Source organism: Mustela erminea, chromosome X (genome assembly GCF_009829155.1).
Source record: "Mustela erminea isolate mMusErm1 chromosome X, mMusErm1.Pri, whole genome shotgun sequence".
In the NCBI taxonomy this organism is placed as follows: domain Eukaryota; kingdom Metazoa; phylum Chordata; class Mammalia; order Carnivora; family Mustelidae; genus Mustela; species Mustela erminea.
This window is the reverse complement of record NC_045635.1, coordinates 66,177,544-66,249,632: the sequence shown is the minus strand read 5'-3', so window position 1 is coordinate 66,249,632 and position 72,089 is coordinate 66,177,544. Positions and strand designations below refer to the sequence as shown.

General features: G+C 36.2%; 1 protein-coding gene and 1 long non-coding RNA gene across 3 annotated transcripts; one reads left to right on the top strand and one right to left on the bottom strand.

Annotated features, from left to right (window-relative positions):
• Positions 1–40,237: 40,237 nt before the first annotated feature.
• LOC116583567 lies at positions 40,238–46,175 on the bottom strand. Its single transcript, XR_004282785.1, has 4 exons — positions 46,108–46,175; positions 44,035–44,160; positions 42,387–42,630; positions 40,238–40,465 (listed from the first exon to the last, which is right to left on the bottom strand). It is a non-coding gene; the product is annotated as an uncharacterized LOC116583567 (long non-coding RNA).
• Positions 46,176–48,103: 1,928 nt separating this feature from the next.
• On the top strand, positions 48,104–53,555 carry ITM2A (integral membrane protein 2A). 2 transcript variants are annotated; one of them, XM_032331213.1, is made up of 6 exons: positions 48,104–48,217; positions 51,587–51,718; positions 51,994–52,191; positions 52,658–52,768; positions 53,008–53,158; positions 53,310–53,555. In XM_032331213.1, exons 1-6 carry the CDS (start codon positions 48,104–48,106, stop codon positions 53,396–53,398), a joined length of 795 nt encoding a protein of 264 aa, XP_032187104.1. In that variant the 3' UTR covers positions 53,399–53,555. The 2 variants fall into 2 exon arrangements, with proteins under 2 accessions (XP_032187104.1, XP_032187105.1); XM_032331214.1 differs by having other exon boundaries at positions 48,104–48,214; positions 53,310–53,398.
• The last annotated feature ends 18,534 nt before the right edge of the window (positions 53,556–72,089 follow it).

Sequence of the window (72,089 nt, the reverse complement as noted above, 5' to 3'; positions counted from 1 at the left end):
ACACAGGGTATCAGAAAGGAAAACAAACAAACACAAAACAAGGACCATCAATATGTTGCCTAGAAGAGACTCATTTCAGACCTAAGGACACCTGTAAAATGAAAGTGAGGGGATGGAGAAATATTTATCATGCAAGTGGGTATCAAAAGAACGCCAGAGTAACAATACATATTTAAGACAAACTAGACTTCAAACAAAAGACTATAACAGGGGCACCTGGGTGGCATCAGACTCTTCATTTTGGCTCAGGTCATGATCTCCGGGTCATGGGACTGAGCAGGACAAGAGGGCTTCAAGCTCAGCAGGGAGTCTGCTCCCTGCTGGAGGGTTCTTTCTCTCCCTTTCCCTTTCCCTCTCCCTTCCCTCCACTCATGCTATCTCTCTCTCATTAAGTAACTAAATAATTAATTAATTAATTAATTAAATCTTTAAAATAAAAATAAATAAATAAACTTTTAAAAATCTTTTTAAAAAATTTTCAAAAAAAGAAAGAAAATGTAATAGGAATTAAGGATGCACTTGTGATCAGAGCCAGGTGTTGTATGTAAGTGTTGAATTATTGAATTGTACATGTGAAACTAATGTTAAACTGCATGTTAACCAGCTGGAATGTAAATAAAAACAAAACAAAAACAGAGCTAAGATTTTTGACTTGGTAAATTTCAGTTAAATGCCCCAGGTGAATGCTGAGATTCTAGATTATGAACTTATTTGGGGAATACTTTAGTACATAAAAATAATCCATGTGGCCAAGATATATTAAAGTGGGGGAGAGCAAAGGTTGAAGGTATTTGGCAAGATACACTAAACCAGTTTTCTAAAACTGGGCATTATTGTTATTTGGAATTGGATAATTGGATAATTCTTTGTTGTAAGGGTCTATCCTGTGTATTGCAGGAAGTTTAGCAGCATCTCTAGCCTCTATCTGTTTGTTGCCAGGAGCACCCATCTCCCAGTTGTGACAGTCAAATATATCTCCAGATATTTACAAGTATTTCCTGAATAATCCCTGATTTAGAACCAGTGCTCTGAAACTTAGGTATTTTTGGCCCAAATCTAAAACTGCATCATCAATTTTTTTTATAACTGGAAAGATCATTGGAATGGGAAGAAACAAGAGTGGGAGACAAACCATGAAAGACTCTGGACTCTGAGAAAGAAACTGAGGGTTATTGAAGGGTGGGGCTGGGGGATGGGGTAACCAGGCAATGGGTATTAAGGAAGGCATGTGTGGTGATGAGCACTGGGTGTTATATGCAACTAATGAATCCTTGAACACTACCTTAAAAACTAATGGTGTACTATATGTTGGGTAATTGAACATAATAACAAAAAAAATGAAGAAACTGAGAACCAAAAGAGGAAAGGGACTAGAAATTTAGACATAAAAAGGTAAAATCTAAATAACACATTTAAATCATTTTTCAAATTACTATTCTTTCTTTTTGTCCCCATCTTGACTTTTGATTTATTCAAAATTATTCAAATACATATATTTATATATTTATTAAAAAAATATATATATAATGAGTTTGAATTGCATGGTACACTTATATGTGGATTTTTCCCCAATAAATATACATAGAGTACTCTAAATTTATTTTAATTTTCTTTTTTTCCTTATAATTATCTTTTTTTTTTAATTTTTTATTTTTTATAAACATATATTTTTATCCCCAGGGGTACAAGTCTGTGAATCACCAGGTTTACACACTTCACAGCACTCACCAAACCACACACCCTCCCCAATGTCCATAATCCCACCCCCTTCTCCCAACCCCCTCCCCCCAGTAACCCTCAGTTTGTTTTGTGAGATTAAGAGTCACTTATGGTTTGTCTCCCTCCCAATTCCATCTTGTTTCATTGATTCTTCTTCTACCCACTTAAGCCCTCATGTTGCATCACCACTTCCTCATATCAGGGAGATCATATGATAGTTGTCTTTCTCTGTTGGGCTTATTTCGCTAAGCATGATACGCTCTAGTTCCATCCATGTTGTTGCAAATGGCAAGATTTCATTTCTTTTGATGGCTGCATAGTATTCCATTGTGTATATATACCACATCTTCTTGGTCCATTCATCTGTTGATGGACATCTAGGTTCTTTCCATAATTTGGCTATTGTGGACATTGCTGCTATAAACATTCGGGTGCACGTGCCCCTTTGGATCACTACGTTTGTATCTTTAGGGTAAATACCCAATAGTGCAATTGCTGGGTCATAGGGCAGTTCTATTTTCAACATTTTGAGGAACCTCCAGGCTGTTTTCCAGAGTAGCTGCACCAGCTTGCATTCCCACCAACAGTGTAGGAGGGTTCCCCTTTCTCCGCATCCTCGCCAGCATCTGTCATTTCCTGACTTGTTGATTTTAGCCATTCTGACTGGTGTGAGGTGATATCTCATTGTGGTTTTGATTTGTATTTCCCTGATGCCAAGTGATATGGAGCACTTTTTCATGTGTCTGTTGGCCATCGGATGTCTTCTTTGCAGAAATGTCTGTTCATGTCCTCTGCCCATTTCTTGATTGGATTATTTGTTCTTTGGGTGTTGAGTTTGCTAAGTTCTTTATAGATTTTGGACACTAGTCCTTTATCTGATATGTCGTTTGTAAATATCTTCTCCCATTCTGTCAGTTGTCTTTTGATTTTGTTAACGGTTTCCTTTGCTGTGCAAAAGCTTTTGATCTTGATGAAATCCCAATACTTCATTTTTGCCCTTGCTTCCCTTGCCTTTGGCGATGTTCCTAGGAAGATGTAGCTGCAGCTGAGGTCGAAGAGGTTGCTGCCTGTGTTCTCCTCAAGGATTTGGATGGATTCCTTTCGCACATTGAGGTCCTTCATCCATTTTGAGTCTATTTTCGTGTGTGGTGTAAGGAAATGGTCCAATTTCATTTTTCTGCATGTGGCTGTCCAATTTTCCGAGCACCATTTATTGAAGAGGCTGTCTTTTTTCCATTGGATATTCTTTCCGGCTTTGTCGAAGATTAGTTGACCATAGAGTTGAGGGTCTATTTCTGGGCTCTCTATTCTGTTCCATAGATATGTTAGCCATCTGGATGTCCAACACATAGATATGTGTCTGTTTTTGTGCCAGTACCATGCTGTCTTGATGATGACAGCTTTGTAATAGAGCTTGAATTCTGGAATTGTGATGCCACCAACTTTGGCTTTCTTTTTCAAAATCCCTTTGGCTATTTGAGGTATTTTCTGGTTCCATATAAATTTTAGAATTATTTGTTCCATTTCTTTGAAAAAGATGGATGGTACTTAAATAGGAATTGCATTAAATGTGTAGATTGCTTTAGGTAGCATAGACTTTTTCACAATATTTATTCTTCCAATCCAGGAGCATGGAACATTTTTCCATTTCTTTGTGTCTTCCTCAATTTCTTTCATGAGTACTTTATAGTTTTCTGAGTATAGATTCTGTGCCTCTTTGAGTATAGATTCTGTGCCTCTTTGGTTAGGTTTATTCCTAGGTATCTTATGGTTTTGGGTGCAATTGTAAATGGGATGGACTCCTTAATTTCTCTTTCTTCTGTCTTGCTGTTGGTGTAGAGAAATGCAACTGATTTCTGTGCATTGATTTTATATCCTGACACTTTACTGAATTCCTGTATAAGTTCTAGCAGTTTTGGAGTGGAGTCTTTTGGGTTTTCCACATATAGTATCATATCATCTGTGAAGAGTGATAATTTGACTTCTTCTTTGCCAATTTGGATGCCTTTAATTTCCTTTTGTTGTCTGATTGCTGAGGCTAGGACCTCTAGTACTATGTTGAATAGCAGTGGTGATAATGGACATCCCTGCCGTGTTCCTGACCTTAGTGGAAAAGCTTTCAGTTTTTCTCCATTGAGTATGATATTTGCGGTGGGTTTTTCATAGATGGCTTTGATGATATTGAGGTATGTGCCCTCTATCCCTACACTTTGAAGAGTTTTGATCAGGAAGGGATGCTGTACTTTGTCAAATGCTTTTTCAGCATCTATTGAGAGTATCATATGGTTCTTGTTCTTTCTTTTATTGATGTGTTGTATCACATTGACTGATTTGCGGATGTTGAACCAACCTTGCAGCCCTGGAATAAATCTCACTTGGTCGTGGTGAATAATCCTTTTAATGTACTGTTGAATCCTATTGGCTAGTATTTTGTTGAGAATTTTTGCATCTGTGTTCATCAAGGATATTGGTCTATAGCTCTCTTTTTTGATGGGATCCTTGTCTGGTTTTGGGATCAAGGTGATGCTGGCCTCATAAAATGAGGTTTAGAAGTTTTCCTTCCATTTCTATTTTTTCAAACAGTTTCAGGAGAATAGGAATTAGTTTTTCTTTAAATGTTTGGTAGAATTCCCCCAGGAAGTGGTCTGGCCCTGGGCTTTTGTTTGTTTGGAGATTTTTAATGACTGTTTCAATCTCCTTACTGGTTATGGGTCTGTTCAGGCTTTCTATTTCTTCCTGGTTCAGTTGTGGTAGTTTATATGTTTCTAGGAATGCATCCATTTCTTTCAGATTGTCAAATTTGTTGGCGTAGAGTTGCTCATAGTATGTTCTTTGGTGTTAGTTGTGATCTCTCCTGTTTCATTCATGATTTTATTTATTTGGGTCCTTTCTCTTTTCTTTTTGATAAGTCTGGCCAGGGATTTATCAATTTTATTAATTCTTTCAAAGAACCAGCTTCTAGTTTCGTTGATTTGTTCTATTGTTTTTTTGGTTTCTATTTCATTGATTTCTGCTCTGATCTATATGATTTCTCTTCTCCTGCTGGGCTTAGGGTTTCTTTCTTGTTCTTTCTCCAGCTCCTTTAGGTGTAGGGTTAGGTTTTGTATTTGAGACCTTTCTTGTTTCTTGAGAAAGGCTTGTACCGCTATATATTTTCCTCTCAGGACTGCCTTTGTTGTGTCCCACAGATTTTGAACTGGTGTATTTTCATTATCATTTGTTTCCATGATTTTTTTCAATTCTTCTTTAATTTCCCGGTTGACCCATTCATTCTTTAGAAGGATGCTGTTTAGTCTCCATGTATTTGGGTTCTTTTCAAACTTCCTTTTGTGGTTGAGTTCTAGCTTTAGAGCATTGTGGTCTGAAAATATGCAGGGAATGATCCCAATCTTTTGATACCTGTTGAGTCCTGATTTAGGACCGAGGTTGTCATCTATTCTGGATAATGTTCCATGTGCACTAGAGAAGAATGTGTATTCTGTTGCTTTGGGATGAAATGTGCTGAATATATCTGTGATGTCCATCTGGTCCAGTGTGTCGTTTAAGGCCTTTATTTCCTTGCTGATCTTTTCCTTGGATGATCTGTCCATTTTAGTGAGGGGAGTGTTAAAGTCCCCTACTATTATTGTATTATTGTTGATGTGTTTCTTTGATTTTGTTATTAATTGGTTTATATAGTTGGCTGCTCCCACGTTGGGGGCATAGATATTTAAAATTGTTAAATCTTCTTATTGGACAGACCCTTGGAGTATGATATAGAGTCCTTCCTCATCTCTTATTATAGTCTTTGGCTTAAAATCTAATTGATCTGATATAAGGATTGCCACTCCTGCTTTCTTCTGATGTCCATTAGAATGGTAAATTCTTTTCCACGCCCTCACTTTAAATCTGGAGGTGTCCTCGGGCTTAAAATGAGTTTCTTGGAGGCAACATATAGATGGGTTTTGTTTTTTTATCCATTCTGTTACCCTGTGTCTTTTGACAGGGGCATTTAGCCCATTAACATTCAGGGTAACTATGGAGAGATATGAATTTAGTGCCATTGTATTGCCTGTAAGGTGACTGTTACTGTATATGGTCTCTGTTCCTTTCTGATCTACCACTTGTAGGCTCTCTCTTTGTTTAGAGGACCCCTTTCAATATTTCCTGTAGAGCTGGTTTGGTGTTTGCAAATTCTTTCAGTTTTTGTTTGTCCTGGAAGCTTTTAATCTCTCCTTCTATTTTCAATGATAGCCTAGCTGGATATAGTATTCTTGGCTGCATGTTTTTCTCGTTTAGTGCTCTGAAAATATCATGCCAGCTCTTTCTGGCCTGCCAGGTCTCTGTGGATAAGTCAGCTGTCAATCTAATATTTTTACCATTGTATGTTACAGACTTCTTTTCCCGGGCTGCTTTTAGGATTTTCTCTTTGTCACTGAGACTTGTAAATTTTACTATTAGGTGACGGGGTGTGGACCTATTCTTATTGATTTTGAGGGGCATTCTCTGAACCTCCTGAATTTTGATGCTCATTCCCTTTGCCATATTGGGGAAATTCTCCCCAATAATTCTCTCCAGTATACCTTCTGCTCATCTCTCTCTCTCTTCTTCTTCTGGAATCCCAATTATTCTAATGTTGTTTCATCTTATGGTGTCACTTATCTCTCGAATTCTCCCCTCGTGGTCCAGTAGCTGTTTGTCCCTCTTTTGCTCAGCTTCTTTATTCTCTGTCATTTGGTCTTCTATATCACTAATTCTTTCTTCTGCCTCATTTATCCTAGCAGTGAGAGCCTCCATTTTTGATTGCACCTCATTAATAGCTTTTTTTATTTCAACTTGGTTAGATTTTAGTTCTTTTATTTCTCCAGAAAGGGCTTTTATATCTCCCGAGAGGGTTTCTCTAATATCTTCCATGCCTTTTTCGAGCCCGGCTAGAACCTTGAGAATTGTCATTCTGAACTCTAGATCTGACATATTACCCATGTCTGTACTGATTAGGTCCCTAGCCTTCGGTACTGCCTCTTGTTCTTTTTTTTGTGGTGAATGTTTCCGTCTTGTCATTTTGTCCAGATAAGAGTATATGAAGGAGCAAGTAAAATACTAAAGGGTGGCAACAACCCCAGGAAAATATGCTTTAACCAAATCAGAAGAGATCCCAAATTGTGAGGGGAGATAAAGGGGATAAAAAGAGGTTCAAAAAGGAAGAAAGAAAAAAAAGAGAAAAGAAAAGAATTAAAAAAAAAGAAAACAAATAAAGAAAAATATAAAAAAGAAAAAATATATATATTAGATAAACTAGTTAAAAAACGTTAAAAAAGAAAAGGGTAAAAGTTAAAAAAAATTTTATCAGAAGGCGAGAAAAAAATGAAAAAGAAAAATATTAAATTAACTGCAAGACTAAAAAAAATCACAGGGAGAAAGCCATGAGTTCTGTGCTTTGCTTTCTCCTCCTCTGGAATTCTGCTGCTCTCCCCTTTATTGAAACCGCACTCCTTGGTCGGTGAACTTGGTCTTGGCTGGATTTCTTGTTGATCTTCTGGGGGAGGGTCCTGGTGTAGTGATTCTCAAGAGTCTTTGCCCCAGGCGGAATTGCACCGCCCTTACCAGGGGCCGGGCTGAGTAATCCGCTCGGGTTTGCTTTCGGGAGCTTTTGTTCCCTGAGCGCTTTCCGTAGAGTTCTGGAGCACGGGATTACAAATGGCGGCCTCCTGGTCTCCGGCCCGGAGGAGCCGAGAGCCCGGGGCTCCACTCCTCAGTGCGCCCTCAGAAAACAGCGCCCAGTTACTCCCGTCTGCCTGTCCTCCTGCCACGCTCCAAGCTCACCGAGCCTGAGACCTGTTCAAGGTAACTCCGAGCTGGGAGCTCACTGTCAGTTCTCTCTCTGTAGCCGGCTTTCCCGTTCCAATACCCGCAAGCTCTGGGACACTCAGACACCCCCGATCCTTTTGTGACCCTGCGGGACCTGAGGCGACACTGACCCTGTGTGGGCTTCGTCCGGATTTAGCCTCTGGAGCGATGACCCTCAGTGGAACAGACTTTATAATGTCCTGATTTTGTGCTCCGTTGCTCCGCCGCTTGCCGGGAGCCGGCCCCTCCCCCCCCCCGGGTTCTATCTTCCCCTGGCTTTGGATTCACTTCTCCGCCAGTCCTACCTTTCAGAAAGTGGTTGTTTTTCTGTTTCCAGAATTGCTGTTCTTCTTCTCTTCGATCTGCTGATGGATTTGCAGGTGTTTGCAATCTTTAGATAAGCTATCTAGCTGATCTCCTGTTAGCTGAAGTAGTCTCAGCCTGCTACTTCTCCGCCATCTTGACTCCTCCCCCTCCTTATAATTATCTTAACATTTTCTTTTTTCTAGCTTTATTGTAAGAATACAGTAATGAGACATAAACAAAATATGTGTTAATTGACTATTTATGTATTAGTAAGGCTTCCAGTCAGTTAAATTTTGGGAGAGTCAAAAGGTATATGTAGATTTTTAGCTGTGTGGGGGAATCGTATCCCTATCTGCAGTATTGTTCAATGGTTAGCTTTACATATTTTCAGTCAGTAAGTCAATCAATCATCTTCCTTTCCAACTGAATTCATACTATATTCTCTCTTGGATCAAGTCCTCAACCTCCTGAAAGAATTCATTCAGATGTGGGCTACAAAATTCCAGGTGTCATGCAAAGACTGACATCTGCAACAAAACCAAGTCAATAAAATGGTAGGGAATCTTACCCAATTTAGTCACCCAAATTTGATCACCCCACTTCATGCCAAGAAAGAGGACTATATCTTTATTTTTTAAGATTTTATTTATTTGTGAGAATCAACAAGAATGAGAGTGATAAAGAGATAGAGAGAATGAACATGGAGAGGGGCAGAGGGAGAGGGTGATGCAGGCCTTCCCCTTAACAGGGAACCCCACACTTGGCTCAGTCCCAGTACTCCAGGATCATGACCTGAGCTAAAGACAGATGCTTAACTGACTGAACCACCCAGGTGCCCCAAGATATATATATATATATACACACACACATACATATATATAATATTTAAATATATGAAAATACATATATATTTAAATATTTTATTTATTTATTTGACAGAGAGAGAGAGAAAGAATAAAAGCAGGAGGAGTGGAAGAGGGAGAAGTAGACTCCCCACTGAACAGGGACCCTGATGTGGGGCTCCAACCCAGGACCCAGGAATCATAACCTGAGCTGAAGGCAGTTGCTTAACCTGCTGAGCCACTGACACCCCCCCCAGAGAGAAATACATTATCAATATATTGATAAGATATTGGAAACTTTTCCCCCAGACTTCCATGTAAAATTATGGTGATCAAAAACTTTTACCTACAAGCTTTTAAAATATTTTTTAAGTAAGTACCTACTCTCAGAGCTTAAATCATAATGTTATTTCATTGCACCAATGAGGAGGAAGAAAACTGTACAGCCATAAACAGTTTTGAAAGAAAGGAATAGAATCTGAATTGAGCTAATATAAAGAGAAACATATGGTTTATCTCAGGAAGCACTATAGAACCATGTTCCCATGTTTGGATGAATAACAAAGATGAATAGTATGTTTGAAATGTAAATTTGGATACTAAAAAAAGCTGTATTGAAATTAATATTTATATACCTTATCTTCAAGTTGCTCTTTTTTGTGTGCAGAGAGGTTTGTGGAGACATTTTGGACTTTTATTTTAAATATTGTGATTAAAGGGGCACCTGGGTGGCTCAGTGGATTAAACCTCTGCCTTCAGCTCAGGTCATTATCTCAGTGTCCTGGGATAGATCCCTGCATTGAGCCCTCTGCTCAGCGGGGAGCCTGCTTCCTCCTCTCTCTCTGCCTGCTTCTCTGCCTACTTGTGATCTCTCTCTCTCTCATCAAATAAATAAAAAAATATTTAAAAAATAAATATTGTGATTAAATAAAACAATTAATCATCACTTTTATTAGTACTACTTTTTAAAATTATTATCCTTCAGTATAACCAATAAAGGATTTTATAAATATACTTTTTATTGGAAGCTATCTCATTTTTGGAGCAGCATTTAAGGTGCTGAATGAATTATGCTTTAAGCATGTACATTTTTACATAATAATGATGCCATGGTCTGAAAGTCCATTGCAATCTAGTAATAAAACACTTTCTAGAATGCCTTTGTTGTTAGCTCACAATATAATTAACCTGAGTGAATTATGTTTTAAGCATGTACATTTTTACATAATAATGACGCCATGGTCTGAAAGTCCATTGCAATCTAGCAGTAAAACACTTTCTAGAATGCCTTTGTTGTTAGCTCACTATATAATTAACCTGAGACCAAATATCTCACATTCTCCACTACCACAGATTTCATCCACACACATACATATTCCAATCTATTGAACTCTCCCCTGTGCCTTTACTCCTATGACATTTACTATTTTTATTATTTTTTTAATTTCAATTCCAGTAGAGTTGACATACAGTGTTACATTAGTTTCAGATGTACCATATAGTGACTCAACAATTCCATGCACAACCCAGTGTTCATCATGACCAGTGACCTCCTTAATACTAATCACCTATTTCACCCATCCCTCCACCCACTTTTTCCCTGTTAACCATTAGTTTGTTCGCTATAGTAGAGTCTGTTTCTTGGTTTGTCTCTTATTTTCCCTCTTGTTCATTAATTTTGTTTCTTAAATTCTTCATATTAGTGAAAACATATGGTATTTGCCCTCTTCTGCCTGACTTATTTTGCTTAACATTACACACCACGGATTCATCTATGTCACTGTAAATTGCAAGATTTCATTCATTTTTATGACTGAATAATATTACATTATACATACCACTTCGTCTTTATCCATTTATCTACCAATGGACATTTGGGATGCTAGCATAGTTTGGCTGTTGTAAATAATGCTCTTATAAACATTGGGTAAACAATCCTTTTGAACATGAATTCCTTTAGTGTTTTTGCATTTTGGGGGTAAACACCAAGTAATTCAATTACTGAATCATATGGTAGTTCCACTTTTCAGTTTTTGAGGAACCTCTGTACTGTTTTCCAAAGTGGCTGTACCAGTTTGCATTTTCACCAACAGTGCCAGAGGGTTCTTTTTTCTCCACACCCTCACCAACACCTCTTGTTTCTTGTGTTGTTAATTTTACTCATTCTGACAGGTGCGAGGTGATTTCTCATTGTACTTTTGATTTGCATTTCTCTGACAATGGGTGATATTAAGCATCCTTCTTGTGTCTGTTGGCCATTTATATGTCTTCATTGGAGAAATGTCTGTTCATGTCTTCTCCCTATTTTCAAATTAGATTATTTGAATATTTGAATCTTGAGTAATATCAGTTATTTGTATATTTTAGATACTAACCCTTTATCATATATGTCCTTTGCAAATATATTCTCCCATTTACTAGGTTGCCTTTTAGTTTTGTTGATTGCTTTCTTCAATAGGCAGAAAACTTTCATTTTGTTGTAGTCCCAACAGTTTTTGTTTTGTTTTTGTTTTTCTTTCCCTTGCCTCAGGAGATGTATCTAGAAAAATGTTGCTATGGGTGATGCAAGAGAAATTACAGCCTATACTCTCTTCTAAGATTGTTATGGTTTCAGGTCTCACATTTTGGTCTTTAATCCATTTTCAATTTATTTTTATTGGGTAAGAAAGTGGCCCAGTTTCATTGTTTTACATATTGCTGTTCAGTTATTCCAAAACCATTTGTTGAAGATATAGTCTTTTTCAGTGGATATTCTTTCTTCCTTTCTCAACAACTGGTCATATAATAGTGGTTTCACTTCTGGGTTTTTGATTCTGTTCCTTGATCTATGTGCCTATTTTTTTTTTTGTCAATAGCAAACTTTTTTCATTATTACAGCTTTGTTATCTAACTTGAAATGTGGAATTGTGATACCTCTATCTTAAGATATTTAGGGTCTATCGTGGTTCCATACAAATTTTAAAATTCTTTGTTCTAGTTCTGTAAAAAATGCTGTTGGTATTTTGATGAGGATTGCATTAAATGTGTAGATTACCATGGGTAGTATAGACATTTTAACTTCCAATCCATGAGCATGGAATATCTTTCCATTTCTTTGTGTCATCTTCAATTTATTTAATCAGTGTTTTTTAGTTCAGGGTACAGGTCTTTCATCTCTTGCTTAAATTTCTTCTTAGGTATCTTATTATTTTTGGTGCTGGTATAAATGAGATTGATTCCTTAATTTATCTTTATGCTGCTTCATTATTAGTATAGAAAAATGTTACACATTTTTGTACTTTGATTTTATATTCTGGAACTTTACTGAACTCACTTATTAATTCTAGTAGTTTTTTGGTAAAATCTTTAGGGTTTTGTAGATACAGAATCATATCATCTGCAAATAGTGTAAGTTTTATTTCTCCTGTACCAATTTAAAAGATTTTTTTTCTTTTTGTTTTCTGGTTGCTATGGTTAGAACTTCACATCCTAGGGTGAATAAAAGTGGTGAGAATTAACATCTTTGCCTTGCTCCTGACATTAGTGGTAATTTCATCCTAATGATTATGATGTTTGTTGTGTGTTTTTTCATGTAAGGAATATGTGTTGTGATATGTTCCCTCTAAACCTACATTGTTGAGGGCTTTTTTTTTTATCATGAATGGATGTTGTACTTTGTCAAGTTATTTCTGTGCATCTGTTGAAAGGATTATATGTTTTTTAATTCTTTCACTTTTTAAATTTTTTTAAAATTCTTTCACATTTAATGTGATGTACCACATTGTTTAATTTGTGAATATTGAACCATCCTTGCATCATGGGAATAAATCCCAGTTGTTCATACTGATTCATTTTTTTCAATGTATTATTGGATTGTGTTTGCTAGTTCTTTGTTGAAGATTTTTGCATCTGTGTTCATCAAAGATAGCGACCTGTAGTTCTATCTCTGTGTGTGTGTGTGTGTGTGTGTGTGTGTGTGCTCATGCGCACACGCATGCATAGTGTCATTACCTGGTTTTGGTACTAGGATATTTCTGGACTCATAGGATGAATTTGGAAGTTTTCATTCTTCTTCTATATTTTGGAATAGTTTGGGACTAACAGGTATTAATTCTTCCTTAAATGTTTGATAGAATTTTCCTGTGAAGCCATGTGCACTTTGTTTACTGGGAGTTTTTTGATTACTGAGTCATTTTCCTTGTTAGTAATAGGTATGTTCAAACTTTCTATTTCCATTTTTTTTCTATTTCTATTTTTGGGAGTTTATATATTTCTAGGAATGTATCCATTTCTTCCATGATGTCTGATTAGCTGGCATATAGTTTTTCCTAACATTCTCTTAAAATTGTTTGTATTTCTGTGGTGTTGATTGTTACTTTTCCTTTCTTTTTTGTGGTTCTTTTATTTGAGTCCTCTTTTTTCTTGATAAGGGACTAGATGTTTATCAATTTTATTGGTCTTATCATTGAACCAACTCCTGGTTTCATTAAGCTGTTCTATTGTTTCATAAATTTCTATATCATTTATTTCTATTCTAATCTTTATTATCTTCTTCCTTCCCTTGGTTTTAGGCTTCATTTATTGTTCTTTTTCTGGCTCCTCTAGGTATAAGGCTCAGTTGTTCGAGATTTTTCTTGCTTCTTGAGGTAGGCCTGCATTGCTATATAATTCCCTCTTAAGACCACTTTTGTTGCATCCCAAAGATTTGGGGGCCATTGTGTTTTCATTTTCATTTGTTTTCATGTATTTTTTTTAAAATCCCTTCCTTAATTTCTTGGGTAATCCCATTGTTTAGTAGCATGGTGTTTAACCTGCATTTATTTGTGGTTCTTGCATTTTTTTTTCTTGTGGTTGACTTCACATCCCATAGTGTTGTTATTAGAAAAGATGGATGATATGATCCCAACCTTTTTGTACTTGCTGAGGTCTGTTATATAACTTAGTATGTGATCTCTTCTGAAGAATGTCTCATGTGCACTTTAGAAGAATGTGTATTCTGCTGTTCTAGGATGGAATGTTCTGAGTATATCTGGCAAATCCATCTGGTCCAGTGTGTCATCCCAAGTCACTGTGTCACTGTTGATTTTCTGTTTAAATGTTTGGCACAATGATGTAAGTGGGCTGTTTACGTTCCCTACTATTATTAATAATACTCTCAATCCATTCTTTATTAAAATATTTTATTTATTTATTTATTTATTTATTTGCCAGTGAGACAGCAGAAGCAGAGGAGAGGAACAGAGTGAGAAGGAGAAGTAGACTCCTGGCTGAGCAGGGAATCCAATCCAAGGAACCAGGGATCATGACCTGAGCCAAAAGCAGATGCTTAGCCAACTAAGCCCTCAGGCACCCCTCAGTTGGTTCCTTTATATTTGTTATTACTGTTTTATGTACTTGGGTGGTCTCATATTGGGTAAATAAATATTCATAATTGTTAGGTCTTCTTACTGGATTGTACCCTTTATAGTGTTTTTCTTTGTATCTTTTTATAATCTCTGCTTTAAAGCCCATTTTGTTGGATATGAGTATGGCTACCCTTGGTATCTTTTGAGAGCCATTTGTATGATAAATATTTTTTTTCATCCCCTCACGTTCAGTCTGCAGGTGTCTTTAGGTCTGAAATGAGTCTCTTTGGGGCAGCATATTGGTTGGTCTTTTTTTTTTTTAATCCACTCTGCCCCCCTATGCCTTTTGATTAGAGTTGTTTGTCCATTTACATTCAAACTAATTATTGATAGATATGTATTTATTGTCATTTTTTACTGGTTTTGTGTGGGTTTTGATCCTTTTTTTATGATCCTTTCTTCTCTTGCTATCTTTCATGGTTTGTTGCTTTTCTTTAGTGATTTACTTAGATTCCTTTTTCTTTATTCTTTGCTTGTCTATTACTGGTTTTTGACATCTGGTTAATAGTCTGTGTTAAGTTGATGGCTGCTTAAGTTTGAACCCATTTACTCCTCTGCCACCCATGTTTTAGGTACATAGTGTTATATTTTACATTGTATATTTTGTATATCTCATTGATTTTTACTGATATACTTATTTTTTAAAGCTTTATTATTTACTTGAGAGAGAGGTAGAAAGAGGGTAGGGGGAGAGGGAGAGAAAAACTCTCAGGCAGTCTCCCCACTGAGCATGGAATACAGTGTGGGGCTTGATCACACGACCATGAAATCATGACCTGAGCCAAAACCAATAGTTGTGTGCTCATCTGACTGAGCCATGCAGGTGCCCCTAATATACTTATTTTTCATACTTTCACTTATGGTATTTCCTTTCCACTCAAACCGTCCCCTTTAGTATTTGTTATAGGGCTGGTTTAGTTTTGATCAATTCGTTTAGTTTTTGTTTGAAAATGCCTTTATATCTCTCATTCTGAATGATAGCTTTGCTGAATACTGTACTCTTAGATGCAGATTTTTCCTTTTTGGCACTTTGAATATATCATGCTACTTCCTCCAGGCCTTCAAAGTTCCTGCTGAAATATCAGCTGATAACCTTATGGGGTTTTATTTGTATGTAATTGTCTTCTTTTCTCTTGATGTTGTTAACTTTCTTGGTATATTGTTATTTTTCACCATCCTAATTATTATGTGATTTAATGGGGACCTCCTTGGTTTGATTTTCTTGGGGGAATATCGGTGCCTCTGGGATCTGGATATCTGTTTCTTTCTCCAGATTTGGGAATTTTTCAGCTATTATTTCTTCAAATAAATTCTCTCTACCCTTTTCTCTCTCTTTTTCTGGGATTCCTATAATCTGAGTGTTATTACATTTCATGGAGTCACTGAGTCCTGTAAGACTATTCTCAATTTGCCTAATTATTTTTCCTCTCATTCGCACTGTTTACTTTCCATTACTCTGACTTCCAGGTCATTAATTGGTTTGTCTGCTCTATTTAGCCTTCTATTTATTCCATCAAGTGTATTTTAAATTTCATTTATTTTGTTCTATATCTCTTATTGGTTCTGTTTTTAAAATTTTATTTTATTTTATTTTTGTGCATGTGTTGCAAAGTTCATTGTTTATGCAACACACCCAGTGCTACATGCAATATGTGACTCCTTAATACCCACCACCAGGCTCACCAAAGCCCCATGCCCATCTCCTCCAAAACTCTCAGTTTGTTTCTAATAGTCCACAGTCTCTCATCGTTTGTCTCCCCCTCTGATTTCCCCTAACTCACTTCTCTCCATCTCCCAATGTCCTCCATGTTAGTCCTTATGCCCCACAAGTAAGTGAAACCATGTGATGATTTACTCTCTCTAGAGGCAACCCATGGAATAGGAGAAGATATTTGCAAATGACACTACAGACAAAGGGCTGATATCCAAAATCTATAAAGAACTCCTCAAACTCAACACACACAACAGATAATCACATCAAACAATGGGAAGAAGACATAAACAGACACTTCTCCAAAGAAGACTTACAAATAGCTAACAAACACATGAAAACATGTTCACCATCATTAACCATCAGGGGGATTCAAATCAAAACCACATTGAGATACCACCTTACACCAGTTAGAATGGCCAAAATCAACAAGACAGTAACCAATATGTGTTGGAGAGGATGTGGAGAAAGGGTAACTCTCTTACATTGTTGGTGGAGATGCAAGTTGGTGCAGCCACTTTGGAAAACAGTAGGGAGATTCCTTAAGAAATTAAAAATAGAGCTACCCTATGACCCTGCAATTGCCCTCCTGGGTATTTACCCCAAAGATACAGATGTAGTGAAAAGAAGGGTCATCTGTACCCCAATGTTCATATTAGCAATGGCCACAGTCACCAAATTGTGGAAAGAACCAAGACGCCTTTGACAGACAAATGAATAAAGAAAATATGATCCATATATACAATGGGGTATTATGCCTCCATCAGAAAGGATGAATACCCAACTTTTATTTGCTCTTTATTTTTCATCCTTTGTTAAATTCTCACTGATGTTCTCCACTGTTCTCTCAAGTCCATTGCATATCTTTGTGACCATTACTTTAAATTCTTTATAAGGCAACTTACTTATATCTGTCTCACTTAGGTGTCTTGTGGCTTTCCCTTCACCATGCTCCTTGTTCCCTCCTGTCCACAAATGGACACAATCCCTTTAGTTTTCAAATTACATCTCTGCCTTTCCTACCTTCTCTGATGTGACCTCTTCTCTACCTTTAGTTTTGGAGTTTGTTCTGCTATTCTTCAGGTCATTACACTGATGTGAGTAATAACCGATTATATCTAGGAAAAGACACACTTAAGGTGCTCTTCTTCCAATACCTTCCCCTCTCTCTGACATTTTATATTTCTAAAAGATTAAAAGGAACAGAAAGAAAAGAGAAACAATACCAGGTATGCTGTTGCAATTTGTTTCATGATTTCTTTCCTTCTTTAATGCAGAAGTAAGTTTTTTGGTATTAGAATATTTCGCGGCCAGTGCGACAAATCGACCAGGAAACGTGAGGGTTAAGAGGATGGTGGAAAGAAATTAAGAGACCAAGAGATGGAGGCAGGAGGGATACTGAAGAGTATATCCAACAGTGCCGATTTTATTCCACATCTTATAAGCATTTATAAGACAGACCACAATAGGAGGAGTAATACATCAGTACCTAGTCAGATGACTGCAAGGTTTTATAACAAGTTTACATTAACTACAAGCAAACCTCGTGATGCCAGATAGTCTCAGCTAAAGCCATTAGCAAGACAATCAACCAGGGAGTGGGTTATAGGAAGTACAGAACAACAAGGACCAACTAAGAATTCATGACCCTGACCACATTGTTCCCTTCTGTAGGGAGAGTGTGTGGGAAGTCACGTAGGCGAGCACACGACACATAGCACAGACCCTTCCTCAGTGTTACTCAACTTTCCTGTCCTTAACCTTGTCAAGGTGTCCAGACTTTGAAGGAGACACAAGTCAGGGCCTGGTTTGATCCTCGACTCCAACCATGCCTTAGCCTTCAACAAGAATATTATAAGGGCCTATTTAGCCGGAGCGAGCCATTTTGTTGTTTATGCAGTAAACTTAGATTAAACCTGCCCCTTCCCCCAAGAGTAAAGAGCTTAGAAACAGAACTGGTAAAATACAGCTAAATAGCCCCCAATAATGGAGTCCAGATACAAGGACGTGTCCGGCCAGGTGGAAACATCCAATCAAGGGAAAGTGCATGTATTACCTCCCTACCCGCCAAGGACATGTTCAGCCAGGTGGAGACATCCAATCAGGAAAGCACGTCCTTAACCACCCAAAAAGGTAGGCCCTGCCTTTTGGGCACCAATTCTGACCAGAGTGATAGGCTAGTTCAAATAACTACTGTAGGGTGAATTGTAATTCAATTGGCCACCTGTGTGTGGCCAGGCTCAACCACATGGCCTTTACTCTATAAAAGTTAGTCTGTGAGGCTGGGAGGGGTCGCCTCTTTGCAAGAGACAGCCCTGGCCGGTCAGTTTGATTCTTAATGCTTTGTGCGAAATAAAGCCCTGCTTAACTTTCGCTTTGTATCAGTCTTGTCCTTTTGTCTACGGACCCTTTCAAATATTAGTTAATGAGCTGGGAATTATTCATGTGAAGGAAAGTTCAGAAAACAGATTTATTACTGTATTAGCCTTGTCCTTGATTAGAGATTTTTGAATCATACGAAAGAAATATTATTGCCTAGAGTAGGTTACTCTAGAAGTATTAGTAGAGAAGGCCTAAGATGCTATGAGTTTGGAAAATCCTCATCCTGCTTGTCTGGCTCTTCCACTTTTTCATAATTTAATTAGAATAAGAGCTCTGGCTCTGAATATGTCAGCAGTTTAATTTTAGTATGTGATAAAATTTGAGTGTGTAGTACTTCACTGTGATTGAATTGACCTTTTCTACCTTAGCTTCAGCTCCATATAAATTCGAAATAGAACTGAGAATTTTTAAAGATGTAATTTATAAATATTCAGTTCAGAGTTAATCCTAAAGTTAAGAGATTGTATAAGAGTTGGAGGGTCATTTTTTGTCCAAATGACATATACATCTAAGAAATGAAGATACCTAGTGCAAGGATATGACTTATTACCAAGGACAGAAGAAGCACATAAATGTCTTAGTGTATAGTTAATTATGTGATAGAGTACCTGGGTTCTAAATGATTGTTCTTTGGCTTAATTATATGGTTATTTTTTTTTCTTTTCACATTGTGCCACCAAAGAGCTATTTATGATACATGACATTTTCTACATTGAAGAAACATTCAATCTGGGGCACCTGGGTGGTTCAGTTGGTTAATCATCTGCCTTTGGATCAGGTTTTAATGTCAGTGTTGTGGGATTGAGCACTGCATCAGGATCCCTCCTCAGTGCAGAGTCTGCTTCTCCCTCTTCTCCTTAATACTCTCTTTCACTATCTCTGTCTCTCAAATAAATAAATAATCTTTAGAAAAAAAAGAAACGTTCAATCTAAGGATCATTATTTCTATGAAAGGAACTGGAAAATCTAGATATGGAGAAATTATTAATTGGCTAAGAATACAAAACTCTAGCTATTCCAAATATATGAATGTGAGTATAAACTGAACAGAAAATGTCCTATTATTTGTTTTTATTTTTTTAAAGCCCACAGTATAAACATGCATGAAAACTATGAGTATATGTTACCTTGCATAATATAAAATTTAATGTAAAAATTTGGGGGAAATGCTGGAAAGCAATTTTACCATAGAACATTAAAATTATTTCATTGAGGTGAAAGGAAGGACAGGGATAAAATTTAGTCCACTTTATTTATGTTAATAATTATATAGTTCACCCCTTTTGAGTGATATTTAAGCAAGGCTTGGCAAATGTGTCTCCCTTTATCTTCATCCTATTTGCATCCTGACCCAGAAATATGACAATTTTCCAATAAAGGAAGTACACATTAAACTACAATTCCCTATGGAAAACTCCTTCTTTCTTTATAATTTATTGACAAACCATATGAAATGATTGCTGTTCTGTTGCATTTAATTTATTCAAACTTGGTATTTGAAAGTTTCTAAGAAGAGAGTGTGTGTGTGTGTGTGTGTGTGTATAGATAGATAGATAGGTAGATTTCAGTAACAACTGGAAATATGCATGTCCAGGGATTAGAAAACCAGACTAGTAGTCTGATCAATCAAATGTAATGTCTTTTGAAAAGTAAATAAACTTTGATGTAGTAATCATTTTACAACTCTTCTTTAGATGTCTGTTTTCTGTTGGTTATAGATGTCACACTTGCTTTCTGTTATCTACCACTATCTCTGCACAGTAGAGATATTAGAATAAAACCAGATGACAGATTTGAATATACATTTTGAGTAATCTTTACTACTCATCAAATTAACATCAAGTTTTCTGAAGTTTTCAGGTGCTGTAGCCATGTAAGTCACTTTGCCTCATCACCTGCATTGAATGCTCACACCTACTGGCAGAATATCTATTTTGAAATTTAGATAACCTAAATGATAAAATTCCTGTCCTTAATTCAACAAGTTATTTTGAAATATAAAGTGAGTTTATATGTATTCCCAAATTGTTTGGTTTTATTCATTCCATAATTTAGGTCAAACATATGGTCAAAAGTTATGTGTATGTACATACACATTTGCATACAATTTCAAAACCATCATAAAACCCTTAAAAATAACTTAATAGTAAAATTCTTGAAATCTACATATTCTACCAATCATCCAGCAAAATTGGACCATACGACCTTAAGGTAACTTTCAATTCAGCCAGTCTATCATTCTATATTCTACTCCCTAAATATATATAAAATATATACAATTCCATAAGCATAGAATTTCTTTTCACTTGACTTTAATTTCTTTCAGCAATATTTTGATAATATATTATTAATAATATAATCATTAAAGTGGATAGTGTATTGCCATTTACAAAGATTTTTTACACACATTTTCTCACTTAATGCTGACAGCAGCTAGTTAGTATAAAGACAAAGGAAGGGGAATGACTTGCCAAAATTTATATGGGGGTTTCAAAACAGAGTCCTTAGATAGCTTTCCTGACTAACTTTTCTGTTCTTTCCCTCCATCATGTCACAAATCCCAAGAACTGGATCAGTCTCTAAGCACACTTGACCATTTGAATTTTTCCCCACTTCTTCCTCCACTCCACCAATGGACACTAAAGTTGTGATTCTTTGAGAACACTTGCCAACACTTGTGATTTCTTGTGTTTTTTTTTTTTTTAATTTTAGCTGTTCTGACAGGTGTGAGGTAATATCTCATTGTGGTTTTTATTTGCATTACAGTGATGATTAGTTATTATGACCATCTTTTTCTTTTTTTACAGTCATTTTATTTATTTAACTTTTTATTTGAATTCCAGTTAGTTAACATACAGTATAATATTGGTTTCAGATGTACAACACAGTGATTCAACACTTCCATACAACACTGGTGCTCATCACAGCAGATTCACTCCTTAATTTACATTGTCTATTTTACCCATCCTTCCAGTAACCATCAATTTCTTCTCTATAGTTAAGGATCTGATTCTTGGTTTGCCTCTTTCTCTTTTATACCCTTTGTTCATTCGTTTTGCTTCTTAAATTCCACATATGAGTGAGATTATATGGTATTTGTCTTTTGCTGACTAACTTATTTTGCTTAATGTAATACACTCTAGCTCCATCTATGTCATTGCAAATGGCAATATTTCATTCTTTTTTATGGCTGAGTGTGTCTGTTGGCCATACGTATTTCAAGAGAATATATATTATTCTCTTGAAATATTATATATTTTATATATATAAAATATATATTATTCTCTTGAAAAAATGTTTATTGAAGTCTTCTAATTTTTTATTTTTTGTTTTGAATTGTATATGTTCTTTATGTATTTTGGATTACCTTTCATCAGATATATCATTTACAGATATTTTCTCTTATCTGGTGGGCTACCTTCTTATTTTATTGGTGATTCCTTACAGGGCAAAAGCTTTTTATTTTGGTGTAGTCCAAATAGCTTAAATTTGATTTTGTTCCCTTTGCGAAAGGAGACATATCTAGAAAAATATTACCATGGGTGATATCAAAGAGATTATTACCTATGTTTTCTTCTAGGAGTTTTATGGTTTCAGGTCTCAAATTTAGGTCTTTAATCTATTTTGCATTTTTTGTGTATAGTATAAGAAAGTTGTCTAATTTAATTATTTTGCCTGTAGCTATTCAGTTTTGTCAGCACCATTTGTTGAAGTGGCTGTCTTTCTTGCTGAATATCATTGCCTCCTTTCCATAGATTGATTGATGATGGTGAGTTTATTTGGGGGGTTCTCTATTCCATTGATCTATCTATTTTTGTGCCAGTATCATACTGTTTTGATTACTACAGCTTTGTAGTCTATCTTAAAATCTGAGATTGTGATACCTCTGATTTTGTTCTTTTCCAAGATTTCAGTTTATTTGGGTACTATGGACATTTTAACAATATTTTATTGTCATTGTTAATAATATTTTATTGTTATTGTTAATATTGTTAACAATATTAACAATAACAATATTTGCTCTGCCAATCTATAAACATGAAATATCTTTCCAGTGTGTCATGTTCAATTTCTTTTATCAGTCTTTATAGTTTCCATTTATCATTTAGGATAAACAGGATGGCAGAAGGGGAAATGCCACTGAATCTAGTAAAGAAGAAACTTTATCTGAGTGCAGTTTGTCTGATTTGCCATGGTTCATCAATATAGTCTCACCACACAGGAAATTCAGACCCTACCACACATGTTGTGCAGAAAATATCAAGTGGTTCAGCTAGGCTAGCTCTGTATATACAACAGCTAGTAGATTCTTTCCATTGAGGGATGATGGTGAAGGACCTCTCTTATTCTCGAGGTTACCTTAATGGGGTATCCAGTAGTAGGAATCAGTATGATAAAAGTGGGCTTCAGGTGAAGGTGAAGTGGTAAATGATAAAAGGAGAAATCATTAAGGAAGTGTTAAAATCAAAGTTGTACTTACTTCACTGTTTTGCCAGAGGCAATTCATTTCATTTATTCTTTCATTAATTCATTTTGTAACATTTATTCAATAAGTATTTCTTGAGTACTCTCTGTTTGCAGGTAAATGAGAAAGGTATGAGAAAATACAAATCACAGATCTTACACTCAAGTACTGTAAATTTAATGGAGATAGTGGATGTGTTCAAAATTAGCTAGAACAACAAAGAGTAGTGATAATGAACTACCCCACATGGGAGCTAAGTTCCTTTATAACTCTAAAATTTCTAAGCTCCTTTATTTCTAAGTTCCTTTAATACTTTAAAATCCTGGCTTTATGATTTTAAATATTAAAAGAGGAGAACAGCAAGTTATGAAGGCAGAGAGAAATATTAAGAATGATAAGAAAGATTTGGAGATATCATAGCAAAGGTACCATTTGATCTAGACATTTAGAGATTAGTACTTGTTATAGAGAACACAGAAGTTGGCCTTTCCAGAGGAAAAACAAGAAAAAAAATGTACAAACAAATGTTTTAAGGCAGAAAAGTATTTCACATTCTTTGGGAAAAAAAACCACAAAATTTATCTAATCATTAGTCGCAAATAATAAAATCTGAGGTTTAAGATGCATTTTATTTTGATTTAACAGAGAGTACTTCTTAGATGTGCTGAAAGTAATTTCCATCTTCCCAATTCTGCTGTTTTTATTTTATTTTTAATATTCTCATCTGTTTGTTGTTTACACAACACTGTTTCACAGTTGGTATGTTAACATGTTTTACTCTATTTGAATTCCATATTATCCACATAATCTTAAGTCCAAATGACAAATTTGAAATGAAAAATTAAATATTTAAGTGACTTTGCCAACTGAACAAAGAAAATGAAAATTCTAAAGCATGCAAAAAATACATCTTGGAGATATAGAGGCACTAACAAAGCATTTCAGTATTTGAAGAAAATTAAAAATTCAATCTGATTGATATCCTTATATATAACTCTGAGTGACTCTTCTACATGTACACATTCTTGTACTAGGCCCTGAAAAGGAGGACTCTGGTTTTAGAGTCCAGTGAAGGAACTAAGATCCAAAAGCACAAATAAACTTATGGCAAGACAATGCCCAGTGGAATATCAAAAAGAACTATTAAAGTATGCAGAAAACAAATTTTTGTGAGATCTCACAACTTAAAAATTAAGACCTGTTATGATTATCACAGTCTATTAGTGGAACAAGTGCCACAAAGTTTGGCCATTTTATAGGACAAAAAGTCATTTCTTTAGGGTTTTGGTGCTTTGAGCTTTTCTTTCTCTTTCATTCTCTTTTTTTTCTCATTTCTTTCCTTCCTCCTTCTTTTCCCTCTTCCATTTTTTCCTCTTTCTTTTCTCTTCTTTCTTTCACTTTCTTTCTTTTCCTCTTTTATCTTTTCTTTACAGAAACTGCACTCACTCATCTATACGTAATTCTTGGAGTTCTTCACATTTCCATTAATAGTTCTCATTTCCTCCCTTCTATCCTCACCATCCCTTTCAGGTCAATACAAGGCTTTGCTAATCAAATAACATTTTCCCATACTCTCCCCCTTTTAACTTCCTCTACAAGTTCCACTAATTTCAAAAATTTAACTTAAATTTGTCTAACATAGTGTCTGGTGTATATTGGATTTGGCCTTTTTTCCATTTAATTTCTCATTTATAGACATTATCAGGAAAGGCAGTTTCTGTAAGAAAAATTTATCTTTATAAGTATCTCATTTTATTTTAATAATTCTTTCCCCAGTCTCACCACAAGATATAAAGTTGAATACATTAAAAATATTACAAAAGACTTGGGTCAGAACTTCAGGCACATTAGAAATATAAGCATATTTATTTTGCACCCCACATTTAAGTATGGACATGTAATACATACGTACTTTGTCAAATTTAAAAACAGAACAAGTAACAATAAATTAATGAGATGTGTGTGTATGTGCTCTTTTTATTTCCAGAACATCATAAAGAGCTGATACACTCTCAGCTTGGTTTGTGAATATTATGTCTGTTATAGCTTCATACTTCATTACATTGAGTTTCTTCACACATGAAAGTAGACACCTTATCTGAGGTTATGCATTCTCCACCTCTAAGAGATGCATATCAATGCACAGTTTTTGTGTTTCTTTCTTTGTTGCTACAAATCTCACATAACTGAAAACATTTCCGAAGTGTTGCCTCTGTCAGTCATTGCAGTAGTATTTCTATATTCCACAGGGTAGTTTTAAAGCAAAGGAACTGAGATGGCCTCTTGCATTCTTAAATATTGTATCAAGCCTTGATTTTCCAGATTAATTTTCATTTTGAAGGTCACAAGCTTTTTTTTAAAAGATTTTATTTACTTCTTTGACAGACAGAGATCACAAGTAGGCAGAGAGGCAGGCAGAGGAGGGGACAGTGGGGGGAAGCAGACTCCCTGCCTGCGGATCAGAGAGCCCGATGGGGATTGATCCCAGGACCTTGAGATCATGACCTAAGCCCAAGGCAGAGGCTTAACCCACTGAGCCAGGCACCCAAAGGCCACATGCTCTTCAGCATGGGTAATCTTCACTTTGCAGCAGAGATAGTTTTCAAAAGTGAATTGAAATGAATTTCTGCACTTTTCTCATGGCTAAAGATTAGGCGACAGCTACTTTATTTATTTATTTATTTACTCTAGCCAAAAATCCAATAATGAGAAGTTATAGTCAAGGCTACCACATTTCCCAAATCAAATAAAGACATATTTTACAATAAAATATAATGTTTGCAATTCATTTTATACTAGAAAATTTAGATTAAATAGACAGCAATCCTGCTAATGTGAGCATCTGGTACAGTGACTTATTTCTCTTTTCTTTTACTTAATTAATGCTCTCCCCAAAAAGCCCTAATTAAACAATTTTACTAAGAATTATTTACCAAGGCAGCAATATGCTAGGCACTATAGTTCCCAAGAATAATTACTATTTATTCTTTTAATGATTTATTGCCATTAATAAAATTTTCATATGCATATAAGTGTACTTGCCACTCCTAATAACTTGTGAAAAAAAAGCAGAGGGGAAGTCAGTTTTTTAGAAGCCAAAAGAAATACATTGATATATTTAAAGTTACATAACAATTATGTGGATTCAAGTACAGGTTTTTGAAATCATATGTCAGTCCTCTTTCCACTCTGCCTATAGCATAAAATAGAAACCTTAAGTTTAGAGAGTTTACAATCTAGATTGAGAATAGTCAAACAAAAATAGACTAAAACAATATTATAACATAGCACTGTAAGAGCTGACAAAGGAAGTAGATTGGAAGATAACTTTGAGGGCTGAGAATGAATAAAGGCTGACATATTGACATACTGAACTCTGCAGAGATGTAAAATTTCTATACATTAAAATATAACTTAATAAAGTAAATAATGGATTAAGAAAATATGCAACAAATATAACATGAAAATCTACTCTTTATAGTCTATATAAAGAACCTATAGAAATTAAAACAAAGACATTAAAGTCCAAATAGATAACTGGGCAAAGAACATGAGCAGACAATTTGTAAGAGAGGATATAATAGCAAATCTACCTGTGATAAATATTCAGCCTTGTTATGACAATGTATAGAGAAATAGAAAAAAAACACAAATAAATATTATTTTGAATATTACAAAACTACAAAATTAGAGGATAATACACAAAATTAATGTGTGCATAAAATTAGAGCTGTCTTAAATTGCTGGTGACATAAGAGCCATGATGACATGCATACTCTTTTCCTCAAAAACCTCATTCCTAAAAATTTATTTTCAGGAAATCATCTAAATGCCGAGAATTGTATGCCTAAAAATACTAATCAAAACATTATTTATAATAACAAAAGAGTAGGGAAGGCAACTCAAGTACCTAACAATAAGGGAAATCATGAGTAAAATATGATGTATGTGTATTACAGATTGTTATAAGACTATTAAAAACAATCTGTGTAAAAGGTGGTACCAAAATGGAAAAAAAATACTTATGAAACATTAATTGAAAAAAAATGCTGTCGGCAATGAAAATATACATACAACACGACTGGAACATTCAAGTTCTCAAAACTCATAAGTGATGATACAGGGGTAGGGGACAAAACCAACACTATCAAAAAGAGTAAGTTTTCTGGAGTAAGAATTCTGGATCAGTTTCTCCACCCTATCTCTCTACTCATTTCTCAAGTATTTTATGTTTTACTGTTTTCTATAAAGAAAATTTTCAAATAAATAATTTATTAAGAAATAAAGAAGTTGAAGATTCAAGACCAAGTGAATAATTGCTAAAGAAATTCAGAGACTGGCTTAATGGCTTGGAAAGGCTTAAGAAAGGTGAGATTTGACAGAATTGGAGGCATGGCTAGAAGTTACTGAGGTGAAGGGAATAAAGTTGAGTATAACCAAGGTGATACAAAGACTGAAAAAACTTGGTGGTAGCAGTATAGACCACGCTGTGTTTAGGCAATATTCAATAAAGGGATATGTGTGAGGAGCTAAAGTTACTGAAGGGAAGTTGGGGCCAAAGTGTGAGGTGATTTTAACTTTAAGACAAAAAGTTTTTGCTTTTTTCCTGGAAGCAATGGAGCACCACTTAAGATGTTTTCATTTTTTTTTCTCTTTATCTTTTAAATAAGCTGCATTTTTGAAACATTGATATTATGGCAGAGCCAAAGATGGACAGGAACAGGCAGAGAGAACACTCAAGAGGCTTTCAAAGTAAAGTGAGAGTGAACTGGTAAGAGACTGCAGTGAGGATGACAGTGCTATAAATATAAAGGAAGGGTGTGAAAGATGCTCTCTGAGAGGGCGTGACAGAATATGGTGGATGATTGGATATGGAGTTTAGGAAGAGGGAAAATATTGTCTAATTTCCTAACACTCCTCACAACCCTACAAAAGGTTGTTGTTGGCTCCTACTTACAGTTCAATGCTATTGGTTCCTACTTAGAGCTCAAATAATTTTGAATTAATTTTGTACATTTTTCCTCCTAAACATTTCACACTGCCTTCTAAGATAATCAGAGACCTACTAGGCAAAACCAGTCACCATTCTAATAAAAAATTATTGCTGAAGTCCAGCAACCGAGCAGCTACAGAGACTTTGGATTGAGAAAAAAAAAATGAACTATACCAAAGAAGTATAGATTTATAGGCCCAGTTCTTCAATTTGTAAAAGACAAAACTGAGGGCACAAGAGGAGTCCTGACTAGAGGGTTTGCTGTCTTTGTTTGTCCCCAGTATCCCTTGTTTGACAAAACTCATTTCTTCACAGCAGTAGTTTTTTTATGTTGCCCACCTCTGATTAGGAGTGACAATCTGCAGTGTGACTAGAGGGTGATGGTTTCCTTAACATATAGCATGGAACTTAGGGAGTGTTTTTTTTGTTTGTTTGTTTTTTGTTTTTTGTTTTTTGTTTTTTGTTTTGATGATGAATGAGGTTCTGGTTTCTACTAGAAATGCTATCACATAATACGTCAGTTTTATGTCAAGTGTTTTGACATTTTTATAGTCTTTCCATTCAAAAAATACTCTCATCACAGGGTCTTTTAAAAATACAACCAGAGGACAGGTAAAGGGGCAAAAAATAATTTATAAAATCTCCTTCATTGATCAGGCATGAAAAACCAAAACCACATAAACGAAAAACATTTTCTACTCTGAAAATTGTTGTTACAACTCAGCAATAAATAGATGCACAGTGAAGATTCAAAGAAAATCTTTGAATTACTATGCTGACTTTATGATATCAATCAATTACTGTCATAGTAATGAAGCTTTGGAACACACTCTCAAGCCAAGGCTAACATGATCAGAGCTGCTTTCATGTAGTCACTATGCTGTCAGAATATTCTAACCTAGAAAGGGAGGCAGCAGGCTCTGTGGGGGTAAGAAGAGCAAAGCGGTGTGAAAAGGTGCGCAAAGGGTGAGGAGGGAAATCCCAGATGTTTTCTTGGTGAGAACTGCAGACAGATTAATATTAAATGGACATTAAGAGATGATTGCAGCACCTGTGCTCACTGTGACCCAGAGTAAATTATCACAGTGTGTTTCTGGATCCACCTGAAGACCAGAATACAGATTCTAAAGATCATCCTTCACACCTGTTCATTTCTTGTCATTAGCCACTGTGTGTGTGTGTGTGTGCCAAGATATGAATATCAGTCATATCTTGAACCAAATGCTGTTAAAAATTTTTAAAAAAACCTTTCATACAGGTTATAGACTTCTGAATTCTGATGGAATAAACAAAACAAACAACAACAACAAAAAAACTCTATACCAAGAGAAAGTTCCTGAAAAGAAAAACTGAATATGAAAAGAGGAAATAATTTAGCATTGGCAAGGATTTTTTTAAGTTATTTTTGTTTGATTTTCTGTGAAAAATGTTTTTGTGGAAAAAGAATATAAGCTTAATTATCAATAACAGCTGGGTCAGAAAAGACACTAAACCCAAGAGGTGGCAGACTACAGTAGAAAGAAATGAGGAAACATAGGCTTCCAGACTCCCTTTCCTGGTAACTGACTGTGAACTTTGGGCAAAACACTATTCATTAGGCAGCTACAGAGGAAATTGAACCAAACTTTTAAGGTCCCATCCAAATATCACATTTTATGATTCTATGAGGTCTCATTCTTTTTTTCTGTTTTTGAAAGAACAAATCCTTTGAACATAACTATTTTAATAGTGTCCTCTCTGAGGAGCCCAACGAGAAGTCACAAATATATTTATAACAATAATCTTGCCTTCATGTAGACGTTAGTTATGTCATGACCCTCAATTTGGGGACTGGGTTCTTTTTTTGTGCAATTGGGAAACTATAGTACTCCTAATTAAGACTTTTTCATCCAAATCTTGTTCTTCTATCCCCCAAATACACCCCTTTAAAGATTATACTGATGAATATCAGGCAGCCAGCAAGGAGCAGGAGTATGGTAAAGAAGCAGAAGTATCTTTTCTGATGGAGGCATAATACTCCACAGTGTATATGGACCACATCTTCCTTATCCATTCGTCCGTTGAAGGGCATCTTGGTTCTTTCTACAGTTTGGCGACCGTGGCCATTGCTGTTATGAACAGTGGGGTTCAGATAGCCCTTCTTTTCACTACATCTGTATCATTGGGGTAAATACCCAGTAGTGCAATGGCAGGGTCATAGGGAAGCTCTATTTTTAATTTCTTAAGGAATCTCCAAACTGTTTGCCAACATGGCTGCACCAACTTGCATTCCCACCAACAGTGTAAGAGGGTTCCCCTTTCTCCACATCCTCTCCAACACACGTTGTTTCCTGTCTTGCTAATTTTGGCCATTCTAACTAGTGTAAGATGGTATCTCAATGTGCTTTTAATTTGAATCTCCCTGATGGCTAGTGATGATGAACATTTTTTCATGTGTCTGATAGCCATTTGTATGTCTTCATTGGAAAAGTGTCTGTTCATATCTTCTGCCCTTTTTTTTGATATGATTATCTGTTCTGTGTGTGTTGAGTTTGAGGAGTTCTTTATAGATCCTGAATATCAACCTTTTGTCTGTACTGTCATTTGCAAATATCTTCTCCCATTCTGTGGATTGACTCTTTGTTTTGTTGACTGTTTTCTTTTCTGTGAAGAAGCTTTTGATCTTGATGAAGTCCCAAAAGTTCATTTTTGCTTTTGTTTCCTTTGCCTTTGGAGACATATCTTGAAAGAAGTTGCTGTGGCTGATATTGATGAGGTTACTGCTTATGTTCTCCTCTAGGATTCTGATGGATTCCTGTCTCATGTTGAGGTCTGTATCTTTGTGTATGGTGTAAGAGAATGGTCAAGTTTTACTTTTCTACATATAGCTGTCCAATTTTCCCAGCACCATTTATTGAAGAGACTGTCTTTTTTCCGATGTATATTTTTTTCCTGTTTTGTCAAAGATTATTTGCCCATAGAGTTGAGGGTCCATATCTGGGCTCTCTACTCTGTTCCACTGGTCTATGTGTCTATTTTTATGCCAGAACCATGCTGTCTTGGTGATCACAGCTTTGTAGTAAAGCGTGAAATCAGGTAACGTGATGCTGCCAGTTTTATTTTTGTTTTTCCATATTTCCTTAGCAAGTCAGGGTCTCTTATGATTCCATACAAATTTTAGGATTATTTGCTCCAGCTCTTTGAAAAATACTGGTGGAATTTTGATCAAAATGGCATTAAAAGTATAGATTGCTCTAGGCAGTATAGACATTTTAACAATGTTTATTCTTCCGATCCAAGAGCATGGAATGGTCTTCCATCTTTTTGTGTCTTCTTCAATTTCTTTCATGACTGTTCTGTAGTTCCTTGAGTACAGATCCTTTATCTCTTTGGTTAGGTTTATTCCCAGGTATCTTATGGTTCTTGGTGCTATAGTAAATGGAATCGATTCTCTAATTTCCCTTTCTGTATTTTCATTGTTAGTGTTTAAGAAAGCCACTGATTTCTGTACATTGACTTTGTATCCTGCCACATTACTGAATTGCTGTATGAGTTCTAGTAGTTTGGGGGTGGAATCTCTTGGGTTTTCCATATAAAGTATCATGTCATCTGCGAAGAAAGAGAGTTTGACTTCTTCACGGCCAATTTGGATACATTTTATTTCTCTTTGTTGTCTGATTGCTGTTGCTAGGACTTCTAATACTATGTTGAACAAGAGTGGTGAGAGTGGGCATCCTTGTTGTGCTCCTGATCTCAACGGGAAGGCTGTGAGCTTTTTCTCCTTGAGGATGATATTTGCTGTGGGTCTTTCATAGATAGATTTTATGAAGTTCTGCTGAGTGATATAAGTCAAGCAGAGAGAGTCAATTATCATATGGTTTCACTTATTTGTGGAGCATAACAAATAACATGGAGGACATAGAGAGATGGAGAGGAGAAGGGAGTTGAGGGAAATTGGAAGGGGAACCATGAGAGACTATGGACTCTGAAAAACAATCTGAGGGCTTTGAAGGGGCGGGGGGGCGGGAGGTTGGGGTGCCAGGTGGTGGGTATTAAGGAGGGCACGTATTGCATGGAGCACTGGGTGTGGTGCAAAGCAATGAATTCTGTTATGCTGAAAAGAAATAATAAAAAAAAGAAGCAGAAGTATCTGCTCCCCGATTTTCTAAAAGAAATTACATACTGGAAAACTGAAAACTCCTCATTACTAAGCAAACACACTTTTGATGATTTTAGGGCCATGAAACTGTGTGCAGGTTTAGTTCTGCTGATTCTTGTTATAATGGAGAGACTGGAATATAAAGACTAGAGGGCCCAGGCCTGTCATTCAACATTCCAGTCTGTGTTCAGAGAGAACAAACATCAAACATAAGTCATACAAGCAAATACAGAGGCCTACCGTTCTGATGGAGAGTTCTTCATCACAACTGCCAAAGCTGCTTAAAATGCAAATGAGGACTGGGAATGAGGCCTGGAGTCTTGTTAGGGCCCTCAGTGATTTAAATAGGGCTTGTGTATACAATAAATAAAGCCTACTCTATGCACTCCCCAGGCAGGCAGAGTGTGGAAGGGGAAAAAGCCAAGTAGAAGCAAGCCTGGAAAGAACGGTGTTGGGGTGGGGGACCATGGTGGGCAGGGGGCACATGATGGTTCTTTCTTATGATATACCTGGAAAGAAGATGAAAAGGGGGAAACTGGGATTTCATTATGCCTTAAGGTCAGCGTTTTCCCCCAAAGACATGGCTCTAATTTTCTAATGAATATCAGTGAATAATCAAGATTTTCTAGGTTGGGTGTTGGCAAAGGGTGGAAGGTCTGTCTAGTGGTAAATATACATAAAGAAAAAAAAGACACTACATTTCTGGTAAAAGTATTATTTCCTAATTGAGTCATAGATCAAAGCAGTTGTGTTTATTTGTGCATTTGAGTTATGTTTATTTGTGCATTTGGCTTAGAGGTTTCAAGGTCAAAAGGGAAATAAAGGTGTTACAGTTTGAGAGGACAAAACTTAAGGAAGTGGAAAATTCCTTAGCTGCTCTTTCTATTAAACAATAGTCTGGGGGTACCTGTGTGGCTCAGTGGGTTAAAGCCTCTGCCTTCGGGCTCAGATCATGATCTCAGGGTCCTGGGATCAAGCCCCACATCAGACTTTCTGCTCAGCAGGGAGTCTGCTTCCCCCGACCCCCGCCTGCTTCTCTAAGTACTTGTGATCTGTCTGTCAAATAAATATAATAAAGTCTTTAAAAAAAAAGTCTGCCAGGATGTTCTAGTTAATTCTCTGAAGTTTTGTTTTGCTTTGTTTGTTTGTCTTTAAGATCAGTTTAGTAGCTGGAATCTAGTCAAATAACATCAAGGCAGGCTGGTTGTTATTTCTGATCTGATCTTGGTCGTCAGTTATATCCCTTACATTCCAGAATTGGGCATCTTTTTAATTCCCCTATCCCTGTCAATACTCCAGTTCTTCATATTTTGGGGTATTGGTTTGTGACATGATGAAAAGTGCAGCTTATAAAGACCGAGGCCAAATTCTGCTATTTAATATCCCGGGTGATGTACAGATCGAACAAACGTAAGTTATACAAGTATTCAGTCCTCATGAACTGCTCTCAGGAGTCTCTGATTGTGGCCTCTAATTTCTACTGCCTTAGAGCTCTGAAATTATATTTACATATCCTGGCTTCCACTGTCTACTTTAGAATCTTCCTAAATCTACTGTCTTGCTTCTCCAAATTTGTCTATCTAAGAGAAGATTCTAAAAATACCACAAGACGCTTTTTATCCAATTAATAGGTGAGATATCATAAGAAGAATATATCATGTATCCCATAATCTTATTACCTGCTGAATATTGGCCTATGTGAAGCCATAAAATTCATACTATAGTGATAATATCTGCTTACAGAGAAAACCCTTAAATCTGGGCTCTCTGTAGCATCTTGGCTATTGCTAACAGACATCAGCCATTTGATTCCAAATTAAAGCTTACAACTTGTATAATGATTTAATTTTAATATTATTGTAATTGAATCTCTATTCAAAAAGACTTTCTCAGTCTTGACACTAATGATTTTCAGTAGAAATGTTCTTATACCAAACTAAATGATCAGTCTTAGACAAGGCAATCTGAGCCCTTAAGGGTTTTGGTCCTCAATGTATTCCTTTTTACTCAACCTTTTTTCCCACTTTACTTCTCCTAGGGTCAAGGAAGGATATCTCACATTAGGCTAATTTATTTGAGCTACTAGTAAGAGTAATTTTTTTTTCTGGGCTATAAAATTAAATAAAGCAAGAGCTGTTACCAATAGTATCTGTAAGATAGTTGAAATGTTGCTACTTTTTGTAAAAGACTTTATTTGTCAGAGAGAGAGAGAGAGAGAGAGAGAGCACAAGCAAGGGGAGCTGCAGGCAGAAGGAGAAGCAAGCTCCCTGCTGAGCAAGGAGCCATTGTGGGACTCTCTTGGGATCATCACCTGAGCTGAAGGCAAACACTTAACTCTGAGCCACCCAGGCATCCCATATGTTGCTACTTTCAAAAACAAATTTGAAGCCAAATGGAGCATTTTGTTGTTTTAATTTTAGTTGCTGTTAATAAAGCACTAGTTCTTTTTTCAATGAAAAGACAAAAGAAAACAAAGAAAAACCTGATTGAAATTTCACACTGTTAAAAACTTTTATAAAATAATTTAAGAAAACAGCACTTTAAAATAATTTTTTGAGTCTTTATTTAAATTCTAGTTAGTTAACATACAATGTAATATTAGCTTCAGGTGTACAATTTATTGACTCATTACTTAAATACAACAGCTGGTGCTCACCACAAGTGTACTCCTTAATCCCCATCACCTATTAAACCCATCCTCCCACCCACCTCTGCTCTGGCAACCATCAGACTATTCCCTATAAATAACAGTTTGTTTCTCAGTTTGCCTCTCTTTCCCCTTCATGATCATTTGTTCTACTTCTTAAATTCCACATATTAGTGAAATAATATGGTATTTGTCTTTCTTTGACTGATTTTGCTTAACCTAATATGCTTTAGCTCCATCGACATCATTGAAAATGACAAAATATTATTCTTTTTATTTTATTTATATATATAAAAGGGTATATATATATATATATATATATATATATATATATATATATATAAAATATGGTGTAAGAAAGTGGTCCAGTTTCATTCTTTTGCATGCTGCTTTCTAGTTGTAACAACACCATTTATTAAAGACTGTTTTTTTCCAATTGGATATTTTTTCCTGCCTTTTTGAAGATTAATTGACCATATAGTTCTGGATTCATTTATGGGTTTTCCATTCCATTCTACTGAACTATGTGTCTATTTCTGTATCAGTACCATAATGTCTCGATAACTACAACTTTATACTACAACTTGAAGTCCAGAATTATGATGCCTCCAGCTTTGCTTTTTTTTTTTTCAAGGTCACTTTGACTATCTAGGGACTTTTGTCGTTGCATACAAATTTTAGAATTGTTTGTTCTAGCTCTGTGAATTATGCAGGTGGTGTTTTGATAAGGATTGCATTAAATATGTAGACTGCTTTGGGTAGTATAGACATTTTAATAATATTTGTTCTTATAATCCATGAGCAGGGGATAGTTTTCCATTTCTTTGTGTCATCTTCAATTTCTTTTGTCAGTAGTTTATGGTTTTCAGAGTTTAAGTCTTTTACCTATTTGGTTAGGTGTATTCCTAGCTTTCTTATGGTTTTTGGTGCAAGCAAGTATAGATGGGATTGTTTCCTTGATTTCTCTTTCTGCTTCTTCATTATTGATGTATAGAAATGCCACAGATTTCTCTATGTTGATTTTCAATCCTGCCCTTTACTGAATTTGTGTATCCATTCTAGCATTTTTTTTTGTAGTGTCTTTTGGATTTTGTATATGCAATATGTGGTCATCTGAAAATAGTGAAAATTTTAGCTCTTCCTTACCAATGTGGATGACTTTTCTTTCTTTTTGCTGTCTGATTGCTGAGGCCAGGTCTTCTAGTACTATGTTAAATAACAGTGTTGTGAGTGGACATCTCTGTCTTTTTCCTAACTATAGAGGAAAAGCTCTGTTTTTCCCCACTGAGGATGATAATAGCTCTGGCTTTTTCATATATGACCTTTATCACATTGAGGTTTGTTCCATCTATACCTATTTTGCTAAGGGTCTTTATCATGAATGGATGTTGAACTTTGCCTAATGCTCTTCTTGCGTCTATTGAAAGGATCAATATGGCTCTTTTTATTCTTCCTTTTTTTGTTTGTTTATGTGGTGTATCATATTAATCGATTTGCAAATATTGAACCACACTTGCAGACTTGCAACCTAGGAATAAATCTCACTTCATCATGGTGAATGATTCTTTTCGGATACAATTTTTATCCAAATGAATTTTTGCACCCATGTTCATCAGGGTTATCGGTCTGTAGTTTTCTTTTTCAGTGGAGTATTTTTTTCTGGTTTTGGTAACAGTGCGATGCTGACCTTATAGAATGCATTTGAAATTTTCCTTCATTTATTTTCTTTCTTTCTTTGTTTCTTTTTTGGTATTTTCCTTCATTTTATTCCTTCCTTCCTTCCTTTCTTTTTTATTTTTATTTTTTGAATAGTTGGAAAAGAATATTAACTGTTCTTTAAATTTTTGATAGAACTCACCTGTAAAGACACCTGGACCTAGAATTTTTTCTGTTTGGAGTTTTTCAAATAGTGATTCCATTTCTCTATTAGTTATTGTTCTGTTCAAGTTTTTTATTTCTTCCTGTTTCAGTTTGGTAGTTAAAGTTTCTAGGAATTTATCCATTTCTTCTAAGTTGTCCAATTTGTCGCATATAGTTTTCCACAATATGCTCTTATAATTGTTTTTACTTTTCTTGTGTTGGATTTTATTTCTCCTCTTTCATTTGTGATTTTTATTTATTTGGGTCCTGTTACATTTGCTAAGTCTGGACATGGGGGTTATCAATTTTATTAATTTTTCAAGGACTGAGCTCCTGGTTTCATTGGCCTGTTCTAACTTTTGTATAGTTTGTATATTATTTATTTCTGTGCTAATCCTTATTATTTTTCCTTTTGCTGGCTTTCAGCTTTGTTTGTTGCTATTTTTCTAGCTGCTTTAGGTATAAGGTTAGGTTGTTTGAGATATTTTTTCTTCTTGAGGTAGGCCTGTATTGCTATATACTTCCCTCTTAAGACCACTTTTGCTGCATCCCAAAGATTTGGGGGCCATTGTGTCCACATTTTCATTTGTTTTCATATATTTTTTTAATTTCTACCTTTATTTCCCAGTTGACCCACTCATTGTTTAGTAGTGTGTTCATTTGTTTAGTAGCTCTATTTATTCGTGGTCTTTCCAAATTTTTTGTTGTAGTTGACTTCACATTTTGTAGTGTTGTTATCAGAAAATATGCATGGTGTGATCTCAGTCTTTTTGTATTTGCTGAGGTCTAATTTGTAACCCAGTATGTGATCTATTCTGGAGAATGTCTCATGTGCCCTTGAGAAGAACGTGTATTCTTCTGTTTTAAGATGGAATGTTCCAAGTATACCTTATAATTATACTATCTGATCCAGTGTGTCATTCAAAGCCATTGCTTCCTTTTTCATTTTCTGTTTATATTTCATATATATTTATTATTAATATATTTCAATATAAATTTATATTTAATATATTGTGATATATAATATAATATTATGTAATATATAATATACATTGCAAATTATATATATCATATATTATAATATATATGATATATATAATTATATATAATATATTACTGTGTATTATATGTTATCATATATATTATATTAATAATATATATGATAATATATAATATAATATATTATGATATAAGTAATAATATATATAATTTGTAATATATAATAATGATATATAATAATAATATATAATGTATAAAAATAATAATTCATAATATATAATATCAATAAGGATATATAATTTATTATAATTATTTATATATGTGATTGATTATATGATTATGCAATTATAATTTATATTATATTAATTTATATTATTTTTATATTATTAATTAATTTATATAATTATATTAATAATATGTCATTCTATTATTATATTAATATTAATGTTCCCCTTAATATTTTATGCAGGGCTGGCTTAGTGGTCATTTTCTCCTTTAGCTTATATTTGTCTGGGAAACAACTTATCCCTCCTATTCTGAATGATAGCATTTTTCATCTTGTTTTTCAGATTATTTCTTCATCACTATCTTTTACAAATTAATTACAATGCTTTGGTTTTGGCCTCCTTTTTTTAATTTTGTTTGGAGTTCTCTGAGCCTTGTGGGTCTGGCAGTCTGTTTCCTTCCCCAGATTGGGGAAGTTTTCAGCTATTATTTCCACAAATATATTTTCTACTCCCTTTTCTCTTTCTTGAAGAAAATGCCACTTGTAAAAACGGACAGCTACAGAACCTAATGTAGATATTTTGTATGACTAAAATTAGTAGAAACTCAAGTCTGAAAAGTTATTTGGACAATTTTTCTGAAGCCCAACACAGCTGTAGTCCCTCAGTTTTCTACTGAAACCTGTATTTCTTGTAGCTGTATTTGTAAACGAGGAAGTACTAATGCTCGTTGGCTATTTCAGGTTGATTAAAATAAGTTTCATTACAATTAGTGGTTTATATATACCTAAAATAGAAAGATCTAAAGCTGAAGTCTAAAAGAAGGTTTTATGAATAGTTTCTCTGCTTTGAAGAGTCCCAAGGTTGCAGTAATCTGCCAATAAAACTTAATAGGATTTCACAGAATAACAGTGCTTATACATTTTTTTCCTTTGAAAAAGAAGTATGGAAGTATTATTTGTTGCCTATCTTAGAGTGGATCTTCTTCTTTCTTCTAGTTACAGGACACCCAATTCTGTTTACCTCACAAAACCAGAATATCAATTTCTTCATTTGTAAGAAAGAGTTGAAAGGGTGTTCATGCATGCCACCTTTAATCAATGTACTATAGAGTATCCTAACTAAGCAATTAGGTGAGAAAAAGAAATAAAGGAATCCAAATGGGAAAGGAAAAAATAAAATAGCCATTATTTGTAAAGGTCATATTTTAAAAAATCTTTTATTTATTTATTTGACAGAGAGATCACAAGTAGGCAGAGAGGCAGGCAGAGAGAGAGAGGAAGGGAAGCAGGCTCCCTGCCGAGCAGAGCCCTACGCGGGGCTCAATCCCAAGACCCTGAGATCATGACCTAGGCCGAAGGCAGAGGCTTAACTCACTGAGCCATCCAGGGGCCCCTGTAGATGTCATGCTATTATATGTAGAAAAACCTAAAAACTTCACCAGAAAACTGTCAAAACTAAAAAAATGAATTCAGTAATGTTGAAGGATACAAAATCAATATACAGAAATTTGTTGAATTTTTATACACTAAAGATGAACTATCAAAAAAAAAAAAAAAAGAAAGAAACTAAGAAAATAATCCCGGGGTGCCTGGATGACTCAGTTGGTCAAGTATCTGACTCTTGTTTTTAGCTTAGGTCATGATCTCAGCGTCCTGAGATCAAACCCTGCATTAGGCTCTGTGCTTAATGTCAGTTTTTCTCTCTCTCTCTCCCTCTGCTCCTTCCCCTACTTGCCCTTTCTCTCTCTCTCACTCTCCCTAATAAATAAATCTGAAAAAAAGAGAAAGAAAATAGTCCCATTTATAATTGCATCAAAAATAATACAATACCCAGGAATAAGTTTTTCCAAGGAGTAAAAAACCTGTACACTGAAAAGCATAAGACACTTATGATACTTTTCTTTCCCTGGTTGACTTATTTTGCTTAGCATATTATTTCTAGCTCCATCTACATCATTGCAAATGGCTAGATTTCATTCTTTTTTATGGCTGAGTAATATTCATATATATATATATCTCACATATAAGGTATGGTATATATATGTATATGTATATGTGTATAGATATAGATATCTCCATCCCACATCTTCTATCCATTCTTCAGTTGATGGACATTTGTGCTGTTTACATAATTTAGCTATTGTAGATAATACTGCTATAAACATCAGAGTGCATGCATCCTTTTAAATTAGTATTTTTGTATTCTTTATATAAATACTTGGTAGTTTTCTGTCATATTTGGAATTTAAGAAACAAAATTAGTGAAAAGGGGGAAAATAGAGAGAGGCAAGCCAAGAAATAGACTTGACTATAAAGAATAGACTGATTGTCACCAGAGGGAAGGTGGCTGGAGGGATGGATTAAATAGGTGGTGGGTTTTAAGGAGTGTACTAGCTGTCATGAGCACCAGATGTTGTATGGAAATGCTGAATCACTATATGGAACACCAGAAACTAATATTAAACTTTGTCAACTAACTGGAATTAAAAAAAAAAAAAAACCTTTTAAAAAGACACCAATGAAAGAAATTGGAGACATTAAAAAATGAAAGATGTTCCATGCTCACATATTAAAATAATTAATATTATTAAAATGTCCCTACTACCCAAAGAAATCTACATATTCAATGTAGATACTTCCAAAATTCCAATAGCATTTTTTTCACAGAAAAAAAGACAAAGCTAAAATTTGTATAGAATCACAAAAGGCCTGAATAACTACAGTAATCTTGAGAGAGAACAAAGCTGGAAGCATCACACTTCTTGATTTTCAACTATATTTCAAAGGTATAGTAATCAAAACCTTATGGTGTTGCCATAAAAACAGACATACAGATCGGTGAAGCAAAATAAAGAGCCCAGAAGTAAACTCACACATGCGGCCAATTAATTAATGATAAAAGATCCAGGGATAGACAATGGGAAAAGACAGTCTCTTCAAAAAATGGTGGAAAAACTGGAAAGTCACCTGTAAAACAAAAACAAAAACAAAAACATGACCACTATCTCACACTATACACAAAAAATTAACTCAAAAATTTTTAAAGATTTGAATGTAAGAACCTGAAACCTTAGAACTCCTAGAAGAAAACACAGGTAGTGAACTCCTTGACATATGTCTTGGTGATAAATTTTGGGATTTGAAATCAAAAGGAATGGCAACAAAAGCAAAAGTAAACAACTGGGACTATATAAAATTATAAAGCTTCTGCACAGCAAAGGGAACCATCAACAAAATGAGAAGTCAGCCTACTGAATGGGAGAAAATATTTACAAATCATTATCTGATAAGGGATTATCCAAAATATACTAAGAACTCATGCAATTCAATAGCAAAAATATAATACATTCAAAACATGTGCAGAGATTCTGAGTAGAATTTTTTTCCAAGGAAGATGTAGAGATGCCTAGCATGTACAAGAAAAGACACTCAAAATCATTGATCATCAAGGAAATAAATTAAAACTACAATGAGCTAACACTTTAAACCCGTTAGAATGGCTACTATCAAAAAATGTAAGGGCACCTACGTGGGTCAGTCAGTAAAGGATCTAATTTTTTATTTTGTTTCAGGGCATCATCTCAGGGTCCTGAGATCAAGCCCAAGTCGAGCTCTTCAGTCAGCAATGAGTCTGCTTGATATTCTCTCTCTCTTCCTCCCTCTGCCCCATCCCTCTTCTCTTTCAAATTCAGTCATTCATTCATTCATTAAATAAATAGATATTTTTTTTAAATGCAAGTGATAATAAGTGTTGGTGAGGATGTGGAGAAAAAGGAACTTTTGTGCATTATTTTTGGGAATGTAAATTGGTGCAACCACTATGGAAAATACTATGAATGTTCCTTGGTAAATTTAATACAAAGTTACCATATGATCCAGCAATTCTATTTCCTGCTATGTATCTGAAAAAAATGAAAATATTATCTCAAAAAGTTATATGTACCCCCATGTTCATTGCACTATCATTCATAATAGCCAAGATATGGAAACAACCTAAGGGTCCACTGATGAATAAATGAATAAAGAGAATTTACACACAGACACACACACATGCACACACAAGAATATTATTCAGGCATAAAAAAGAATAAAATCTTGTTATTTTTGATGACATGGATGGATCTCAAAAATATTATGCTAAGGGAAATAAGTCAGACAGAGAAAGATATATGCTGTATGATCTCACTTATATGCAGAATTTTTTTTTAAGATTTTATTTATTTATTTGACAGACAGAGATCACAAGTAGGCAGAGACACAGGCAGAGAGGAGGAAGCAGGTCCCCCGCCGAGCAGAGAGCCCGATGCAGGGCTCAGTCCCAGGACCCTGAAATCATGACCCGAGCTGAAGGCAGAGGATTAACCCACTGAGCCACCCAGGCGCCCCTATATGCAGAATTTTTTTAAAAAAGATAATCATAGTACAGAGAACAGATTGGGTAGTTGCCAGAGGTCAGTGGGGGGTAGGGTTGGGGGAAATGTCTAAATGAGATCAAAGGTACAACTTTCAGTTATTAAATAAGTAAGTCATAGAGATGTAATGGACAGCATGGTAACTATAGTTAATAATACTGTATTGCATAATTGAAAGTTACTAAGAGTAGATCTTAAAAATTCTTATCAGAAGAAAAAAAATCTGTAATTATGTGTGGTGTTTAATATTACTAGGCTTGTGGTGATCATTTCACAATATATACAAATATTGAATTATTATGTTGCACACCTGAAATTAATATTTGTCAATTACACCTCATTTTAAAAAATCACGTTGAAAAAAATTTAAACCCAATGAGGTAGGTGTTAGGAATAGACAAGTATTTCCCAGTGCTCCTGCTTCCATGTAGAGAAGAATAATACCCTAGAGAAGAACTCCTGACTTTCACCCTCACCTGCTCCCTGTTTCCTTCCAAATGAGAGAAGTGAGTGACTCTTCTACTGGTGAATCAAGATGAGGAGTGCATCTTCCTTGAAATCTCAGAGTCATTAGCACAGTACATTCTGTTTGCTCTAAGGCAGGTGTGCTCTGTGGAGGAGACCTGCCAGAGGCTCACTTCAATACAGGAGGAGGGGTATATTAACAAATCTGTTTGGTCCACCAAAATCATGCACATTCTCCAAATAGCTTTACTGATCCTAGAACAAGCAAACAAACAGAGTTGATAAGCTCTGCCATGATGAATATAGAATCAAATGAAGAAAGAGATGTAAAACTAAATTTAGTCTATATAGATTAAATCTATTACTTTTCTTTTTTTTCTTAAGATTTTAATTTATTTATTTGACAAACAGAGTTCACAACTAAGCAGAGCAGCAGGCAGAGAGAGAGGGCGAAGCAGGCTCCCCACTGAGCAGAGAGCCCGATGTGGGGCTCGATCCCAGGACCCTGAAATCATGATCTCAGCTGAAGGCAGAGGCTTTCACCCAATGAGCCACCCAGGTGCCCCTAAATCTATTACTTTTCTATTGCAGGAAGTTTTAAACATATTTACAGAAGATAGTGTTCTTTATATTTCTTTTTTTTTTAAATTTTTGACCATTTCCTTACACCACACACAAAAATAGACTCAAAATGGATGAAGGACCTCAATGTGCAAAAGGAATCCATCAAAATCCTTGAGGAGAACACAGGCAGCAACCTCTTCTTTATATTTCTGTATGTGCTACATAACAGAGTTGGGCACATAAAAGAAAATAACAGTAGATTTTTTTATTGGTAGACTGAAGGCATAAGAAAGTACAGACAATATAATTCCTTCTTAATTTTCCAATTACTTCCTGTCTTTCTCCTTAAAGAAAAGAAATTGTCAACAACTAATACAATCAATTATTCTTGTTTGAACACTGACTAGGTATTTGCTCACTCGTGTTAGACAGTATGGGGATACAAACCATGGGACTCAGCCCTTACCCTTTAGAAACATATATATATTTACAGAGATGAAACACAACTGGATACAGTGGCATGGGACAACAGAGTAGAGTTTATACGAAATTAGTGTTGGTAGAGGTCAGAAATGGGAGAAGAATGATACTCCCAGAAAGCACCATGGAGGAAGAAAGACTTAATGGGTAAACAAATTTCTGCTGCATACTTACTCCTTAAGAGATGGTTGTGCTTCAGATTCCTGGCAGTACTGTGGGGTTCTAAGGTAAGGTACACTATGTATTATGTATTATTTCATCAAGTTTTAAAAATACATGCATACAGACGAACTCACATAAGCATTAATTAGAACCCTCTCTGAAGGAGAAAAGCCCACAGGGAATCTTAAGGAGTATATGTATGGCAATAGGGCAGGTCCTATCTGCTTTGCTGGATCAGGTTTACAATTTGTCTGGTTACCTATGAACTTCAGGTTCAGTTCAATTCAACAATTTTACTGAGGTTCCTCTTTTAATAGACAAAGGACTAAACATTGCTAAAGATTCAAAGGTGAGTTAGAGGCTGAACGAGGTAAATGATACAGGTACATGGAATTGGCTATAAAACAAGATAGTATTATAAATACACTTCAAATCTACTTCATTCATTCTTACCAAAACTAAGTCCAAGAATTATTGACAGTCACTGGAGAAACATGGGGGTTTAATTTGTCCTTTAGAAATAGTTCTGCCCTTCTTCCACTGGCAGACAAGCCAGAAATACAAACTCCACAAACATCCCTATACATATAAAACACGAAAATTATGATTATACTAGTAAGGACTAAGGAATAAAATTAATGCCAGTCTTGTTCTAGTTTAAGGTGCGGTGTGTGATGGGAAGAACTTTACTATCATATGCTGTACAACATGAATACACAAAGTATAATAGTTATGTTTTGGAAGGTTCCAATTAAAACTTCTTTGGATGCTTGAGGTGGGAGTGTTATTTAGAGAAAATAGTCTCAAGAGAATATGCTCATTAAAACAAACACACACATAAGAAAATTAATTATGTTATCAGTTGATCTATTAGGAGACTTTTTTGGCTTCTGTCAATTTCTTACATAAACAATTAGTTATCTTTAAATTGCTGGGGAGAGATTTCTGGCTGTATTTGTGATGCAATTTTGGAGTTCAAAGTTTTGCGTTTAGAGTAGTCTTTGGAAGAAATTGTATAGGTGGCAGAATCATATTTTTCCCACAGTCTTAGCACATTCATCATAGTATTAGTTGGATATTCTTGTTAATCAGTCATCACTTCCTCTTCCTAGCTTTATCTAGTTCATAATTCCATAGAGTATATTTGCCTCCTGAGGCACCTGGGTGGCTCAATTGGTTAACCCTCCAAATCTCAATTTTGGCTCAGGTCAGGATCTCAAGATTGTGAGGTAAGTCTCCCAGCTGAGCATGGAGACTGCTTAAGATTGTCTCTTTCCCTCTCCCTTTACCCCCAACCACATTCTCTTAAAAAAAAAAAAAATCAAACATATATTTGCCTCCTGAGTAAATTGATTTTTGTTTTTGGTTACTTCTAAATATATGTGCATATTATTTTTCTGTAAATATTTCATTGGTCCATAGAAGTTCTTGGTATCCAATGAGAACTTCTTTTTCTCAAGCTATTCAAAATAGCTTTTAATTGAGGCTATTCAATTCAAGTTAAGGCACAACTTTCTCTTAAACTTGAAGATATGACCACATTGTTGTGAAGAGAGGATGAAAACTAATCTTATATTTAAGAAAATCTTGCATCTTCTTATTTTCATAGCTTACTAACGTACAAAGAAAACTTTAGAGTTGAGAAATAAAAATCTATCACTTTTGAGAATCAGAAAGCGAGTATTTTCTATTACTTTGTGGAAGAAGCCCTAGCTATGCTCCCAGGACTGAGCCATATATGTAGAGAAGTCATGGACATATAACATGGCTTGGCTCTTTAAGGAATTAAGCCAAATTCCTAGAATTATATCCCAAAACAGATGGCTGGCCAGTTCTCCCAGTAGCCTCTTCTCTGCAGAAAAAAACAACTGTGAAACTCAGGAGAAATATGTTTTAGGATGAGGAGCCTGTAGCCATGTATCCACATATGACCAGCAAAATTTTAAAAGGATTTCAAGTGCTTTTAGTCCTGAGCAAAATCCTAGGCAGAAATCTCTGTTTGCAATATGGGCAGGGGATTCATTCTTCATTTCCCTAAAGAATATGCTCATTTTTTTCCGATTTCAAGCTAGCTCCCTTTTTGATTTTCTGATTTTTTTTTTTTTTAGTAACAGTGAGACACCATAGTGATTAAGACTATAAACATGAGAAGCACACCACCTAAGTTAGCATTTGACCTTGAGCAAGTCACTTGACCTCTTGGAAATTCGGTTTCTTCATCAATAAAATGAGGAATAGACTAATATTTCACAGGTTGTGGTAAAGATTAAATGAGAATGAATTTCATGGGCTTAGCATAAAAATCTAGTTTTTGATGTGTTCAACAAATGTTTGTATTGCTATCAAGGGTGCCACCATCTTCCCAATCCTGGATTCCCAATCATTTAAAACAGAATTAGTTTTTCTAATTTATCTCTTATTATTTGATGCTGCACCAGACCTTGTAAAGTATGGTTCCTAAACATCTTTGGAAATTATCCCTTTATTTTTGATGTTGCAATCATAATGTATTCTACCACCTCTCACCTGGAATATAGAAGTGCTTCCCAACCGGTTTCCCAATATATCTTGCTGTCAGATTAATCTTCTTAAATAGAATGCTGGGTGTGAAGCCACTGCAGATGAGATAGGAATTTAAACTTTCCTAGTAGTACTGGCTGTGGGTTGAACTACTCTGCTAGTTTGTAGAATTGCTATATTACACTCCGCAGCACAGTGTCCCCACTATAAAAACTATAAAACTTAAGACAAATATGTAATTGCTGTGGTTTCAGTTAAATGTTAACTGTTAAATTATAATTGGCAGACCTGAAGAAAGAATTAAACAACAACAAAACAAAAACGAAAACAAAAAATACACAAGGTACCATTATTTCTTTTATTATTATTATTATGTTCAGTTAGCCACTGTATAGTACATAATTAGTTTTTGGTGTAATGTTCATTGATTCATTAGTTAAGTATAACACACAGTGCTCATCACAACATGTGCCCTCCTCAATACCCACATTTCTAAGTAATCGTGAATATCTGGCCCTGTGTAAGGCAAGGATCCCCACTATTCTCCTCCATCTACCTTCTCATCTGCGGCCTATCAGAGAAAATTAAGGGTGTCGTCACAAAGCTCAGATAATAGAGACAAGAAACAGGCTTCAGAGTCAAGGAAACCTCTGTCAGGAAAACTCCAACCTGAAATTTCTTAAACAGAGGGATGATAACATATTCAAGTCTCCTTAATAAGTATGAGTAAATTGGGGATTCTTTTGTTTGTTTTGTGCTTTTTTTTTTTTGGTGTTATTTCCTTTACACAAGAGAGCCCTTCACTGTCTTCGGCAGCAGGACTAATTATAAACTCTTTACCACTCCACCTGTATTTACCAACCTCCACAGCATGAATTTCACATAGTGAAATGTCTATCAGTGTCAGGCACAACTGATGATGAAGGAATAACATGATTACACTAGCAGCACATGTAAATATTCCAGGTATGATTTCTAACTCAGCCCTCTTGGGGATTTTTTTTTCCCCCACTAGAGTTGGGTTAGCATATGGCTAAACTTCATGTTCTTCACTCACACTTTCAGCCCCCTAAATGCATAGGTATACACTCCCTTGTTTTTCTCCCTGCAGATTTCACAATTGGTGGCCAAAGAGAAACAAGGTCTGGATTGAGAATTTACTCTGGTTTCCCTGACCCGAGAGAGTGAAAGGATCTGGATTATTTCAGAGATTCACTATGAGCTTTCCACCTTCCTCTGTGTCTCATCCTGTCCTACCTGCAAAATGGGGAGTTGAAGAGGCAAAAGTGATATATTTCTGATTTAGTATTGCTCTAGGTTGGAAAATTGAAATTACAAAACAAACGCCAAGAAAGAAAACAAGATGTTGAGAGAATGAAACAAGTAACTATAAACAAACTTCTGAGTGTTCTTTAAAGGGAAGGTATTACTATAAAGGTACAGAATAGTCATGGACTGTGCTTTTGGGACCTGGGTGAGTGCAGAGTTGAGGAAGCTTGACTTGGTGCCAAGTTACAGTTCCTGGCCCCTTGGGGGGCCAGGCGCAGGTTTGGAAAAACACAATCAGGGCAGGGGCTATTGTGTCCTGGACAGAGGCAGAAAGACATAATACAGCAGGCTTCCTTCCTGTCCTGTTCTTATCTGACCGTGCAGAGGGTGGGTGGGAGCACGCCTGGAGCGCAGGTGAGGCATTTCAAGCCCCAGCTGCCCCAGGGCTCCACCTCCCCTTCTCTTCCTTCACAGACAACCCCCACCCCCACTCAAGCTTTTGAACCCCCTCCCGCTCCTCCCACGGCTCCACCCTGGGCCCTCCTACGGTATCCCCCTCCCCCCACCCCCAGCTTGGGACTGCGTCATAAGTATCCCCAGACCTGGGCTTGCAGCTGCCTAAGACAGGCGACGGAGAAAATAGGTCCTGCTAGGACTAGCCCGATTTCTCTACAACGTGCAACCCGGGAAGCTCATTTGAGCCACGCCTTACCAGGAAGCCCAAAGATTCACAATGGTGAAAATCGCCTTCAATACACCCACGGCGGTGCAAAAAGAGGAGGCGCGGCAAGACGTGGAGGCTCTTGTAAACCGCACGGTCCGAGCTCAAATCTTGACCCGCAAGGTAGCAGTACTCATTTCACCCCAGACTGCCTGCTAGGGTCCCTAAGGTGGGGAGGGGTGGTTTGCGGGGAGGAAGTGGCAAGTGGCAGAGGACAAAATGAAAGCTGCCCCTCTGCTGTTAAACTGGTTTACCGGTTGCCCCAGTTGCATTTAGTCGCGCCACTTTCCGCTTGCAGTGCCTCACACCCTTTAACATCCCAGTATCTTGCACTACTTTCCGTCCTTTCCAGCTCTTGTGGTGCATTTCCAAGCGACGTTACAGGGAGTTTGAGGAGAACCCCTGGGACCTGATGTCACCCTCTCCTGGGGAACATGTGAGGGGCTGGGATCAATGAGGCACGTTGTTCAGTCTCCAGCTCGAGGAGTGCACAGAGCCTCTACAGGGAAGGAGCAGACACTCAGGGAGAACAGGGGCAAGAGATTGAACTCTTCCTTCTTTCCTTTTGGTGGAGATAAAGTTCTATGAATCTAAGTCTTTCTAGGATCTCGGAATGTTTGTGGGGGTGGGGTATGGTACCAAAGACAGCTTTGACTCAGAACGTTGGGGTCAGTATGTGTGTGTGTTCGCCGGTGTATATTTTCAATTTCTCCCTGATGATAGGCGGTTTTAAGAGTTCAGTAAAGGAGCTGTGAAAATTGAAGTTGCTCTTAATTAGCGTTTGGGACGTTCACTGTGCCCTCTTACTGCAAGATCCTTGTTATGTTTTCACAGTGGCATTTCCTAAAGACAACACTCTTCATCCGTAAAAAGAAATGTTGAGGTTTATTTTCTTCTTCTTTTATTGCTTCCTTTTTGTGATACCCCCCCCCCACACACACACAGGCCTCCCCCATGGAGAGATCTGAAGCGGGTCTGACCTTGAATTTAAACTTCTAGCATTGCCAGAAACTGAGGTAGTTTCCCCCCCAAATATTAGCCACTGTTTATTTAGTCCAATTTCTTTTTCTTTTAAACATCTAACATGTTTTCAAAGTTTGTAAACTGCTCATTTTCCTCAGTAAAATGTCAATGTTGAAAGGGACATTTGTATTTTCTTTTACCAAATTTTCTTCTTCTACTACACAGTGTCAGTTTCCAGATCTATCTTAATTTGTTTTGTTCTCTCTTTAAAGTTTTAACCTTTGTGTTCAGACTGGAGATTTGAAAAGTACTTTTAGTGAAATGAGAATCCATGTAGTAAAACATTATGCACCAATTTGAAATGTTTGTATGCTTAGAGTTTTTGTAACAGAATTTTGAAATATTTAACCCAGCAAAAAAAACTTGTTTTGGGGTATTATACATTTGAGAAGTCAAAAGTAACACCCCCTTGCATTGTTGAGGTTTTGAATAAAAGACAGATCAAATATGTAACTGTCCTATTCACTTTGTAAGTGAAATATGGCTTGATTTTTTGCAAGGTCTAATTAGATGCCAGTAGTTAAATATAGCCACACAGTAATCCCTTTATTTTTCTCTCACCACCAAAAACTTCTTGACTTGTAGTTGGACACAGTTAATATGTAAACAGTATTCCTGCCAGGCCTGTGGTGTGATGAGGAATAAATAAAAATGAGCATTTGCACCATGATTATATTTCTTTGTTAGGTGCTGGAGAAGCTTCCACAGGATCCTGACCTGGTCACTACAGGACATTGATTTAATAATACTTGACACATTATATTGTGATGTATTAATCTGCTCATCAGAAACCTAGCACAACAGAATAGTATATCAGAAGTTGTGTACAATGACTTTAAAATAGAGTTTAGAGGGAAATTAGCTACGGTAAGTGAGAGTCCATACCACTCTGAATTCTAACAAATGCAAATGAAAAAAAATCCTTACTCCTAGTATGGTGAGGAATTTTATTATATTGAACCTCTAATACTTAGACATTGCTTAATAATAAATGAAACTCAGTGTAAATAGCTCTTCTCATATCTCAACAAGAAAAAATAATTGTTTTGAGTATTTAAAATTAAGTCATTTTGTGACTTACAGGCAAGTAACTTCATCTGTCTGGACCTCAATTTAATCATCTACAATATAATTTCAAAGCATCTAGCTCTGGATTACAGTTATTCACAATCATAATTTATAGTTCTGTCTTTGTAATGTTAATCTTTTGTTAGTTTTTTTTAATAAAAATAATTTATAATTTCTGAAAGCTATTGGGACAAGGAAAAGCCTTCAAGGTTTATAGAGTATTATTGGAGGGTTTGAAATTATATACATTTGGCTAAGAAGATGTGCATACCAAATTTCTTTAAATTTTAATTAAGATAATTTTTCAAAAAACAATTTATCAAAGAATTGTCTCTCTGTAGAATACAGGCACTTGTTTTCACCAAATTAATTGAAACTTAACTAGGTGCCACAAGCATTACAGTAGCTGTCCTGGAAAAGAGCTAATGGCCTGAAATAATAAAACAACTCTATTTTCGCACTATTCTGAATGATTTACTCATTGATTACAAGAAACTACACTTGATGACTTTGTTTATTCCACTCCTCAGTAATAATACTGCTTAAAACACCGTGAAATACAAGAATGGGATTGGAGTGTCCCTTGGACCATTGCCTTAGGAAGAATACAGAGTTACTTGTTTGCTTTGGATCTTTCTTGTTCCAGTTCCTGAACCAATTATGGATTTAATGGAATTTTTGCAGTAGCTGTTACACACACACACATTTTGTGCCCAGTTATCACAGATGCTGTACTGTAAGTTCTAGTGTTTTACCCTGAACTTAGAAAACATTATTTCATTCATGCAGTAGACAACTAAAGAACAGTGGGTGATGTTAGAAAGGTTAAATTCTCATTAAAATTAAGAACATTATGAAATATATCATGCCTCCAATATTTTAATTTCTGAAATAAGGGGAAATGATGTATACCTGCCTTACAGAATTTTTAAGATAAAACAATAAAAACCAGCTTTTTGAAAATCATTTAATAAATCAAAGGACACTAATCACCTTTAAGTTGGCAAAATTTGATTTACAAAAAATAGTAAAGCAACATAATTATAGTCCAGAAAGTTAGTGACTATATCACTGTAAAAGTCCCCAAATCAACAAAGAATAAAGAATATAATTTATTGCATAAATGAACGGTGATTTTCAGCTGATTCTAAAAGTGTGTATTTGAAAAAAAAAAAACCTCCTGTCTGCAATTGGGTTTGTAAATGCCAGAAGGAAAGTAAATACAATTGGCAATTTTTCACATCTATTAAATATCAGAAATTATCTTGAAATATTTTAACCTAGGATGATTTAACATCTTTTAAGAATGTCTTGTGTTTCAGGAAAGTAAATTGTACACAAAGCAACTATGTGTCTAAAAGTGCAATCTGGTTTTTGTCTTTGGTTTTGCTTTTTAATAAACAGGAGCTCCAAGGTGCCACCCAGGAAAAAGAGGGCTCCTCTGGGAGATGCATGCTTACTCTCTTAGGCCTTTCATTCATCTTGGCAGGACTTATTGTTGGTGGGGCCTGCATTTACAAGTACTTCATGCCCAAGGTAATAATAATTACAGTTTTTGTAATTTGGATTACTAATTGCTATATATTTAGTGGCAACTTAAGGAAATCGGTGGTGTCACCACAGAAATGAAGATTTAGGACAAGTTTTCAAATTTCCATTCAATTTATAAAACTTCCCTTCATGGTGATAACTTTTATCAGAAATTCTAAGCTTGACAAACAGTAAAATGAATTGATGTGAGTGTGAGAAATGATTCAAATGTCACCATAGTAAGTATTAAAAGGTTTTAATTCTCCCTTTTTGTCTTTTAGAGTACCATCTACCATGGAGAGATGTGCTTCTTTGATTCTGAGGACCCTGCAAATTCCCTTCGAGGAGCAGAGCCTTACCTTTTGCCTGTGACGGAGGAGGCTGACATTCGAGAGGATGACAATGTTGCAATCATTGATGTGCCTGTCCCCAGTTTCTCTGACAGTGATCCTGCAGCAGTTATTCATGACTTTGAAAAAGTGAGTTTCTCATTTTTAAAGGTTTTCTTGATTTTTTTTTCTTAGTTCATTAGCGAGCATTAAATCTGTTCATAAATGTTCATCTTTTTGCAGCAAAGCCTTTTTCACTTTTGCTATTGAAGATTTTTTTTTTTTGCTGTTTTATTTTTTCTAAGATTTTATTTATTTATTTGACAGAGAGAGAGATCACAAGTAGGCAGAGAGGCAGGCAGAGAGAGAGAGGAAGGGAAGCAGGCTCCCTGCTGAGCAGAGAGCCCGATGCAGGACTCGATCCCAGAACCCTGAGATCATGACCTGAGCCAAATGCAGCGGCTTAACCCACTGAGCCACCTAGGTGCCCTCACTTTTGCTATTGAAAATACCTTAGCAGGTATCAAAAGGATATAGCTGCTTGTTTTAATGGTAGTTAGAATCGGCAGAGTTGATATTCTTTACACCTTAGTTAACTTTTCTCCCTTCCCAACAGGGCATGACTGCTTACTTGGACTTGCTGCTGGGGAACTGCTATCTGATGCCCCTCAATACCTCTATCGTTCTGCCTCCAAAGAATCTGATGGAGTTCTTCGGCAAACTGGCAGTATGTATTTTGGATGTCAAATTTTTATTTAAGCATTTGCTTCCTCATTTAAAAACAATAATTACTTGAGCCAAACATTCCATTTTATTGGAATAATTTTAAAATAAAAAGTATGCTGTAACCTAAATCTGCTCTAAAAAATAAAGTCTATTAAAAAAAACAACTATAACTGCTATAGGTAAGGATTTAAATGGTGTTTTTAAGAAGTTTTTATTTTAATCTTTTTAAACAAATTTTAGAGTGGCAAATACTTGCCTCACACTTATGTTGTTCATGAAGACCTGGTTGCTGTGGAGGAGATTCGTGATGTTAGTAACCTTGGCATCTTTATTTACCAACTTTGCAACAATCGCAAGTCCTTCCGCCTTCGTAGAAGAGACCTCTTACTGGGTAGGCAATATAACCTTTCCTTCAACCTGTGTTATTGGGAAAGTGAAGGAGAGTATAGGTGGAGTATAGGGGGAAAGTAGAGAAGAAATCTAGGTATGTTTTCATTTAAATAAAAAGTTAAAAAGTCAATTCTTTGTGCATTTTCTCACAGGTTTCAATAAACGTGCCATTGATAAGTGTTGGAAGATTAGACACTTCCCCAATGAATTTATCGTTGAGACCAAGATCTGTCAAGAGTGAGAGGCAACACAAAAAGAGTATCCTTAGTAATAAGAAGTCAGAGATTTGCAATATGACTTCAACATTAAAGTGTGTAGGATACTCATATTTACTTATGCATATACTCTACTGCTTATACCAAAAAAAAGAGGGAAATAAAAACTACTAACCACTGCAAGTTCTTGTCAGTGTTTAGTTTAATTGACATTGATTATTTGAAATTGAAATTAAATGATTCTGTGTTTTTCTTTTTAATTCATAGGGTTTAGGCTTCTGAAAGTAGCATGAATAGGCCAGCTTATATCCTGACAATAAATTCCATCCTTTGTTTGTGTTTTTAAGTAAGCTCTTCACTCAGTCATATGGTAAAACGTGTTTTAAGTTTAAAATATTTAAAATTGGGGCACCTGGGTGGCTCAGTGTGTTAAAGCCTCTGCCTTCGGCTCAGGTTGTGATCCCAGCGTCCTGGGATCGAGCCCCACATCAGGCTCTCTGCTCTGCAGAGAACCTGCTTCCTCCTCTCTCTGTCTGCCTCCCTGCCTGCTTGTGATCTCTCTCTCTGTCAAATAAATAAATAAAATCTTTAAAAATAAATAAATCTATATATTTAAAATTATTTCTGAATGATTTGTGCAAAACATATCAGATCTCTTAACATTGCTAAGTTTTGTTTTTCATTTTATACAACTTTCCTGAATTTAGAAATTATCTTTGCATTTCTGTTAGGTGCTCTATAATAGATTTGATTTACATGTAAAAAACATTTCAAAAAGTAGTCATTTTAAAAAATGCAGTGATTCTGTCTCACTAATATCTATATTGTGAAATCCATAAAGCTGTGTAAGTGTTGAGGAATTTAGGTTGTATGAATTCTACAACCCTATTATCATATTCAACCATTGTTTCTCACTTAATGCAAACAATTAAAATTACTTATTTAGCTTTGGTGTACCTGAAATAGAAAAAATTATGAACTTAGCTCTGCACTTACTCCTACTTCCACACATTTCTATTTTGTAATCTCATATTTTATTCCTCTTTTGATATTATACCTATTTCTTATAAATTCCTCATAATTGGTATACAGGTAAATTAAACTATTTCTTAAAAGCTTTCAGGCTCATAGCAATTTCAAACTTTTTAATGTGTTTTTTTTTCATAAAAATATGCAACCATTTATACAGTTATAAAAGGTCACTAAGAATTAACCTTGGATAAAATGTTGATGACTTCTGCCTGGGTGGCTCAGTGAGTTAAGCCTCTGCCTTTGGCTCAGGTCATGGTTTCGGGGTCCTAGGATTGAGTCCCACATCAGGCTCTCTGCTCAGCAGGGAGCCTGCTTCCCCCTCTCTGCCTGTATGCCTCTCTGCCTACTTGTGATTTCTCCCTCTGTCAAATAAATAAAATCTTAAAAAAAATGTTGATGCCTTCTAATAACATCATGGGCTATGATTTGTACTCACTTGTTTAAGAGTATAAACTCCACACAAAGAGGGGCAAAATTTTACACCTCTTTCTCTTGTATTAGGTTAAAACTTGTTTCTGATATTATTGATCACCTGCTGGTAGTGATAATTCATGTTAGTAGCTAAAGCTCTATCCAGTCTAATCTATTACAATAAATACTATTTTTTTTAGAGAGGGAGAGAGCACAGAGGGAGAGGGTAAAGGGAGAGAGAGAGAGCTGGGCATGGAGCCTGACACAGGCCTCAATCTCACAAACCTGAGATCACTACCTGAGCTGTAATCAAGAGTTGGACATTTAGCCAACTAAGCCATGAAAATGCCGCCCTAAATACTCTTAAAAAAAACCATTAAATATATAACTTCAAGAATTTAGAATAAAATAACAGAAAACTTTAAAAATGGAAAAAAGATGAAAATTTAGAAAATAAAAACAGCAGAAAAATTTAAGAACTGGTGCTGTATAAAGGTTGAGAATATTTAGAAGGAAATTGATAAAATTAGACACCATTTCCTGTTTTACAAATAAGTAAGAATTGGGAAAAAGATACATTTTTATTTATTTATTTTAATAAACATATAATGTATTTTTATCCCCAGGGGTACAGGTCTGTGAATTGCCAGGGAAAAAAGAGATACATTTTTATTTATTTATTTTAATAAGCATTTACTGTATTTTTATCCCCAGGGGTACAGGTCTGTGAAATCTACACATTTCATAGCACTCATCATAGCACATACCCTCCCCAATATTCATACCCCCACCACCCTTTCCTGTCCCCCCTCCCCCCAGAAACCCTCAGTCTGTTTTTTGAGATTGAGTCTTTTATGGTTTGTCTCCCTCCTGATCCCATCTTGTTTCATTTTTTCTTTTCCTACCCCCCAAACCCCCCACATTGCATCTCCACTTCCTCACATCAGGGAGATCATACCGTAGTTGTCTTTCTTTGATTGAGTTATTTCACTAAGCATAATACCCTCTAGTTCCATCCATGTCATCTCAAATGGCAAGATTTCATTTCTTTTGATGGCTGCATAGTATTCCATTGTATATATATATCACATCTTCTTTATCCATTCATCTGTTGATGAACATCTAGGTTCTTTCTATAGTTTGGCTATTGTGGACATTGCTGCTATAAACCTTCGGGTTCACATGCCTCTTTGGAGCACCACATTTGTATCTTTAGGATATATACCCAGTAATGCAATCGATGGGTCATAGGGTAGCTCTATTTTCAGTTTTTTGAGGAACCTCCACACTTTTCCAGAGTGGTTGCACCAGCTTGCATTTCCACCAACAGTGTAGGAGGGTTCCCCTCTCTTTGCATCCTCGCCAGCATCTGTCATTTCTTGACTTGTTCATTTTAGCCATTCTGACTGGTGTGAGGTGGTATCTCACTGTGTTTTTAATTTGTATTTCCCTGATGCCGAGTGATGTGGAGCAATTTTTCACGTGTCTGTTGGCCATCTAGATGTCTTCTTTGCAGAAATGTCTGTTCATGTCCTCTGCCCATTTCTTGATTGGATTATTTGTTCTTTGGGTGTTGAGTTTGCTAAGCTCTTTATAGATTTTGGATACTAGCCCTTTATCTGATATGTCATTTGCAAATATCTTCTCCCATTCTGTCAGTTGTCCGTTGGTTTTGTTAACTGTTTCCTTTGCTGTGCAAAATCTTTTGATTTTGATGAAATCCCAATAGTTCATTTTTGCCCTTGCTTCCCTTGTCTTTGGCGATGTTCCTAGGAAGAAGTTGCTGCGGTTGAGGACAAAGAGGTTGCTTCCTGTGTTCTCCTCAAGGATTTTAATGGATTCCTTTCTCACATTGAGGTCCTTTATCCATTTTGAGCCTATTTTTCTGTGTGGTGTAAGGAAATAGTCCAATTTCATTTTCTGCATGTGGCTGTCCAATTTTCCCAGCACGATTTGTTGAAGAGGCTGTCTTTTTTCCATTGAACATTCCTTCCTGCTTTATCGAAGATTAATTGAACATAGAGTTAAAGGTCTATTTCTGGGCTCTCTGTTCTGTTCCATTGATCTATGTGTCTGTTTTTGTACCAGGACCCTACTGTCTTGATGATGACAGCTTTGTAATAGAGCTTGAAGTCTGGAATTGTGATGCCACCAACTTTGGCTTTCTTTTTCAATATTCCTTTGGCTATTTGAGGTCTTTTCTGGTTCCATATAAATGTTAGGATTATTTGTTCCATTTCTTTGAAAAAAAATGGATGGGATTTTGATAGGGATTACATTAAATGTGTAGATTGCTTTAGGTAGAATAGACATTTTCACAATATGTGTTCTTCCAATCCATGAGCATGGAACATTTTCCCATTTCTTTGTGTCTTCCTCAATTTCTTTCATGAGTACGTTATAGTTGTCTGAGTATAGATTCTTAGCCTCTTTGGTATGGTTTATTCCTAGGTATCTTATGGTTTTGGGTGCAATTATAAATGGGATTGACTCCTTAATTTCTCTCTCTTCTGTCTTGTTGTTAGTGTAAAGAAATGCAACTGATTTCTGTGCATTGACTTTATACCTGACACTTTGCTGAATTCCTGTACAAGTTCTAGCAGTTTTGGAGTGGAGCTTTTTGGGTTTCCCTTATATAGTATCATATCATCTGCGAAGAGTGATAGTTTGACTTCTTCTCTGCTGGTTTGGATGCTTTTAATTTCCTTTCATTTTCTGACTGCTGAGGCTAGGACTTCTAGTACTATTGTTGAATAGCAGTGGTGATAATGGACATCCCTGCCATGTTCCTGACCTTAATGGAAAAGCTTTCAGTTTTTCTCCATTGAGAATGATATTTGCGGTGGGTTTTTCATAGATGGCTTTGATAATATAGAGGTATATGCCCTCTATCCCTACATTTTGAGGAGTTTTAATCAGGAAGGGATGCTGTACTTTGTAAAATGCTTTTTCAGCATCTATTGAGAGTATGATATGGTTCTTGTTCTTTCTTTTATTAATGTATTGTATCACATTGATTTGCAGATGTTGAAACAAACTTGCAGCCCTGGAATAAATCCCACTTGGTTGTGGTGAATAATCCTTTTAATGTACTGTTGTATCCTATTGGCCAGTATTTTGGTGAGAATTTTCACATCTGTGTTCATCAAGGATATTGGTCTGTAATTCTCTTTTTTGATGGGATCCTTGTCTGGTTTGGGGATCAAGGTGATGCTGGCCTCCTAAAATGAGTTTGGAAGTTTTCCTTCCATTTCTAGTTTTTGGAACAGTTTCAGGACAATATGAATTAATTTTTCTTTAAATGTTTGGTAGAATTACCCTGGGAAGCCATCTGGCCTTGGGCTTTTGTTTGTTTGGAGATTTTTGATGACTGTTTCAACCTCCTTACTGGTTATGGGTCTGTTCAGGTTTTCTATTTCTTCCTGGTTATTTGTGGTACTTTATATGTCTCTAGAAATGTATCCATTTCTTCCAGATTGTCGAATTTGTTGGCATAGAGTTGCTCATAGTATGTTCTTATAATTGTATTTCTTTGGTGTTAGTTGTGATCTCTCCTCTTTCATTCATGATTTTATTTATTTGGGTCCTTTCTCCTTTCTTTTTGATAAGTCTGTCCAGGGGTTTGTCAATCTTATAAATTCTTTCAAAGAACAAGCTCCTAGTTTCATTGATTGTTCTATTGGTTTTTAGTTTCTATTTCATTGATTTCTGCTCTGATCTTTAAAATTTCTCTTCTCTTGCTGGGTTTAGGCTTTCTTTGTTCTTTCTCTAGCTCCTTTAGGTATAGGGTTAGGTTGTGTACTTGAGACCTTTCTTGTTTTTTGAGAAAGGCTTGTACCACTATATATTTTCCTCTCAGGACTGCCTTTGTTGTGTCCCACGGATTTTGAACAGTTGTGTTTTCATTATCATTTGTTTCCATGAATTTTTTCAATTCTTCTTTAATTTCCTGGTTGACCCATTCGATTTTTTAGAAGGATGATGTTTAGTCTCCATGTATTTGGGTTCTTTCCAAATTTCCTCTTGTGATTGAGTTCTAGCTTCAGAGCACTGTGGTCTGAAAATATGCAGGGAATGATCTTAGTCTTTTGATACCGGTTGAGACCTGATTTATCACCCAGGATGTGGTCTATTCTGGAGAACATTCCATGTGCACTAGAGAAGAATGTGTGTTCTGTTTTGGGGATGGAATATTCTGAATATATCTGTGATGGCCATCTGGTCAAGTGTGTCATTTAAGGCCTTTATTTCCTTGTTGATCTTTTGCTTAGATGATCTTTCCATTTCAGTGAGGGGAGTGTTAAAGTCCCTTACTATTATTGTATTGTTGTTGATGTATTTCTTTGATTTTGTTATTAATTGGTTTATATAGTTAACTGCTCCCATGTTAGGGGCATAGATATTTAAAATTGTTAGGTCTTCTTGTTGGACAGATCCTTTGAGTATGATATAGTGTCCTTCTTCATCTCTTATTATAGTCTCTGGCTTAAAATCTAATTGATCTGATATAAGGATTGCCACCCCAGCTTTCTTCTGATGTCCATTAGCATGGCACAATTTTTTTCACCCCCTCACTTTAAATCTGGAGGTGTCTTCGGGTCTAAAATGAGTTTCTTGTAGGCAGCATATTGATGGATTTTGTTTTTTTTATCCATTCTGATACCCTGTGTCTTTTGATTGGGGCATTTAGCCCATTAACATTCCAGGTAATTATTGAGAGATATGAATTTAGTGCCATTGTATTGCCTGTAAGGTGACTGTTACTGTATACTGTCTCTGTTCCTTTCTGATGTACTACTTTTAGGCTCTCTCTTTGCTTAGTGGACCCCTTTCAATATTTCCTGTAGAGGTGGTTTGGTGTTTGCAAATTCTTTCAGTTTTTGTTTGTCCTGGAAGCTTTTTATCTCTCCTTCTATTTTCAATGATAGCCTAGATGGATATAGTATTCTTGGCTGCTGTTTTTCTCATTTAGTGCTCTGAATATATCATGCCAGTTCTTTCTGGCCTGCCAGGTCTCTGTGGATAAGTCTGCTGCCAGTATAATGTTTATAGCCTTGTACGTACAGACTTCTTTTCCCAGGCTGCTTTCAGGATTTTCTCTTTGTCACTAAGACTTGTAAATTTTACTATCAGGTGATGGGGTGTGGACATATTTTTATTGATTTTGAGGGGTGTTCTTTGCATCTCCTGGATTTTGTTGTTTGTTCCCTTTGCCATATTAGGGAAATTCTCTACAATTCTCCAGTATAGCTTCTGCTCCCCTCTCTCTTTCTTCTTCTTCTGGAATCCCAATTATTCTAATGTTGTGTCGTCTTATGGTGTCACTTATCTCTCCAATTCTCTCCTCATTGTCCAGTATTTGTTTGTCTCTCTTTTGCTCAGCTTCCTTATTCTCTGTCATTTGGTCTTCTATGTCACTAATTCTTTCTTCTGCCTCATTTGTCCTAGCAGTAAGAGCTTCCATTTTTTATTGCACCTCATTAATAGTTTTTTTTTTTTATTTCAACTTGGTTAGATTTTAGTTCTTTTATTTCTCCAGAAAGGGCTTTTATCTCTCCAGAGAGGATTTCTCTAATATCTTCTATGCCTTTTTCAAGCCCGGCTAGAACCTTGAGAATCGTCATTCTGAACTCTAGATCTGTCATATTACCAATGTCCGTATTGACTAGGTCTCAAGCCTTTGGTGTTGCCTCTTGTTAATTTTTTTTTTTTTTTTTTTTATTTTTTTTTTTTGTGGTGAGTTTTTCCACCTTGTCATTTTGTCCAGATAAGATTTGCTTTCTCCTCCTCTGGAATTCCGCTGTTCTCCTTGGTAAGTCAAGTTGGTCTTGGCTGGGTTTCTTGTTGATCTTCTGTGGGTGGGGCCTGTTGTAGTGATTCTCCTGTGTCTTTGCTGGAGGCGGAATTTCCCTGCCTTTATCAGGGGCCAGGCTAAGTAATCCGCTTGGGTTTGCTTTCTGGAGCTTTTGTTCCCTGAACGCTTTCCATAGAGTTCTGGAGGACGGGAATGATAATGGCGGCCTCCCAATCTCTGGCCCGGAGGAGCCAAGAACTCGGGGTCCCGCTCCTCAGTGTGCCTTCAGAGAAGAGAGCCCAATCCTTACTGTCTCCCTGGCCTCTGGTCGCTCTTGGAGAAAAGTACTCGGTCGCTTCCATCTCCCTGGCCTCCAGCTGGGCGCTTGGAGAAAAGTGCTCAGTCACTCCATCTCTCTGGCCTCCGGCCGCACTCCCAGCTCACCCAGCCTGTGCCCGATTCAAGGTAACCCCGAGTTGAGAGCTCACTCCTTGGCTTTGTCACTGTAGTCGCCTTCCCCACTCTAATACCTGTGAGCTCGGTGACACTCAGACAACCCCGGTCCTTCTGTGACTCCACGGGACCTGGGGTTCCATTGACCCCATGTGGGCTTTCCCCCAGTTTAGCCTCTGGAGCGATGTCCCTCAGTGGAGCAGGCTTTTCAAAGTCCTGATTTTTGAAGTAAAGAGAGGTGATTTAATTTTTAGAGCTAATTCAACAAACATTTGTCATGTAGCAGCTAAAGGCTGAATATAGTCTTTGGATAATAAAAGTAAAAAAGAAGAAAAAAAAAAAGTCCTGATTTTGTGTTCTGTTGCTCCGCCTCTTGCTGGGAGCCAGCCCCTCCCCCCGTGGTCTATCTTCCCATCACTTTGGATTCACTTCTCCGCAGGTCCTACCTTTCAGAAAGTGATTGATTCTCTTTCAGTTTGCCCTCCCTTACCCTATGATCCTCTGCACTGTTTCTAATAGTCTACATATAAGTGAAACCACATGATAATTGTCTTTCTCTGACTTATTTTGCTCAGCATAATACCTTCCAGTTCCACCCACATTGATGTAAATGGTAAGATTCATTGTTTTTGATGGTTGAATAATATTACATTATATATGTAGTATTGTGTATTATACATGTATATATAATGTTATATATGTATTATATTTGTAATATATAACATATATAATGGATATATATGTGTATTTTACACACACACACACACACACACACACACCTATATATATATGCCAAACTCATTCTATATGAAGCCAGCATTACCCTGATCCCAAAACCAGAGAAAGAAACCATCAAAAAGGAAGAATTACAGACCTGTATTCTTGATGAAGATGGATATCAAAATACTCACCAAGGTACCAGCCAATAGGATCCAACAGTATGCTAAAAGGATTATTAACCACAACAAAATGATATTTATTCCTGGGCTGCAAAAATGGATAAATATTTGAAAATCAATCAATGTGATAGAGTACATTAATAAAAGACAAGAAGCATATGATTCACTCAGTTGATGCAAAGAAAGCATTTGACAAAATACGGCATCCTTTCTTGATTAAAACTCTCCACAGTGTAAGGAGCCTCCAACCAATATCATTCTCAATAAGGGAAAAACTGAGAGCTTTCCCCCTAAGGTCAGGAACACAGCAGGGATGCCCACACTCACCATTTTTGTTCAACATGCTATCAGAGATCAATGAAATAGAAACTAGAGATGCAGTAGGCACATCAAAGGAATTAGATTCTGGTTCTTTGAAATAACCAATAAGATTGATAAACCACTGGCCAAATTAATCTAAAAGAAAAGAGAGAGGACTCAAATTAATAAAATTATGAATGAAAGGGGAGAGATCATGACTAACACCAAGGAAATAGAAACAATCATCAGAAAATATTATCAACAGTTAGATGCCAATAAGTTAAGCAACCAAGAAGAAATGGGTGCATTCCTGGAAAACTATAAACTCCCAAAATTGAACCAGGAAGAAATCGACAACCTGAATAGACCAATATCTAATAACGAGATTGAAGCAGTGATCAAAAACCTCCCAAAAACCAAGAGCCCATGACCTGATGGATTCCCCGGAGAATTCTACCAAACTTTCAAAGAAGAAATAACACCTATTCTCCTGAAGCTGTTTCAAAAAATTGAAGCAGAAGGAAAACTTCCAGACTCTCTTTATGAAGCCAGCATTACCCTGATCCCCAAACCAGGCAAAGACCCTAGCAAAAAGGAGAATTTCAGACCAATATTCCTGATGAATATGGATGCCAAGATTCTCAACAAGATCCTAGCTAGTAGGATCCAACAATACATTAAAAAGATTATCCACTATGACCAGGTGGGATATATCCCTGGGATACAAGGGTGGTTCAATATTCACAAATCAATGTGATAGAACAAATCAATAAGAAAAGAGAGAAGAACCACATGATCCTCTCAATTGATGCAGAAAAAGCATTTGACAGGATACAGCATCTGTTCCTGATTAAAACGCTTCAAAGTATAGGGATAGAGGGAACATTCCTCAACTTCATAAAATCTATGAAAACCCCACAGCGAATATCATCCTCAATGGGAAAAGCTGAAAGTCTTCCCTTTGAGATCAGGAACACGACAAAGGTGTCTACTCTTGTCACTGTTGTTCAACATAGTTCTAAAACTCCTAGCAACAGCAATAAGACAACAAAGAGGAAAAAAAGGTATTCAAATTGACAAAGAAGAAGTCAAACTCTCTCTCTTCACAGATGACATGATACTTTATATGGAAAATCCAAAAGACTCCACCCTCAAACTACTAGAACTCATACAGCAATTCAGTAATGTGGCAGGAAACAAAATCAATGTACAAAAATCGCTTGTTTTCTTACACTCTAACAATGAAACTATAGAAAGGGAAATTAGAGAATCGATTACATTTACTATAGCACCAAGAACCATTAGATACCTGGAAATAAACCTAACCAACGAGGTAAAGTACTCAGGGAACTACAGACCACTCATGAAAGGAATTGAAGAAGACACAGATAGAAGAGCATTCCATGCTCATGGATTGGAAGAATAAACATTGTTAAAATGTCTATACCTCCCAGAGCAATCTATACTTTCAATGCCATCCTGATCAAAATTCCACCAGTATTTCTCAAAGGGCTGGAACAAACAATCCTAAAATTTGTATGGAACCAAAAGAGACCTCAAATTGCTAAGAAAATGTTGAAAAAGAAAAACAAAACTGGGGACATCACATTGCCTGATTTCAAGCTTTACTACAAAGCTGTTATCACCAAGACAGCTTGGTACTGGCACAAAAACAGACGCATAGATCAGTGGAACAGAAGAGAGACCCCAGATATGGACCCTCAACTCTATGGTCAAATAATCTTCAGCAAAACAGGAAAAAATACACAGTGGAAAAAAGACAATCTCTTCAATAAATGGTGCTGGGGAAATTGGACAGCTATGTATAGAAGAATGAAACTCAACATGCTATTAGAAGTTCTAGCCGCATCAATCAGACAAGAAGAAATTAGAAGGTATTCAAATTGGCAAAGAAGTCAAACTCTCACTCTTCACAGATGGCATGATACTTTATGGCTCCACAAATATAAAGATTCCATCCCCAAATTGCTAGAACTCATACAGCAATCCAGCAATGTGCCAGGATATAAAATAAATGCACAGAAATCAGTTGCATTTGTATACACTACCCCTGTGACTGAAGAAAGAGAAATTAAGGTATTAATCCCATTTACAATTGCACCAAAAACCATAAGGACCTAAGAATAAACCTAACCAAGGGGATAAAGGATCTCTTTCCTAAAAAGTACAAAACACTTATGAACAAAATTGATGAAGACACGAAGAGATGGAAAAACATTCCATGCTCATGGATTGGAAGAATAAAGATTGTTAAAATGTCCGTGCTATTCAAAGAACACTACACGTTCAACATAATTGAAGTTTTTCACAGAGCTAGAACAAAGAATCCTAAAAGTTGCATGGAACCAGAAAAGACCCTGAATGGCCAAGGGAATGTTGAAAAAGAAAACCCAAGCTGGGGGCATCACACTGCCTGACTTCAAGCTATATTACAAAGATGTAGTCATCAAGTCATCAAGATGTTCATGGTACTGGCACAAAAACAGAGACATTCAATCAACAGAACAAAATAGAGACCCCACCACCAGGGTCACTCATATCCCGACCTCCTTCCCCTCCAGAACCCTCAGTTTTTTTCTCAGAGTCCTGGTGGTGGATATTAAGGAGGGCATGTATTGCATGGAGCACTGAGTTTTGGTGCATAAACAATGACTCTTGGAGCGCTGAAAAAATAAAAAAAAAATTTTTAAAAAAGAATAGGGACCCCAGAAATGGACTGTCAACTCTACAGTCAACTAATTTTCAACAAAGCAGCAAAGAATAGCTAAAGGAAAAAAGACAGTCTATTAAATATATCGCATTGGGAATACTGGACAGCCACATGCAGAAGAATGAAACTGGGCCATTCTCTTATACCATATACAAAGATAAATTCAAAATGGATAAAGGTTTAAATGTGAAACATCAACCGATCGGAATCCTAGAGGAAAACACAAGCAGCAACTTCTCTGACATCAGCTGCAACAATCTCTTGCAAGACATGTCACTTAAGGCAAGGGAAACAAAGGTAAAAAATAAAATATTGGAACTCCATGAAGATAAAAGACTACTTCACAATAAAGGAAATGGTCAACTAAACCAAAAGGTAACCCAAGTAATGGGAGAAGATATTTGCAAATGACATATCAAATAAAGGGTTGGTATCCAAAATCTACAAAGAACTCACCAAACTCAACATTGAAAAAACAAATAATCCAGCCAAGGGATGGCCAGGAGAGATGAGCAGACATTTCTCCAAAGAAGACATACAAATCACTGATATACATATGAAAAAATGCTCCATACCACTTGTCATCAGGGAAATACAAATCAAAACCACAATGAGATAACACCTTACACCAGTTAGAATGGCTAAAATTAGCAAGACAGGAAACAACAAAAGTTGGTGGGCATGTGGAGAAAGGGGATCCCTCTGACACTGATAATGGGAATGCAGGATGGTACAGCCACTCTGGAAAACAGTATAGAGGTTCCTCAGGACTGTAAAAGTAGAGCTACCCTATGACCTGGCAAATACAGTATGGTTATTTATCCCAAGGATACATATGTAGTGAAAAGGAGCACATGCACCCCAATGTTCATAGCAGTGATGTCCACAATAATCAAATTGTGGAAGGCGCCAAGATGTCTTTCAACAGATAAATGGATAAAGAAGATGTGGTTCATATATACAATGGAATACTACTCAGCCATCAGAAAGGATTAATACAATTTACATTGACCTGGATGGAGCTGGAAGGTATTACACTAATTGAAATAAGTCAATCAGAGAAAGAAAATTACCATATGGTTTCACCTATATATGGAATATAAGATATAGCACAGAAGACCTTGGGGAAAGGAGAGAAAACTGAATGGAAAGAAATCAGTGAGGGAAACAAACCGTGAGAGAGGCCCTTGACTCTGGGAAACAAAAAACTAGCAGAGGAAAGAAAGCTTCCAGATTGATCCTGTGAGGCCAGCATTATCCAGATACACAACCTAAAAGCACCACAGAGAGAGAGAAAGAGAGAGAGAGAGAGAGAGAGAGAGAGAACTATAGACCAAAATCTATGATGAACATAGATGCAAAATCCTGAACAAAATATAGCGAACTGAATCTAAAAAGACATTAATCCCACCCCCTTCTCCCAAACCCCCTCCCCCCAACAACCCTCAGTTTGTTTTGTGAGATTAAGAGTCACTTATGGTTTGTCTCCCTCCCAATCCCATCTTGTTTCATTTATTCGACATTAAAAAATTAATTCACTATGATCAATTATGATTTATTCCAGGATGCAAGTGTGGTTCAGTAATCACAAATCAATCTTTGTGATATGTCAGATCAATAAGAGAAAGGATAAAAACCATATGATAATTTCAATAGATTCTGAAAAAAAAATTTGACAAAGTACAGAAGCAAAAGTTGGTGAGTATGTCTAGAAAAAAGAACCCTCATGCACTGTTGGTGGGAATATAATTTGGTACAGACATTGTGTAAAACAGTATGGAGGTTTCTCAAAAAAAAAAAAAATTGAAAGTAGAAATGTTTTCTGTCCTTTTATATAGCCCTAGTTACAAAGAAATAGGAAGCATTAGAGAATATAATACAATATAGATTATATATTAAAGAATATATAATATAGTAGAGAATATAATAGAAAAGGGTATGATCTTCTAATATAGTGTCTAGGAATCTGATTATATGTGTGTTTCCACCTTTCGAGAAGGATGAAGGAAAAGTGTGAAAAAAAGTGGGGATTTTCTTTTTCTCTTTATTTTAAAATACTCAAAAATTTGTTTGTTTAGAAGTTGTGGTGACGTGTAGCACCTGGGTGGGTCAGTCGGTTAAGTGGCTGTCTTTGGCTCAGGTCATGATCCCAGGGTCTGGGATTGAGCCCTGCACAGGGATATTTCTTTTCCCTCTCCTTCTTCTGTCCCCTCATCCCACTTGTGCTCTCTTGTTCATGTGTTCTCTCTCCCTCAAATAAATAAATAAAACCTTAAAAAAAAAAAAAAGAAGAAGAAGAAGGAATGGTGAAGTGGTCAGACAAGTGGAAAGTTCCACTTTGTACTTGGCAAATTTTTCATCTGTTTGTCAATGAGCATGTATAGCTTTTATAATCAGTAAAGACAATAGATACTAAAGACAAGTACTATTTTTTATTTAAAATTTAATTTCAGGGGCACCTGTCTGGCTCAGTTGGTAGAGCTTTAGGTTGTCTTGACCTTTAGGTTGTGAGTTCAAGCCCCATTTTGGTTGTAGAAATTACTTAAAAACAAAATGTTGAAAAAATTTATTTTAGATTCTCTGATTTTTAGAAAGTGTCACTGAAAAGGTATAAAAACCTTGCATTTCTATTATTTGAAAAATGAAAGTATGAACTTGTTCTACAATTTTGTTCATTCTGTTATATCAATTATCTGTTATATTGTAAAACTGGGTTTCTTATTGATAATATATTTAAAGGCCCAATATCCAGTCTAACTGAAAATAGTGACATAATTACATAGCTGTCTCATTAACACTTAACATTGATTAAGAAGTTATAATGTTCCTGAGTATACAGAATTTAAGTAAATCAAAAATTTTTTGTTTTAAGATCTTTCAGTTTAATGTGTCCCTTTTACACTCTGAATCACAGCATCTTATCAATGCAAACAGTCTAATTAGTTTCCAACTCAGTATATATGTAATATATTTACAATGAATTGCATTTAATTATAAGAATTAACATTTAAAATTATAGTGCATAATTATATCATTACCCATAGAGTATCTTGTATTTTGCACTAATAGAAATCTTTATACAAAAGAAGTATACAAGGGGTGGCTGGGTGGCTCAGTGGGTTAAAAACTCTGCCTTCCGGTCAGGTCAAGATCTCAGGGTCCTGGGATCGAGCCCCCGCATCAGGCTTTCTGCTTAGCAGGGAGCCTGCTTCCCCCCCTCTCTCTGCCTGCCTCTCTGCCTACTTTGGATCTCTCTCTCTCTGTCAAATAAATAAAATATTTTATAAAAAGTATTCAAGAGAAAAGACTTTCTACACAGTGAAGGAAACTATAAACAAAACTAAAAGCCAACCTTTGGAATCGGAGAAGATATTTACAGATGACATAACTAATAAAGGGTTAGTATTTAAAATCTATAAATAATGTATAAAACTCAACACTCAAAAAACAAATAATCTTGTTAAAAAGGGGACAGAAGACATGAATGAGACATTTTTCCAAAGAAGACATACAGATGGCTAATAGACACATGAAAAGAGGCTGAATCACCAATCATCAGGGAAATACAAATCAAAACCACAATAGATATTGACCCATACCCATCAGAATGGCTAAAATTAACAACACAGTAAACAACAGATGTTGGCAAGGATGCAGACAAAGGACAACCCTGTTACAGTGTTTATGGAAATATAAATTGTTGTAGCTGTTCTGAAAAACAGTATGGGTTTTCCTTAAAAGTGAAAAATAGAACTACTTCATGATCCAGCAATTGCACTACTAGGTATTTACCCAAAGGATACAAACATAGTGACTTGAAGGGATACATGCACCCAGATGTTTATTATCAACAGTAGTCAAATTATGGAAAAAGCTCAAATGTCTATTGTCTGATGAGTGGATAAAGAAGTTGTAGTATAGGGGGCACCTGGGTGATTCAGTGGTTTAAGCCTCTGCCTTCAGCTCAGATCATGATCTCAGGGTCCTGGGATTGAGCCCCACATCGGACTCTGCTCAGCAGGGAGCCTGCTTCCCTTTTCTCTCTGCCTGCTGCTCTCCCTACTTGTGATCTCTCTCTGTGTCAAATAAATAAATAAAACCTTAAAAAAGAAATTGTAGTATATTAATACAATGGAAAGTTACTCAGCTATCAAAAAGAATGAAATCTTGCCACTTACAACTACATGGATGGAGCTATAGAGTATAATGGTAAGTGGAATCAGTCAGAGAAACACAAATACTACATAGTTTCACTCATATGTGGAATTTAAGAAACAAAACAAGTGAACATAGGGAGAAAAAAAAGAGAGAGGCAAATGATAAAACAGTCTCTTAATTATAGAGAACAAACAGGGAGGTGTGGGGTGGGTTAAATAGGAGATGGGAATTAAGTAGGGTACTTATTAGGATTGGGGGCAAGGTGGCAGAGGAATAGGAGAAAAAGAAAAGAAAAGAGACAGAAAGAAAAGAGACAAAAAGAAAAGAAAAGAAAAAAATGAAGCTGAACAAAAAAGAGAAAGGATTATGGAAGGTGAGAATAGACTTAGGGAATTCAGTGACTCCAAGAATAGGAGTCCTGGAAGAGGAAATAAAAAAGGACAGAAAACTTATTTCAGGAAATAGTGGCTGAAAACCTCCCTAATGTGGCGAGGGGCAAGATGGTGGAGAAGTAGGAGACCCTGTTTCAATGTGTCCCCTAAATTGAGCTAAATATCTACCAGAACACTCTGAATATCCATGAAGTCAGCATGACATATAAGATTATACACTTCTGGATCTCTTTGGGGGCAGGAGATCATCAGTGGAGAGATACAGAGGAATAGAAGTGCTCATACTGATTTCAGAGGATAAACAGAAGGGGGAAGGAACCACCAGAGGTGACCCCAATATGAAAGTGTCCTGTGCTGGGGGACCAGCATTAACTTGAAGACTGGTTAATAGCGCTCAAAAAGAACAAAGGATATTAATGGGTAATTAGTGGGATCAGGCAGCCATGGACATGAGCCTAAGCCCATGGTTCCAGGGTGGTCACAACTGGTCCCCACCTGTGCCTGAGAGAGCCCCATGCAGGCTCCAGCTGGCAGTCTCTGGGCCTGCAGCCTTGCTCAACCTGCACCACTGCCAGCTCTGAATGCTCCTGGTGTGGACATGGGCATGGGCTTCAAACAGCAGTCCCTGGCAATGGCAGCCAGGGGATCAGGCTCGAGTGAACCAGTATTATTGGTGGTTTTAGGGGCAGAGGGGTGCAGAGACAAGCAGAGGCGTTGGGTGCCCACTGAGATGGTGGCTGGGGGTACGCACCACCTGTGGGAGGTTGTGGTGTTCAGTGCAGTTTGCAGAGGGAGAGTCTGTGAATTCTGGATCATCCAGAGGGGAGCAGACTGAGGCTTCTCTCTGAGGGGGAGGTCTGGGTATGGACAGTTTACTTTGCACTAACCTTCTGAAAAGGTACAAAAAGCCACCAAAGAATAAAAACCTCAAGAGAACAAAAGTCTGAAAAACCTGTTTCCACAGAGCCCAGCCCCTTGATAGGCCCAGCCAAGACTGACTGAAAAACAATGCAGCAGTCCCCTCCCCCAGTAGACAAATCAGAAGAACAAGGGGACAACCACCACAGGGTCCCCATAAACTGTAAAACCCCAACATCAGGGGAAAACAATATATTAAGCTCCTGGTATTGCCCCCAAATCTGTATTTTTCATAGATACAACTTTTCTTTTTTCTTTCTTTTTTTTTAAATTCATTCTCATGATTCTTGTTCTTTTATTTCCTTAACCTACTTAACATTACAACCAGATGTTTAATACAACTTATTCCATAATAACTTTTTAACTTGCACTTTTTTCTTAAATATACCTTTGTTTCTCTTTCTTTAAAAAAAATATATATATAGATATAAGCTTCAAGGTAGTCCTTTTCCCCTATTCAACACTATCCCTATGTATAAACCAGTTTTAATTACCCTGTATCTCTGGAAAGTTGAGTCCTTTAACAAAGATAAAAAAATGCACCCAGAAAAAAACTGAAATAAGCTTCCTCGCCCACATTGAGCATTTATAAGCATCTTCCCATATTATTTTTTTTGTCAGTGTTTCTGTGTATTTGTTTTGTTTTTATACTATATAAATCTTATTCTTGGGGCCCATTTTGCCTTTTTTTTTTCTTTTCCTTTTGTCAGTCTTTTTGTTTGTTTTTGCTTTTGTGCCTTATAAATCTTACTTTTGGGGCTCATTTTGGCTGGGTTTTCTCTCTCTCTCTCTCTCTCTCTCTCTTTCTTTTTTTTGGTGGTGAATTATGATTGCTCCAAAACTTTCCAGGGTGCACCCTGCCTGGATTGTGACTGATATATTCAGCTATACATCCTCTCAACCACCTCTCACCAAAATGACTAAGAGGAGGAACACCCAACATAGGAAAAATTCAGAAACTGTGACCTTTGCCACAAAACTATTGGATATGGACTAAAACAATATGTCAGCAATATAATTCAGGGTAACGATAATCCAGGTAATGGCTAGGTTGGAGAAGACAATTAATGGCAACATAGAATCTCTAAGGGCAGAAGTGGGAGCTGATTTGGAAGAACTTAAATATGCTATCAATGAGATCTAATCTAATCTAAATACTCTAACAGTATTAAATAAATACTAAATACTCTAGGGTAAATGAGGCAGAAGATCAAATTAGTGATCTAGGAGAGAAACTGATAGAAAAGAAGAATCAGGAGGAGTTCTGGAAGGAACAGCTTAGAAATCACGAAAACAGAACTAGGGAAATAAATGATGGCATGAAATATTCCAATGTCAGAATTATTGGGATCCCAGAAGGGGTGGAGAGAGAAAGAGGACTAGAAGATATAGTTGAACAAATCCTAGATGACAGTTTCCCTAACCTGAGGAATGGAAAAAGTGTTCATGTCCTAGAGGCAGAGAGGACACCCCCAAGATCAATGAGGGCAGAAAGACTTCTAGGCATGTTATTGAAAAATTCATGATTAATAAATTCAGAGAAGACTTAAGGACAGCTAGGGTGAAGAAATTCCTATGTGCAGAGGGAGGACAATCAGAATAATGTCAGACCTGTCCACAGAAACCTAG

Coding starts and splice junctions, on each gene's coding strand:
- ITM2A (XM_032331213.1), top strand. CDS start 48,104: ATGGTGAAAATCGCCTTCAATACACCCACGGCGGTGCAAAAAGAGGAG. Junction 48,218..51,586: donor AAATCTTGACCCGCAAGGTA/GCAGTACTCATT, acceptor TTTAATAAACAG/GAGCTCCAAGGTGCCACCCA. Junction 51,719..51,993: donor ACAAGTACTTCATGCCCAAG/GTAATAATAATT, acceptor TTTGTCTTTTAG/AGTACCATCTACCATGGAGA.